This window comes from Xenopus laevis, chromosome 6L, assembly GCF_017654675.1.
Source record: "Xenopus laevis strain J_2021 chromosome 6L, Xenopus_laevis_v10.1, whole genome shotgun sequence".
Taxonomy (NCBI): domain Eukaryota; kingdom Metazoa; phylum Chordata; class Amphibia; order Anura; family Pipidae; genus Xenopus; species Xenopus laevis.
This window is the reverse complement of record NC_054381.1, coordinates 97,981,055-98,042,002: the sequence shown is the minus strand read 5'-3', so window position 1 is coordinate 98,042,002 and position 60,948 is coordinate 97,981,055. Positions and strand designations below refer to the sequence as shown.

The 60,948-nt window shown below is 39.2% G+C and overlaps 2 protein-coding genes across 7 annotated transcripts; one reads left to right on the top strand and one right to left on the bottom strand.

The window, feature by feature from the left end:
* Positions 1–739: 739 nt before the first annotated feature.
* tpmt.L (thiopurine S-methyltransferase L homeolog) lies at positions 740–24,793 on the bottom strand. 3 transcript variants are annotated; one of them, XM_018266617.2, is made up of 9 exons: positions 24,413–24,793; positions 13,571–13,707; positions 11,361–11,453; positions 8,652–8,784; positions 7,724–7,776; positions 4,996–5,070; positions 3,229–3,314; positions 1,540–1,584; positions 740–1,164 (listed from the first exon to the last, which is right to left on the bottom strand). In XM_018266617.2, the coding sequence occupies exons 1-9, from the start codon at positions 24,776–24,778 to the stop codon at positions 1,043–1,045; spliced, it is 1,110 nt and encodes a 369-aa protein (XP_018122106.2). In that variant the 5' UTR covers positions 24,779–24,793; the 3' UTR covers positions 740–1,042.
* On the top strand, positions 24,505–53,864 carry kdm1b.L (lysine (K)-specific demethylase 1B L homeolog). Of its 4 annotated transcripts, none has more exons than XM_018267808.2 (21): positions 24,505–24,641; positions 26,374–26,476; positions 27,512–27,636; positions 30,470–30,559; positions 31,403–31,514; positions 31,602–31,718; positions 34,574–34,612; positions 36,402–36,609; positions 37,636–37,820; positions 40,590–40,766; positions 43,481–43,555; positions 44,537–44,674; positions 46,208–46,379; positions 46,487–46,614; positions 48,475–48,606; positions 49,288–49,362; positions 50,328–50,444; positions 51,043–51,168; positions 51,936–52,058; positions 52,905–53,057; positions 53,482–53,864. In XM_018267808.2, the coding sequence occupies exons 2-21, from the start codon at positions 26,387–26,389 to the stop codon at positions 53,563–53,565; spliced, it is 2,466 nt and encodes an 821-aa protein (XP_018123297.1). In that variant the 5' UTR covers positions 24,505–24,641; positions 26,374–26,386; the 3' UTR covers positions 53,566–53,864. The 4 variants fall into 4 exon arrangements, with proteins under 4 accessions (XP_018123297.1, XP_041422239.1, XP_018123299.1 ...); XM_041566305.1 differs by having other exon boundaries at positions 43,481–43,582; XM_041566306.1 differs by having other exon boundaries at positions 24,623–24,754; positions 43,481–43,582.
* The last annotated feature ends 7,084 nt before the right edge of the window (positions 53,865–60,948 follow it).

Here is a 60,948-nt window from a genome sequence, read left to right as displayed (position 1 = left end):
AGTTTTTTCTCTTTTTTTCCCCATACCTGTATTTCTGTTTTTTTTTTCCATGCTTCGAGAGTAACAAGGTGGTTCCTTTCCTTATAGAACTTCAGCTTCGCTATGCATAGGGTATGAAAGTTGCCTCATGAGGAAACTTCGGGCGACTTCGGAAAACGAAGCGTTCATTATAGCGGACAGGAAGACACGAAAAGGCAGTTCGGGGAGATTATCGCCCAGAAGAAGAGGCGATTAGTCGTCAGGCGACTAAATCTCCCCGAATCTGACGTGTGTCACAACCCTAAATCTCCCCGAATCTGCTCGTGTGGACTGACCCTTTAACTGCACAGTCTATCTTGTCCCACTGCTAAGGTAGCTGGCCTAAATAAAAACATGGTCATCACTTTACCTCCTTCTCTTGCCCACTTGCTTTGCAGTCTATCCTTTCCAACTGCTGAACTGGCTGCAACAACTTAACAATTGTCCTGCTCCCCCTTTTTTTGCTTATCAGACTAAACCTGTCCCACTGATGGGGTATCTGGCTGCTGCAAACAACATAATCATTGTTGCTCTCTGATGTTCCCCCACCCCTACCAATTGCTTGAAGGTTTCTCAGATTGTCTCACTGCAATCCATTAATTCAACTCTTGTCTGCAACCTGAACTGTCCTGGTCCCCTTTGCCTCCCACCACAGGAGTGCCTGGATTTTCTAATGGTAATTTATTAATAGTAACTGTGCACACAAAAACTGCAATAAGAATGGAAAAGAAAACCAGGTTTATTAAACAATAAGTTAGGGAAATTTCCCCTTTTAGTCAAACAATTTGCAATACAGGTATGCTGTTATTTGCTTATCAAGTATTTAAAGTTTAACCTGAACGCTCAAAAGATATTCAAGATGGAAGAAAATACTAATGTTTTTCTGTCTTATAAGGAATGATTAAAATATCATCCCATTAAAAACCCAGGCAGAATTTATTAAGGTAAATGAATAAAGTGCCTGGGAAAAAATCTAGTAAAAGTGAGTGGCTTTGGCTTTCTCCTGCAGGCTTTATTTGTCCAATCAGGAACTGGATTTTAGTGTAACTAGATATAGATTATCGTTGTAATAATCAAGTCCCCATCCTTTCTGCCTGTCGGTGAAAGTATTAATACTCTTCAAAAACTTCACATTACACGATTGACCTACAAAGAAAGCACAGTGTTAAACTGGTAAAGTAGATAAAACAAGACTGCAATATACATGTACTTCAGCTTGCCGCCAATTGTTGTTTTTCTTTTCCTGAGCGTGTTTTTCAAAAAAATTAAAAGTTCAGGACCTAAAACCTGCTGAGATTTGTATCTTTTTGTCACGGAAAAAAAAACGACTGGCAGCAAGCCAACAAATTCAGATCCAGAAACCACACGTGGTTTTAGGAGCCGAATGCTCAAGCTCCTTAATTTATGGTATTACAAATTATGGTAAAATAAAAACCCTTATCTGGAAAACCAAGCATTGTCGATAATAGATCTCACACCTGTATTCAACTTAGTGTAAACAATAGTTAGCAAGTCACTTACCAAGCAAGCTTTCTCTTACTGTATCCGATATGTAAAATGGAGGCCCTAAAAAGTAGAAAACAGTACAAATAATATTTGTTGTTGTTTTACGGAGTCCAGCCAGAGATGCCTGCCCTTCAAAGCCTTCCACTGAAGGCTAGTGGATGAAGGTAGCAGTGGCCATGACAAAAGTAACAAGGTAAATCTGGCCCTGCTTATCAACATTTCGTGTTTTATGCTGAGCTGAACCCTGATTACTTAGTCACCTAAAGGTGGCCATACACTATAAGATCCACTCGTTTGGCAAGATTGCCAAATGAGCGGATCTTAACCCGATATGCCCACTAACGGTTGGGCAATATCGGATGAATCCGAACATTCGGCCCTGGGGCCAAACGATCGGATTCCAATACTACGAATAGGCTCTGACGGGTCGCAGGACCGCATCAACTAGCAGATGCGGTCCTTGATCGTACAGAAAATCAAACTTGACCAATCTATATCTGCCCGATTTTTGGCCTGATATCGATCGGGAGGACCCGTTTGGAGCCCCCACACATGGGCAGATAAGCTGACGAATCGGTCTAAAGGACAAATATCGGCAGCTTTAATCTGCCCATGTATGGCCACCTTAAGACTTGGACTCTCCAAGAGAACAGATTTTTTTCATAGTCATAGATAAAAAAGGCACTTTACTTTACTTTAAAAAAGGCTTGGACCGGGATTTTTACTATTGATTGCTGTTCTAGGTTCTATCAGGGAGCTGTTATCTGGTTACCTTCCCATTGTTCCGTTGTTAGGATACTGGGGGGGAGGGGTGATATCTCTCCAACTTACAGTACAGCAGTAAGAGTAAAGCTGGCCATAGACGCAAAGATCCGATCGTACGAATCGTGGATTCGTACGATTTTCGGACCATGTGTGGAGAGTCCCGACATTTTTCGTCCGTCGGAGATCGGTCGTTGGGTTGATCGGACAGGTTAGAAAATTTCTGTCGCCTGCCGATAATATCTCTGCGTGTATTGCCGATCGTACGCTTTTCAGAGGGAGACTGTCACTAGTGTTGTCAGACATAAGTATCGTACGATTGCTGTCAGGGGCAGAACATTGGGTGATCTGTTCTATTTGATCGGAATGGTAAAGACTTTGATCTGAATGGTTAGTGGAGGGTCGGGAGATGGGAAAGTCCGATCGTACGTTGATTCGTACGATCGGATCTTTGCGTCTATGGCCAGCTTAAGAGTGACTGAATTTTATCAGAGCACAAGTCACATGAGTGGGGCAGATTTCAAAATTAAATATGAAAAAAGCGGTTTGCTCTTTTGAGAAATGGACTTCAGTGCAGAATTCTGCTGGATCAGCACTATTAACTGATGCGTTTTGAAAAAAGTGGAGCATTTTATAATAAGAACCATCACAGTTGTGCACAGTCACAAAGCAAGGTCCCCATAACTCCTGCTAGAAAGAGGACTGGAATTTTTATTGTTACATGTGGTTGAAAAAAAAATTGCCTATACTATTAAATTAGCAAAGAAAAAAAAAATCTATTTTACAAAGTGCTTTTTTAAGGTATGATAACAGAATATGCACTTTCTGGATAAGACTTTACATTTCAAAACATTTTTAATGCATGTAGTAGTAAAATGTGTATTGTTATAGATTTGTCACATTTCATCCTTATTGCCTACATCTCCAGTGACTGTATCTTACCTTGAACCAGTTTAGGATCATACACAACTGTAACCAGTAGATACCGGCAGTCATTTTCCATTAATGTCAATATCAACTTTGTATAACTGGAATAGTAAGATAAGATAATATTATGCAGGGCTATTTTGTCAGTCATACCTCATGCCATCTACTCCATTTGTAAATATTATTTTCATAATTTATGTTCTTTAAAAGGATGTCACTTTCTAAATAAATTTGCTCACAGCCAATGTGGCGTATTCTCCACCAGTGGCCAGGATCAGGTGTTTCTCTGCTGGCTAAAAGAATTGTGGATAATATGCCACATGCCATAAAACAGAAGGGTAACAAAACCAAAGGGTATTAGGATTTGAGAAGATTATTATCCAGTTATACATGCTAGCAAAACATAAGTCACATATGCAGGTGAAAAAAGGTAGTTTTTCATAGAAAGGTGAACCCAACTATAAGCTATAATAACACGAATATAGGAAATCCATTATTACACATACACAATATTACTAATTTACAAGTGAAGTGCAGTGTCAAAGTGTACTTTTCAGACACAAATGGCAATATTATTTTCCCACAATGCAGTGTTTTCTTTCTGTGGCCCTAAATTGTATGCGAGCTGCAGCTAACATTTTCTACTTGGACCAGTGTTGTTAGTGGAGTACCGCAGGGCTCTGTACTAGGTCCCTTGCTTTTCAACTTGTTTATTAATGACCTGGAGGTGGGCATTGAAAGTACAGTTTCTATTTTTGCAGATGATACTAAATTGTGCAGAACTATAGGTTCCATGCAGGATGCTGCCACTTTGCAGAGTGATCTGTCTAAACTGGAAAACTGGGCAGCAAACTGGAAAATGAGGTTCAATGTTGATAAATGCAAGGTTATGCACTTTGGCAAAAATAATATAAATACAAGTTAAACACTAAGGGGCAGATTTACTAAGGGTCGAAGTGAATTTTCGAAGTTAAAAACTTCTAATTTCGAACTATTTTTTGGGTACTTCGACCATCGAATAGGCCTAAATTTGATTCGAAGTAAAAAAGTTCGACTTCGAAAATCGAAGTACTGTCTCTTTAAAAAAAGTTCAACTTCGACACCGCCACCTTAAACCTGCTGAATTGCTATGTTAGCCTATGGGGACCTCCTAGAACCTATAGCCCAACATTTGGCTAAGTTTTTAGAAGTCGAAGTAAAATCATTTGATCGATCGATTAAATCGTTCGATTCAAAGGATTTCATTGTACGATTTGACTTCCACCGAGTATGGCCAAATTCGATTAAAAAAAACTTTGACTTCGAATATTGAAGTAATGCAATTCGATGTCGAATTTCAAAGTTTTTTACACTTCGAAATTTGACCCTTGATAAATAAATCTGCCCCTAAATGGCAGTGTGTTGGGAGTTTCCTTAAATGAGAAGGATCTCGGGAGTATTGTAGATATGAGCTCCTCCTGTAGTACCAGCTATGTTAAAAGGTCAGATAAAAAAATATATATATATAGGGTTGCCATCTAGCCACTGTTCCCATACAAACATAACATTCAGGAATTTAAAATCAAGGTTTTACTGTATTAAATATTATCTTAATTACAGATTACCTTGTTAAATATTAACCTACAAATTGCTACGTTTGCTAGTATTAGAGAGTCTACAGAAAGGTAATATTATATTGCTTTTTAAGCTGTATTATTTTATTTTCTAAAGAAGGCTCTGTAATTTAAAAATAATTAGAGAAAGCAGTCCAGATGGAGAATTGAAAGAAAGTACAATACTAACCGTTCCCTGTCCCGGGGATTGATAGCAACCATGGCTCCTCTGTCCCAAATTCCACCAAACTTTCCAATGATTGAGCTACATGCAAATAGTGGAACAATTCAGGAATCAATTGCTGTTTAAATGGTTATAGTTTACAAAAGAGCATCAGTGTGTAATAATATGTAATTACCATCCATGCACATAATCTACAAACATTTTGCTTCATCTAAAGTTTGTGTGCCATAATATTGTTTTATATACAGTATTAGTGTATTTATTTTGCTCAATGTTGCTTATGATTATAACACTATAAATTTAAATTGTGACATCATCTATACCAGAAGAATTGAGGACTACTAGAACATGTTCTCATACAGCTACTGTATAGCTGAGATATTACAACTATACGCTCATATATTTTATTCGGCTAAAATCTAGAGGAATACAATTCAGCTTGCAACATCCTTTGACAACTTAAAGTGATACTGACACTAAAAATGTTATTTCAAAAATTATTCTACATGAAACATTGCCTATAGGTCATGTTTATCATTTTTCGCTGATAGTTCTGCTTTTGTAAGTAATTGCTACTTGAAGTTCCTAAACCTGACTGTTTTGTTAACCTGACTGTCCCTTCTCAGCTTGTCGAGTTTCTAATGCTAATGGACTACTGCTGCACAAATATGGCAGCCGCCTCATTGAGGAACACGGGGGGTAAGAAAGGTAATAGCATCAGGCAGATTTTTTTATGGCAACATTATAAATAGCATTCAAAAAATTATGTTATGGTAGATATTAAAAAAAATGTATTTTCTGGTGTCAGTATCTCTTTAAGACGCATAAATCATGTAGATCACAGAGGAAAAATGTACCATAATTCAAAAATAAAGTGCTTTTCCCAGACCCATATAGCTAATAAATATCTTCAGACTTTGTCCAAAGTTACACCATAAATTTTAAGAAATCATATTCCTATTAATAAGTATTATTAAAGGATATTATATTCATATAATGGCACACAGCTGTATAAGACTTGTCAAGGTCAGCTTTTTGGTGGCCATAGATGTTGTGTACAACATACTATTCAGTGATGGCATTTTCTGTTAAGGACTCAGAATCTCAGTACTGGTGCCAATTCATTTATGCACAATGAGCTACAGTTTCTTAAATTCCATGGATCATTAGTGAGCATTTTGATTGTACCAAAACTATAATAAGTGCACCTGAATCTGCTTGCAATGATATCCTACATGAAGTGAGCATGCTATGGCACATACGTTTGAATAAAGTGAAACGATTCAAACATCTACATTGTTTCATAGTGTATGCAACTATGTGCCACAGGAACAGCCACTTCCATCAGGATCATGGGATGAGGTTATCAGCTGGTTTTGGGGCCAAAGACCCATTTTTAAGTTACAATAAAAATGCCTGGTTTGACATTACATTTAGGGCAATGGCATATGACATGTTTAGATCAGAAAAAACATGTAAAACTATTTTCTATGTCAGCCAGCTTGTTCGGGTTAGTTAGAAATAGTAATATGAAATATTCCTCTCTTGACAAAAACACTAAAGGGCCTATTTAAGATTGTATTTGCTCCATTAGGGGGCATTAAAATTTTGTCTGATGTTCTAGAGGACAATATGTTTATTTCTTATACTGAGCTTAGGGATAAAATGAGGGTTCCCAATCTGAGGCTTCATGCTTACTTCCAATTGAGAGAGGCCTTTTTGTCGCAGTTTCGCTCCCAACTACTGGTAGCCGAGGAATACCCACTCTTGAAGCTGGTTCAGACGGAAACGCCAGCTAAATTAGTATCCCGAATCTATTGGCTCCTGGTCCGTGCCCCTGTGGCCCCGTTCCATCGCACTTATCTTAAATGGCGGGACACTCTAGGAGACCTGGAGGAGGATCAGTGGGAAGAGGTGACGGATAATCTTTATCACTTTTTAGTATCCTCTCGAGATAGACTGATTCAATACAAGTTTCTCCACCAGGTCTACCTAACCCCCGGCTAAGCTACATCGGTTTGGAAATAGGGCTAATGGCAACTGCCATAGGTGTCAGGAGGAACAGGCCGACTTTCTCCACATGTCGTGGCAATGCCCCCCCATACAAGCATTTTGGAGAGCTGTCACAACGCATCTCTCGACACACCTGGCTCTCCCCCTGCTGCTTACCCCACACTCCTGTCTGTTGGGAATTTTGGAGGGAGGTATTCATGGGAAATTCTTACGACTGCTCACTAGAGGTCTGTTATACTATGCAAAAAAGTCTATTATACTGAGATGGATGGGGCCCAGGCCCCCTACACTGACAATGTGGCGTAAGCAAGTGAATAATGTCCTTCCCCTGATCAAACTTACCTACTTGTCTCGGGGCTGTCCTGACAAGTTTGATAGGATTTGGCGTCCATGGACTGATGCTGAGGGTATTACTGATGTAGGTGACTAACCATGTATCTCTTGACCAAGGGGAAATTAATATGCATTCTTGTTACTCTTGAACGGAAATGTTATTGGTCCGTGGCTCCCAGGCGGGTGCATACCCTCCCCCCCCCCTTCCCCCTTGTCTTGTGAATGAAAATCAATAAAACTTTTTGGTTTGAAAAAAAAAGATTGTATTTGCTAGTTCTTTTAGGCACAAGCAATCTTTACGAGGCCCCATACTATGAGCAAATTTTAATGTTTAGCCCAATAATTTATTTGTAGAAATTAGCAGTAGTCTGGTTTGTAATTGTGTTACCTTGATAAGTCAAACATATTGCAGCAGTACAGTGAAATGTTACCAGTTGAGCTCTGGAAAATAAAAAAAACATACATCAGAATAGCAATATAGCAGATACTTATTCATGTCTTTTAGTGGATTTAGGGAAGGTAAAGGGGGGGATATACAACTAAATACACTCATTAAAGTTGAGCTATAACATACTTTTTGCACTAACATTTGGGAGTTTTAACACTGAAAGCAAGCATGTTGCTGTGTAAAGTATATAATGAAACAGTATAATTTTAATGAATCAGATGCAAGTTGAGTGTAGGACTGGCCAGACCATGGATGACTTAATTGGCCAGCTTGAATATATTGCAATATATGGACAAACCATCCCTGATTTGTTTAAGGGGGATGGGGGTTTAGTAGCTCAATGCACAAAATGTCTCAATGTTTATATATATATATATTGATAATGGGTGATAATGAGTGTAGAGGATCTCATGTCTTTTAATATATGAATTTCTCAGCCTCACTGCACCCCCACCTAATGGTTTAAAATGTAGTGGTGAGCACAACACACCCTTAGATATAAAACATACTTTGTACAGTTACATATATAATTTTAATTGAAAACAGGATATTAGTCCAGTTCATCAAATCTAACCCTTCAAATGGATGTAAAGCCAAAATTATATTTACATCCCCTTTCAGTGTACCACTCAAAGTAAGGATCCGTGTGAGCAGTCCAGGAAAGCTGTGAACATGGCAGTGTGGCAAGCATAACACTAACACGTTTTTTTTTTTTTTTGAGAAAAAAAGAATAGGTTTATGGGATCATTGGAGACATTGGAAAATATAGACTTGGGTTGGCATAGTTTCTTTTATATTTTGGTGCCTTTGAACTGGACTCTTTGTGTAGGATTTGAAAGATAAGAAAGGAAAATGCAATTAAATATACCTTAAACACCTTAGCACCAGGAATCTCAGGCACAGTTTCTTCAACATAAGGAATGTTTTGTTCATCAAAAAATTCCTTTAATCCTTTTTCAGACACATCAACTCCAACAATGCTGTGTCCCATGTCAGCTAACCTGCAATGAATGGCAATGAATATATGCAATATGTCTATACCAGGGACAGGTTTCAAGAAAAGACACTGGTGGGAGGGAATTACACTGGAGCTGTCACAGAGTTATTTTCAGAGGCTCAAAAATTGTGGGGCTAGTACCCCGGGGGCCTAGTGAGATGGAAGTAGTGGTGTCACGACACCTTGCTGCAAGAAGACGTGGGCATGAGGCAGGACTCACACAACACAACTCCATTAGGGAATGCAGCTCTTTATTGTAGCATGGCAACTTCAACATCACAGGTTTTTGTCAGAGTCTAGATGGTAGCCAGCCAGCAAATTAGTAGTTCAGTTTGTGGATTATGACAGGGTTGGGCACTGCTATTGTTGGTTACTAGAACACGTGGGTACAGCTGTAATGGTTTACAGTCGACAGTCTCTGTTATCCTCCATGTATGTAAAAAGACTGACAGTTTGGAATTCTAGGTAGCCAACTTTGTAAGCCAGAAAGGGAACAGACCCTGTCATAAATGCAGAACAAGGTTTGATTCCTTCTGCCAACCACAAAGGCAGCTTCCAGAAGGGCTTATCACTATACGCCAGGCAGGCCATTATAAGGACCAATCTGGCCATGAGTTGTAATGGTGCCAATCAGAGTTTATACTGCTGGTCCAATGGGGTGCCATTTGGGAAGAATGCCCAGTTTAGTCTGAATGTAGGATCCAGACAGTACATACTGTAGCTCTTGCATAGGGTCTCGGGGTCAATTATGTGTATTGCGTTACAGAGGGTTCTGGTATGTTTGCCCTCACGGTAGGGGTCACTTACCAAAGAATTCGTGTCTGGCTATCAAAATCAAAAACCACATAGGGAAAGGAGCAAAGGTTATCATACACATACCATTTGTTGAAGCAGTTAGGAGCAATTAAGCAATAACATAACAGTTGATATTTTCTTTTCCTCCCGATTAAAAGTTTGTTTTATCACAAGTGTCGAGAAAAACTCGACCTGCACCCTACCTGAACCAGCCCGCACCCACCTCTCCCCTCCTATAAAACCCACAACTATAAAACCAAGAGCCGGCAGTAGGAAGCTGGCAGTGTTAGGTCACAAATGGTGTGCCGAGGTCAGCCCAAACCCGTCTGACCGGGCTATCAGGCCGGCCCGCGCATCACTAGGAAGTAGGTGCTCAGGCGAAAGAAAAACTAAAGCTTAAAAATTAGTATAGAAAAACTTCAAATTATTATGGTGAGCTGTTTTCTGGGTAAGATTAGCAATATTTATATATGGAATTAAAGTTTCTCCCCCTGTAAAGGCTGTATTGTGGGGCTTTGAATTCCTGCATGAGTGTGTATTTTTACTCACTTGGCTCCTGTTGTGTTTTAAAATCACCCATTAATATTGTGAGTCAAAAAGTCATCAATACAGTAGTCACAGCTGCAGAAATGCTCTGCCAAGTTGACCATACGACATACTGACTGACTTAAAAGCCAGACTGTCAAGGTATGCATGGCAGCTCAGGGGGGTGCTTTCTACGGAATATATTGCGCTCCTGTTGGGTCACAGATTATCTGTGCAGATTAAAAATTTCATCTGCTGATGCAGCATGTCAGTGAGTGAATTGGGCATTGGCAGCTGAAAACTACTATTCCTTACTTCCTGCAATTCCATGTTGAGCCAAATAAACGGAACATGGGAAAACAGCCATTTATGTGTAGGGCCAATCGTATAACATAAGTATACATTCAGTGGGCTGAACTTTCATATACCAGGGAGTAGTGGCCTTTCTGTGGCCAATTTCGGAAGTAATTCCAAGCAATGTAGTGTGGATTAGTACACCCACCTTCTAAATCAGCAAAGATATGCCTGGTGCACGTGGGTGGAGGCTCGGCAACCCCCCAAAGCAGTAGTGTAGAAAGAACCTCACGGCACACAGGTCTGCATGAAGTTTTCAGTGATTTATTGAAGTGGAGTGCACAGCAACGTTTCGGGGTCACCCCCTTTGTCAAGCATGACAAAGGGGGTGACCCCGAAACGTTGCTGTGCACTCCGCTTCAATAAATCACTGAAAACTTCATGCAGACCTGTGTGCCGTGAGGATCTTTCCACAATTTCGGAAGTAAGCAATAATGTGAGGCGAGGCAGTCAACATAAGGGTTTACCTACTTTATCAATCATGCAACATGTGAATTTATTAGGTGTGAACTTATGATATGGCAACACTCCATATTAACCCACACTTGACAAACAAAGATGGAATGTTCATGTTGAATCTCAGTTACTCTGCTTGTTCTGTATTGTTGCCTTTACTAATCTGCATAGAAACTAATCTAGGGTTTCCTATACAAACATACTGAATCTAGGATTCAGCCAAATCCCAGCATTTTTTCCACAATTCATATTTGGAATAAAATAATCTCATATTTGACATTATCAAAGGCAAATCAACAAATCAGTGCATTGCTATCTTTTTTTTATAGTTCAAGCCATTTTAATATTTGTACTGCCTACACCATTGCTTAAATGCAAAGCAAACAGTAGATTTGTTCTAATGATCACAGCCTTTAGGTATAAAGGCAAGTGATGGCAAACTGTACATACCATTTCATATCCACGGCTTTTCCACAAAGAGGAAAAAAGATACGGATTTGTGCTCTCGTGTTCACCATTTCTTCTACGAACTCTGATAAAAACCTGAAAACATAAAAATAGCACTTACATCTCAAAAATACTCAAAAAGAATGTAAAAAAATCTATTGATTATGAACAAAACATGGACCATGAAAAAAAACATAATTTACTGGCCAGTTGAGACAGGCCACGTAATGTATTGCCCATTTATCAGGTAGGTAAGAACCTCCTTTTATAAAATCTAAGAGAATGCAAATGTAAACTGAACATTTCAAGGCAAAAACATAGTACAGATTTCCACTCCCACTTGTGATAGATGAATCAGTTTCTTCACATATCACAAAACATATTGCTGTACTTCATGATACTGTCCTATACACATTCAGCTCTCCTTTGTCTATTTGTGTTCTTGGGCATATCTATTTCATCATCTTACATATTTTATTTTGGTTTGCTTACTTGCTTTACTTTGGTTAACTTATCAGTGTTACAGGTACTATTATATGGAAAATATTTCTTAATATAAAAATTGTAAATCTTGGAAAACTTATAAAAAAATTATAAAAAAAAAAATTCCTACATATTAGTGAATAGCAGAGCAGTACATTTCTGAAAGCCACAATAAGTGGATCTTTCCTTTATATGGCCACCCTGAGGTGGCTAATATCAAGCTGATGGTGAAATGATTCAACCACAACAATGGGGTTACAGGCCATCGGGGCAAGGACCACATTAATTAGTCAAAGCAGTCATCGCCCCAACAGGATTTTTAAAACTATTCAATCGATATTTGCCTGAATTTCTGTCGGACTGCCCCATACACAGGTAGATGAACTGTCAAATCAGACTGAAGGAGCCCAATTGCCAGCTAAAAGCATTGGTTCTTATAGACAAATGTGACTTAAAAACATGCCCAACAGTAAATTCAGGCTTGGATCACCTGAAAGTTGCCAGTGCAGTTTTCAGATGTTTAAGTGCAAGGCTTAAAAAATACAGAAAGTCAGTGGCCTGCAATCTACCATGTGTACAAAAGGTTTAGCGCTGATCAGTTAAATGAAGGAAGAAAAACAAAAATAAATCCTTAATAAGTAGCTATTATTTACTAGACAGGGGCAAATGGGCCAATCACAGTATACAAACATAGTATCACAATTGCAGCAGCTTTTCTTGAGGGGGCACTCCTGCCATGAGGCAAGGTGAGAATCTTGCATAAGACACCTTTACCATAACCAATAAGCAACTTAAGATTTTTTTAAACAAATTTTGCTCCTCTAACACAGAGTGGCAGATTTACTAAACTCGAGTGAATTTTCGAAGTTAAAAAAGTTTGAATTTCGAAGTAATTTTTTGGATACTTCGATCATCGAATAGGATACTACGACTTCGAATTTACTTCGACTCGAAGTAAAAATCGTTCGAATATTCGACCATTCGATAATTGAAGTACTGTCTCTTTAAAAAAAAACTTCAACTACATACTTCACCAAATTAAAGCTACCGAAGTGCAATGTTAGCCTATGGGGACCTTCCACAGCACTTTTCTACGTTTTTTTGATAGAATAGAAATCCTTTGATTGATCGCTAAAAATGGTTTGAATCATTCGATTCGAACTATTTAATCGTTCGATCAAATGATTTCTATTCGATTGTTCGATTGATCGATTACGCTAAAAATCCTTCCACTTCGATATTCGAAGTCGAAGGATTTCAATTCAAGGGACGAATTTTGCAGTTTTTTTAACTTCGAAATTCGACCCTTAATAAATCTGCCCCAGAGGGTGTGAATGCAAAACCCCCTTTCACTGGTCCTAGAGTAGAAAGGATAAACATAAGGGATGAAATGGCATTAGGGCAACTGCCTCAGGTAGCATGGAATTCAAATCCCCCCTGCCTGTATTTAAAGGGCAATTTGCTTTCTCCAGGTGCAGGCTAACTCAGCCCATACCTCAGAATAAAAAAAAACATCAAACATTCCTGGTGCAGAAGGCCATGTTGGGACATACATGTGAATAATTAGCAAGATCACTTGTTATGCTCATGAATGACTTAGATTGTTTGATGTGTCCCTCAGTTGTACATCACACTCCTGTGACATATATTTTAGATTTTGTAGCATATTTGTATGTTGTCACACCATTATACTGAAAAGATTTTGCTACTCCTTTAATTAAGCTACTCACTCATGTACATTACTTTCATGAAATCCTATATTCTTCGCCTCCCATTTGTCTTTCCAGTCCTTTTCACTCAAAACTCTGTTTTGTATTACTTCTGAACCCGTCTTCAGTTGTGTTGATCCTGATGAAGTGTCCATCGCCTACAAGAAAAAAAAGTTAACAAAAAACATCAGTTTAATGCATAGTTTTTGTTTCTTGATGCAACATTCTGCACATTATGTGCATACCCTATATTATTCATTCACATATACGATTTTGCACCTACTGTTAGATATTTTTGTTCAATAGCATTAAAAAAGTACAATAAGCATGTAGTCTAGACATCTGCTCTGTCCAGATATTTTATACTGCTGGTACAGATGGAATGACTTTTAGCAGCCCAAAGTAAAAGTACTGTAAGTCACATGTAACAAACGTTTTTTTCAAAATGCATTAGTTAATAGTACTGCTTTAGCAGACTTCTGCGCTCAAATCTGCTTTTTAAAAAAGCAAACTGATTTTTTTTAAAGGGGAACTATTGTGAAAATCAAATTTTCCCAGTGGATAGATAGGAAGAAAATAATATATAAATATATTAATTTAACAGAAATGCTTACTTTTTGAAAGACATTCAATAATATTACTGTCGGTTCGAATGCTTTCTCTGAGAGCCAGTTCAAGCAAATGCTGAATGTGAGTGGCTATACCCATGCTGTGATGTCACATAGCAACTAGCAAAGTCCTACCCTCTTCATGCTGAATTCAAAGCATCCACACACCAACTATATTTTCTGGAATCTCATTCTGAGAACAGTAAGGTTATTATTCTTTTATGATGTTTAAAGGAACAGTTCAGTGTAAAAATAAAAACTGGGTTAAATACAGTAGATAGGCTGCGCAAAATAAAAAATGTTTTTAATAAAGTTAGTTAGCCAATAATTTAATGTATAAAGGCTCGAGTGACTGGATGTTTAACGTAACATAACAGAACACTACTTCCTGCTTTTCAGCTCTCTAACTTAGAGTTAAGGTGGCCATACACGGATAGATCCGCTCGTTTGGCGATGTCGCCAAACGAGCGGATCTCCCTCCGATATGCCTACCTTGAGGTGGGCAATATCGGGCTGATCCGATCGTGGGCCCTAGGGCCCAACGATCGGATCCTAGCGTTCGCCAAACGGGCGGTCGGATCGCGGGACCGCATCAACGAACAGATGCGGCCGCGATCCGACGGGATTTTTAACCCCATCCGATCGAGATCGGCCAGATCTCGATCGGGGAAGCCCGTCGGGGGCCCCCATACACGGGCCAATAAGCTGCCGACTTGGTCTGTCGGCAGCTTTTATCGGCCCGTGTATGGCCAGTCTTAGTCAGCGACTTGAAGGGGGGGGCCACATAGGGCATAACTGTTCAGTGAGTTTGCAATGTGTTATGACCCATGTACCCCCACTCAATTCACTGATTTACTGCCTGGTAACAAATCAGTGTAAACCAAGAGAGCTGCAAAGCAGGAAGTAGTTCTGGCTATTATGTTACACATCCAGTCACTCCAGCTTATATACATTACATTTTTGGATAACTAACTATATTTGAAACATTTTTTATTTTGCACAGCCTATTTACCCAGTTTTTATTTTTAAACTGAACAATTCCTTTAAATGCTGTTTTCATTGGCACAATTATGTTTTCCCACTCTTCCAGATCAAAGGCAGGACAGAGCTTGGTAAATATTGTACAGATGTCGATATAAGGTACGGAGTGGTATGTCTTCTTTGTGAATCATAAGTTCTAATGATGTAGTTCATTATTTTATGCTGCCTCCTTAGTGTTTCAGCTATATATAAGTACATAGGCAGAAAAGGGAAGATAAATATTTGTAACTATAGTCTATGTACCTTCTGTTTTTTGTGTGAACACTAGGCCTACTCATACCCCCAGACTTGCCCTCATGTAGTACTTTCCATATGCCCCCTAAAACCCAACAACTCTTCTTTTCCAGCACCCAAAATTTCTGTGACAACTATTGGACTGTTACTAACAGGAATAAAAGCTTTTGTTTTAATGCCTGTTCTGTATCCTCATTCACCACATACATATCACCTAAATACTGTATATTCTATATTGTAATCTTGGCCAGTTCGTAGATTTTCCACAATAGAATTTATCTGGCAGCACCAGAACACTCTTTGTTGTCTACATATTTTACTACCCAGATACCTACATTTTTGTGTGACAGTCTAGGAGTACAAAGAGTTATGCCTAAACCCAATCTATAAATTGCATTAGAGCAAAGTGCAAAAACCAGGGTATTATACACCTTTTTTTTGCACAATGCACCTCGCCTCACATTTTGCATATGTCTCTGTAGGTCAATAACAACCAGCCAGCAATTCATTTTGAACAGGCAACTCACTACAGGATGCAAATTAAAAGCAAAGGACTAATTGCTGGCTATGGGTAATTGAACTGGTACAAATTAGCACCTTTGTTTGAAAATCACTCTCTTCCTGTCCATAAATATATGGGTATGACAGTGTGTTTGTGTGTAATTTAGTCTCCCAGTATATGTATAAATATGTGTCTTTGTGTGGTTTAAACAAAATGCAAATAAAATCAACTGTTGCCCTGTCCCTGGTAAACTGGGGTGGTTGCTTCAGAAACCTAGCCATGAGGCAGCCATTCAATTTAGGCACAGGTTTTGTAGCAGAAAAGCTCTGTAGAATACAATCGGTTTAGTTCTTTTACACATATCTAAACTAGGGATGCCACCTTTTCAAAAAAAATTTACCAGCCAGTGGTGGGGGCGAGAACAAAAGGGGCAGTCGTTATGCAAAAAGGGGTGGGCCATGACGCAAAAGCAGGGCCTACCCCTAGGCCCGCTGATGTTCGTCCCCCCGTCCCCTCCCTTTTATAAACGCAAATTTTCATTGGGACCAAAGCAATGGGGATTGGGGAGCATGAAATGTATAAAACTATTGCATCTGCTGCGAATCCTCAGTGTTCCTGAACCAATGTGGCTGTGGTTGGGCAGAATGCTGCCCCCCTAAAATCCTGGGGCCCTAGGCCTTGGTAGCCTTTCCACAAATCCGGGCCTGCACAAAAGGGGTAAGCCACGTCGCACGATGGCTAGAAGGTGAAGGAAAGGTAAGTTTGGAGCGGAGGGCCAAGGGCTTTTGTTAAGGGTAACACAAAAGAGAAAAAAAGATTAACCCTTAAAGTTGCACCACCCCATCTTTAAATCCGATGACTCAAGGAACAATAAAACTTAACTTTTAATAAATAAATTAAAACCGTAAGTCCAGAGGAGCGTTTAAAATAAGGTTAGGGACAGGGAGGCAAAGAACCCGGATTCAAATGGGCAAAAAAGTACACAGCATACAGTGGGTGTTTGGGATGTCAAAGAGTAACCCACGAGCCTACAAATGTAAATACTGGTAAGTCACATACAATCATTTAACAGCCATAAGTCGGGGTCAACCTTGTATGATGGCTTTTAGGCCTTAAAATATCCACCACCCCTTCACCCTCAAGCACACCCTCCCATAGCCAAAGAGAGAGAAGCCAGTGTATTATGGCTGTATGTCGATTAACCCTGAATTAAATCAGGCAAACTAAATACATAAACTGCCAACCCTGGCATACGAGTGCTGGTAGGCAGCAGAGTTCAGTTAATAAGCCATAGACTGAGATAGGGATTGACACAAAGCGCAATCAGGTCTGGTGCACCACCCCTTCACCCTCAAGCGCCCCCTCCCCCTTTTTCCAAAGTAAACAACCAAAGTATCCGTATTCAATTAGTTTTAGATTTGAATGGAGGTTAAGATTCTATCCCAGCCACAAAATCACCATCGAGAACCCACCCCTTCACCCACAGAGCTTCCCACCCGTTTCTGTTGTGAAGCGGTAGCCCAAAGCTAAATAACCAAAGTAGCCGTGTTCAATTAGTTTTAGATTTAAATGGAGGTTAAGATTCTATCCCAGCCACAAAATCACCGTCGAAAACCCACCCCTTCACCCACAGAGCTTCCCACCCGTTTCTGCTGTGAAGCGGTAGCCCAAAGATTCTTTGTAGATTCAGCCCCCCTGCCTAACAATTTCTAAAATGCGCCTGACGCACGTTTCACCTGCATATCACAGGCTTTGTCAAAAAGCCATCATACAAGGTTGACCCCGACTTATGGCTGTTAAATGATTGTATGTGACTTACCAGTATTTACATTTGTAGGCTCGTGGGTTACTCTTTGACATCCCAAACACCCACTGTATGCTGTGTACTTTTTTGCCCATTTGAATCCGGGTTCTTTGCCTCCCTGTCCCTAACCTTATTTTAAACGCTCCTCTGGACTTACGGTTTTAATTTATTTATTAAAAGTTAAGTTTTATTGTTCCTTGAGTCATCGGATTTAAAGATGGGGTGGTGCAACTTTAAGGGTTAATCTTTTTTTCTCTTTTGTGTTACTATTTATCCATATAACCCTGCACACCATTTGTCTGTTTCTCTTTGATTTAGGGGTGGTGCTCCCTTATTCAGGCTTACTTACTTTTGTTAAGGGTATTACAAATTTACTGGCAACTACATTGCTGGTAAATTTGTATTACTGGACTTGGCCTTGGTAGGTGTTTTACTGGCTAGGTCGGTAAAATACCGGCTGGGTGGCAACCCTAATCTAAACCCATTGTATTCAATACAGTTTCCCGGTTACCTGCTTATCTGCCTCCATGGCTAGCAAGCAGCTTATTTTTATTTTGTAAACAATAGTTGTGTTTCTGAGGCAAACACTCCAGTTTTACCAGGGACAGGACAAGAGTTCATCTTTATTTCACGCTTGCACATATGCACTGTATGGAACGTCTGAGCCAGGCCCAGACTTGCAATCTGTGAGTTCTGGCAAATGCCAGCGTGGCTGCTGAAAGGTTGCTGTAAGGCTGATTGGGCTTCTGTGTACTTGAAAAGCCAAGGCCTATTTTGACTCCCAGTCCAGACCTGATCTGAGCAGCCTGTAAAATTGTATGAATGCGCATAGATTATTTGCTGGTAGAGATTCAAGCCCAGGCTGCAGGACATGGATAGAGCTCAGGCACTTTGGGGTTCAGCTCTCAGGCACGGAATGGGAAAGTGCTACAGATTGGGCTGCCCAGGGAAGTGGCCCAAGAAGGTCCTGGGGGTCCATAGTGTTGAGAATCGTGCAGCAGGAAGTGCGTGGGCGACACAGTAAGAGGAGGAAGTTGAGAGAGAAGCAGACGAACAATCTGATTGCGTCTGCTGCTTGGGGGTCGGCCCTGCAACAATTGCGTTGCAGGATCAACATGACAGCCCCTCAGTCTCATTGCCCAGTCATTCCTCCCAACTCTCTGCAGAGGCGGAAAAGCCGCCGATGTAGAAAGAAAGGCTCAACTGCAGGGAGATGTGTGATATACGTCTTTGGCTGGTTGAGCCCTTGCCTGCCAGCACGTAGGGTGTACGTGCTTGGCAGACAAAAGGTTAAACAGCAGAGACTTCTTCCTTCAAAGACAAATGGAGTATATAAAGAAAATATTATATAACAAAAAATAGACAATATTCAGTCATATATGTAAATTCATTTTTTAAAGGAGATATAAATCCAAAAATAAAATTTTGCCAAATGAAAGCAATTTTCATTGGTTAAAGTTGTTTTTTAAAATAACTCTGACTGAAAGCAGTTTCTGTCTGTTCCTTTCCTCACTCCTGTTTCTGAAACAACATAGTTTAAATTAGCTCTCCTCAGTTTACCACAATGCCATGTTTGCTTCTTCACAGGTCAGTTAATCAGCCGGTCATAGCAAAAAACAATAGTGCATTGTTTAATCCTAGAACCATGACTTATTTTATAGCCCTTTACAGTAATGTTATAGTAACAGGGCTTACAGTAAATTAATAACCGGGTTACTAAATTAAACATAATGAAAGGTTACTGATCACTAGCGGTTATATCTAGCAGCTGAATTAAATCTTGAACTTAAAGGTGAACTATATAAGCTTCAGAATACTGAAATAAGAAACTTTTTAAATACAATCAATTAAAAATTCTGTACCGTTTCTGAAATAATCAAGTTTATATTCACTATCCCTCTCTCAGCATCTGTTTCTCTTCATTCTGTCTTCATTCACAAGTTGGGTGTCAGATAAATGATCCAATATATCTTATAGGGGAGTTCGTTCTGCCTAGAAGATGTATAAGAGCTCACCAGAAATCTTGTCTCTCTACATGCAGAATTTGTGCAAAAGGCAGTTATTTTTTTAGATGTTATTTGTACTGGAATCAGTTATTTGCGTGAGATCGAATACATCTGCTAGGAAAGGAAGCCCCCCTATAAGATATATTGGAATCATGAATATAAACTTAATTATTTCAGAAACAATGCAGAATTTTTAATTGATTGTATTTAGAAAGTTTCTTACTTCAGTATGAGAAAGCTTATATTAAATTTTTATTTTCGCGATAGTTCCCCTTTAAAGGGGTTGTTCACCTGCCAAACTTTTTCAGTTGAGTTGTTTTCCTCAATCTGGATCAATTCTAACAGCTACCTTTAATAATATGGAGGGATTCTGCTCAACAGGGACAAAGATAAGAAATGTATCAACTTAATGTATCAGTTTAGACTGAGTCGGCAACTAGTGATGTATGGGCCGGCCCGATACCCGCGGGACTGGTGGTTCGGGCAGACCTCGCACCCCCCTATCCAGGTCGTGGGCGGGTTGAGCTCTTCTGATTGCTCTACCTGCCCGCGACGTTACAAATGCCAGCTTCCGACTTCTGGGTTTAACTTTTATAGCCGCTCGCCCTGCCCCTTTTGTGACGTCATCGGCGTCTGTAAAAGGAATCCGGAAGTCGGGTGGGTGTGGGTCAGGAAAATAAGGTGAAAAATAAGACTTACACGTCAATATTAGAAAAATGGTCACACATAGAAAATAGAAAGTCATTGGAAAAAAGTCTTTATTTCTGGAGAAGGATCTGAAAACAAGTGAACTGAAAAAGTGGTTGGAAGTTGAACAACCACTTTAAGGCTGAAATGAGCTGCTTATGCACACAGTCATATTACCCTCCCGGTCTAATTGCCATTGGGCCTGCCAGCAGTGCTCCAGTGGACCATATGAGAATGATATAAAAATAAAGAGTTAAAATAAAATATGTTGCTGTTACTATAATAATTACCGTCTCTTTTGGTCAAACTGATATTGGTAGAATACTGGTAGGTCTTTCCAAGCAATAAATCTGAACCAGACATCTCAGGGATGGAGGTTCCCTTGTCGTTCCAAGAAAATTATTATTAAAATAAGGAATCTTTACAGCCAAGACAGAGTCATTCTTATGCAAAAATTCAAGGGGGCCAATTTGCCTTAATATGTGAAAAAAAAAACATGAAGACTCACAGGAGAGACATTCCATAATTCTGAGATGACTGATCTTAAATTACATAAAAATTACACTTGTTACACAAACATAACACGAAAAAAGCAGCGAGCACTTATCATAATCAAGGCAAAGTTTCAAAAATGCATATTTTTATGCCACTCCTACAGAAAAAGCTGTAAATAGAAGCAGCCGTAAAGTGTTTATGATTAAGATACATTGATTTCAATGAGTGCGTCGGCCATATCCCTATACCTTCGACTAAAAAGAGCTGGTAAAACCATTCAAAAAGAGATTAGACAGTTTATGTACTCAGTGGCGTAACTAGAAGTCACAGGGCCCCCCTGCAAAAAATTTGCTTGGGCCCTCCCTCTCCCCCCCTTCAGATGTCCTGAAAAGTTTCTTGAAATCCAAAATATATTGCACTCCAGGACCTTGTATTTCATAGGCAAGTGGTAATTTCATAGGCAAGTATGTTCCACCTAGGGTTCCCACCTGGCCGGTATTTTACCGGCCTGGCCAGTAAAAATGAAGGTTGATCCCAATGTTATTAATAGGTAAAAAAGATATATAGGAAGGCCGGTAGTTTTTTCCAGAAAAGATGGCAACTGTATACACCACCCTAGCAACCTTGCCTTTGAGTGACAGCAGACTAGTCAATAAGGCAGGAGCTGTACCTATTACTCCTTTGCATATGACGAAGTCCCGAAGCGGCGAAAAGACCCTAAGTCACGAAAAGAGGCGAAGTTGAAGTCCTGAAGCCACAAGTTAAATTCTACTGGACACCAATTTGTGAGGTTTTTTTTATCCCCTGGCCACCAATGTATTATTTTAATATTCTATAGGCCCCTGCCACCAATGTTTTTATGTTGTAAGGGGGGCCCTGGCGCCAATGTTTTTGTAAAAAATATTTTTTTGGGGCCCCAATTTTTTTTTTACTTGTAAGGGGGGCCCTAGCACCAATGCTTTTTAAAAAAACTTTTATGGGCGGCCCTGGCGCCAATGTTTTTTTTTTAAAACTGATATGGGAGCCCTGACCATGAATAGTTTTTTTATAACTTGTGTGTGTGTGGGGGGGTTATTTAGAAATAAAAACGACACCATAAAATCATGAAAGAATCCCTTTAAGCTCCATCATACTGTAAGTCATAGCCTGATTTTCCTGTTATAATGAGCTGACTCCAGCATGAGTCAGCAGTCTGAATGTTCCAATGTCACACACATCATGAATTTTCAAGTTATTTGAAACTGAAAAAAAATTAGAGTGGGAGAGAACACAATTCATGACAGTTCTCCTTAAAACAGTATACTAAGAACTATTATTGATTTGAAAAATTATACATTTTTTATATAGCTTCTCCTCTGCAGTAAAAAAAAAGTCTATTCTTGTGCAGGAAAATTGCTTTGTTTACATACTACTGCTTGTTAAATCCAAACAGGCGTTCTACCACCTTTTTAGAACAATTTGGCCTCTGTATCCTCTATCTCTATAGAACAATAACAAAAAATACTGTAATAGTTAGAGCAGTCTTTTTCTTAAAGCACAAGGAACACGCAAAAAATGTGAAAAAAACCCAAGTAAATGTCCTTTTAACAGGGTATCATGAAATCTATTTAATTTCTTTGCTGCCAGTTAAAGTTAACATTTAGGGACAGATCTATCAAGGGTCGAATTTCGAATTTGATAAACTTCGAAATTTGAATTCAAAAAGACCAACTGAAATCAAATTGAAGTATTTTTTTTGACCGAATAGGTCTGTTTTCGATCAAATAGGTCAGTTTTCGATCAAATACTAATCGAAGTAATATCGCGTTCGATCGAATTCCACCAAATGACTCCAAATAGGTTCTAGGCGGTCCCCCATAGGCTAAAACAGCAATTTGGCAGGTTTTAGATGGATTTTTTAAGGGTCAATACGTGATACATTTCGAAATTCGAATTTTCAAATTCAAATCGAATTTGGACTATTCCCGAGTCGAAGTGACTCTTTCCAGCTTTCAAATGGGGGTTGACTGACCCCATCTAAAAGCTAATACTCTTTAAGACTAAAAAATGTATTGTTACTTTTTACTACTCATCTCTCTCTTCTGGCTCTCTCCTATTTATGTTCAGGTTTCTTATTCAAAGCAATGCAATGAGACTGCTGAGACTGCTGAAATTGCAAACTGGAGAGGTGATGAATAAAAAACTAAACTCAAAAACCACAAATAATAAAAAGTGAAAACCAATTGCAAATTGTCGCAGAATATCACTCTACATCATTTGAAAGGGGCATATTTATCAAGGGTCGAGTATCGAATTGAAAAAACTTCGAAATTCGATTTCAAAAAGACCAACCGAATTGAAGTCGAAGTTTTTTTGGGTCGAAGAGGTCCGTTTTCAGCTGAATTCTAATCGTACGATCAAAGGAATAGCGCATTCGATTCAAAGTTTTTCCCCCAAAAAACTTCGATTTCTCAAAGTCCTCCAATTCACTCCATGTAGGTTCTAGGAGGTCCCCCATAGGCTAAAACAGCACTTTGGCAGGTTTTAGATGGCGAATGGTCGAAGTCTTAAAGATAAAATTTAATAAAAGGTCGAAGTTAAAAAAAACTTCGAACTTCGAATTCAAAAAGACCAACCGAATCGTGGTCGAAATTTTTTGGGGTCGAAGTGGACCTACTTCGATCGACTTCGATTCAAAGTTTTTTTAACTTCGACCTTCGATCTCCCAAACTCCCCCAATTGCCTCCATACAGGTTCTAGGAGGTCCTCCATAGGCTAAAACAGCACTTGGGCAGCTTTTAGGTGGCGAATGGTCGAAGTCGAAGTTTTAAAGAGACAGCACTTCAAAAAAATTCGACCTTCGAATTTCTGTGTTTTTTTCAACTTCGAATCGAAGTTGGACTATTCGATGGTGGAAGTACCCAAAAATTACTAAGAAATTCGAAGTTTTTAACTTCGAACCTTCACTTCGACCATTGATAAATCTGCCCCTACATGATAAATTTCAATCTTTTTTTATTTAAATTTGAATCGAAATTGGACTATTCCCTGGTCGAAGTACACAAAAAATAGCTCGAAATTCGAAGATTTTAGCTTGGAAAATTCACCTCGATCATTGATAAATCTGCCCCTTGGTGATTATTAGTTTATTTCGGTAAAATAAAGACAGGGTCAGAGAGTGTTTACATAAACTGTGTGTATATTTACTTCCACGCTGGAGTTATATAAATACGAGAAGAATCAAATACCGATAATGCAGCTTTATAATAACAATGAGCCAGTAGATAGGGCTATTATTGCTGCTTAGTAGATCATTCAGGTGTGTATTCGCCGATAGTATTAAAGTAAACTCGTCAGATCCAGATAATCTGGAAAGACAGCAATGAAAAAAACTGAGATATCAATTCCATGATAAGCGAAAACAATGACTTACCCCTGTAAGTTCTGCACGTTTCACTGCTTACTGGTTGAAAATCCCTGACATGAGGTTTAAAGCAGACAATTTACCTTGCCCTGGATAAAGATGGCCGCCTTAACTTTGGTTATTCTGCGGAAAGCTCCAATGGAAACCTGTCTGCGATCGGAACGAGGAAGTAGAAGCAGTAAAGTTGCGCATGCGCTGAGGCTGTCTGTTTGTGGATTGTAGTAGGTCCGTGTGGTGGATTCCCCTGGCTGGCCTGTGCACTGGGAAGAAAGGAGGCGGAGTTGGAGTACATCCGGACGTAGAATACCCCACGTACGTGTCCTCTGTGGACTTTTCTCAGTTTCCTTTGCCCTATGTACTGCAGGAAGGGAATACAAGTGGAACACGTTGAGCTGAGCGCAAGCAAATGCTTCTGTCTTGCTAAGGTGTGCGACGCCGGAACGTGCCATTGCAGGGTTCTGCAGATCATGGCTTTCTAGCGCCGAGCTACAATAACCGCACGTTTGAAAATGCGAATTTGTGGGAGACACAGTAGTTGCTGCTATGAGCATATATAATACATAATGAAAGTGCATATAAAGCAGTTCCATGTAATGTGGGCTAGGGAGCCGGAGGGTATAGCTGCAGAGAAAGGGGCTCACCTGTACTTCACATCTTCCCTTCCTTCTCATTGCACCTGTGACAGGCCTTTGGCACCCTCACATACGCCTCCATAAATGACAGACATAGGGGTGGCTGCTGCACCAAATTGGAATGCCTTTATTACTAGGCATTACTATTAGGAGTGTAGTTTGGAGTTGGATACTCCATGCAAAACCAGGTTTTTTTTTTGCAAAGGGGAAGAATATGTAATTAATTCATTACAAAATGTCAAATGTAATGTAAGTGTAATTTCTATTGAAAGCAGTATCTGTCAATTCTTGTCACTTTTGGCTTTGACAATTGAAACAACTTTGCAAGGCCAATGATGAAAATAAGGTCTTCACTGAGATGAAAAATAGGCCCAAACAGACCCCCCCCCCCCAATAGGCCCATGACTATTCTATGGCATCTTTCAGCAGCCCCTCTGGCGTTTGCCAGACTTCACAGATTGCCAGTCTAGGCCTGAGAACCTAGAGGAGATCTGACTCCTGACATTGTTTCACATTTGCAAATAACTAAAACCACTGGAAATGTATTTTGGAAAGATAATTAGAATGACATTATTTAGTCAAACAAACCAGCAGGCCAGTGATTATCTTCTGTATAATGAGCTGCTCTTTATCTAAAAAAATAATAGGCTGTAGCTCGGGGATGGGAGGCGGTAACTCATACAGAGACTTTCTCATGGGACTTATGATCAGGAAGCAGAATATGGCTTTAGTTTCAATTTCAAGTTTTGCACTGTATAGCGTAAAAGATGAAAAAAAACCATAGCTATTTCCTAATTAAAACAATAAGCCCCATTCTTTGAGCCAATTTTGGTAAAGGGGTACAATTTTGCTCCATGACTATAGCCCATAGCTACAAATCTGCATTTAGCTCAGAATGTTTTGCTGCAAGTAAAGAACTGAAAGCAAATGTATGATTCATATAATTTTTCCTGTGTTTGTAAAGTAGCCCTAGGGTAAATTGTGAGCAGAGCATTGCATGTTCTTCAAGTAGTTACTGAATTGAAGTAACACTGAATTGAGATTTAATGAAAGGTGGCAATAATAAATTTGTTTATATTATGTTCATACATATAAAGATTTCTAGCTACTTCATGAAATATTTGTAGAGATGCACCAAATTCAGAATTTGGAACCTCCGTGTTTAGTGAAGCCGAATCCAAACCCATAATGTCACGTGAATTAAATGTACAGCAATAGGGACACATGTTTGTTCACAGATGTTGTTTTTCATAAATCTGAATATGTAAATTAGAGTTGAGTTCCTACAGTGCTGTGGGTCCCTAGTTGAAGTTATACTTACAGTTTTGCTGTGTCTGTTTTTTTTGTGGTTTACTGGTAGGTTTGCATGAAATGTACTGTGAGTTATTGATAAATCATGTATTGATTAACAGGTTACAGCAAGCAATGTCAGGAACAAAAGGGAGAGCCAAGAAGAAATCCAGCTCATATGAACAGTGCTCCGACAACCAACCTGTTCGGTCATCTGGCAGACAGGTATTAAATGTAGCTTTATGTATGTTGGCCCTGGTTTTATATTATTGCTCACAGTTGTGGGGCATACTGGTGCCACTGGACTAAATCCTTAAACCTACCCTTTCTACTCAATACCTCACTGTTACCCACAATCTGTGCATGTTGTCAAAGTTACAGTAACTTACAGGGTAGCTGGGATGGGGGTGTGGAGAAGAGAAGTCTCTACCAAGACAATGTGTTAAAACCACCATATTCCATTAAAAAACTAGAATGTAGACTCCTAGTTAAAGTTATGCTTACACTTTTACTGTGTAGGTGACACTCAGCACTTTAAAGGAAAACTATACCCCTCAAACAATGTAAGTCTCTATAAAAATATATTGCATAAAACAGCTCATATGTAAAACCCTGGTTCATGTAAATAAACCATTTTCATAATAATATACTTTTCTAGTAGTATGTGCCATTAGGTAATCATAAATAGAAAATCGCCATTTTAAAAAATGGTGCACACAAACAAACCAAACAAACTATACTTGTTAGGTTACATGAACCAATTAACAGCCGGGTTCTGTATTTTGCTTCCACACTTCTTCCTGTTAGAGTTGTAGTATTTCTGGTCAGGTGATTTCTGAGGTAGCACATAGACCATCATGAAATGGTGGTTCAAGGCAAAAGATGTAAAAGTGCAATATTTACTAAAATATATATTGCAGTTTGATTCTTTAATATGTCACTAAATTTGATATAAACTATTTGTTGCTTAAGTATTAATTTTGGGGGTATAGTTTTTCTTTAAATGTTAGGATTACAGCCAATCCCATCATTGTGGTTTGGAAGTCACACACTAAGTAGACCTAACAGGGAACTGCAGTATATATTTTCCTGGGTGTGGGCACAGCCGTGATGAGCTACCCTCCTTATAATGTGCTTCTGGGGAATGAACATTATGAAAGACCCATCACAGGTAAACATTCTATGGTCCGATTGATTTTTTTTTTAAAAAAAGCATTGAAATTTGACATTTTGAAGGAATTGTTTTTATATTTCATTTAGTTGAAGAAGAAAGCTAATGAAAGCTTGGAGGAAGATGAAGATTACTCAGAAAAAAAATACAGAAAGTGTGAAAAAGCAGGCTGTACTGCGACGTGCCCAGTTTGTTTTGCCAGTGCAGCAGAAAGGTGGGTTTACTACTTACTAAAACAAGCACAATAGAGGAAGTTTTTTTTAGTTAGGCTTTCTAAACACCAGAGCAGTAGTTTCCAGCCCATTTTTATGCACATTGCCATAAAGGACAAGGAAAGGTTAATTCAGTGTGGGCTCCCCCTTGAGCCAAGAAGCTAATTTGTCCTGAGCTAGTTCTCCATTTCTATTAAAAAAGCACACCAGCCTGTGTTACTTGTTGGGGAGAACTGTATTGTATTTTTCCTCTTTCTCAGAGAGGTCTTGCATGGGCTTCACCACTAAGTATCACAAGCAGTGTTTTGACTCATGGAGTATGCCTAACAAATTGGTTCCCCCGGTGGGTTTTCTAATGGTTGCTGCAACCAAAAATAGATAAATGCTTAGAATATAAACTATGGTAAGAATTTGTCTTAATACTATAGTTTCAGAAAAATGCCTATAATCTGCTTTGCAGACTTATACAGACAAAAGTCAGCTACTTCCATCATTACAGGGGACATATAGCATATATTTTCATAATGCGCTAAATCTTAAGATGTGATGCAAAATATAATAAAATAATGTAAATTAGAAGGAATCGTTTTCTTTACCTTTTGAGTCAAATATTTGTTTTGGTTTAAAAACGGTGCGCAACTTGCTTTTGCAAAGTTTCTGGTTCAGGAGTCTGTGGTACATAGCTTAAGTGCTGCTGGCACCTTGTCCATCCGTAGCAGAGCACATCAGCTGAAGGAGGACTGGGCATACAGATGTGGGCTGCACTGCTCATGACTTTCGTCCTTCACTACAGACCGTTCCATCCCACCCTGCATTCATTGCAAAGATCAGATCAGCCTTCCTTTCTTGTACCTCTTCTGCCTGCTCTGCTAGTCCTCCCCTGCCTGCTCTGCTAGACCTCCCTCTGCCTGCTCTGCTAGACCTCCCTCTGCCTGCTCTGCTAGACCTCCCTCTGCCTGCTCTGCTAGACCTCCCCTGCGTGCTCTGCTAGACCTCCCTCTGCCTGCTCTGCTAGACCTCCCTTTGCCTGCTCTGCTAGACCTACCTCTGCCTGCTCTGCTAGTCCTCCCTCTGCCTGCCCTGCTAGTCCTCCCTCTGCCTGACCTGCTAGACCTCCCTCTGCCTGACCTGCTAGACCTCCCTCTGCCTGCTCTGTTAGACCTCCCTCTGCCTGCTCTGTTAGACCTCTCTCTGCCTGCTCTGCTAGTCCTCCCTCTGCCTGCTCTGCTAGTCCTCCCTCTGCCTGCTCTGCTAGTCCTCCCTCTGCCTGCTCTGCTAGTCCTCCCTCTGCCTGCTCTGCTAGTCCTCCCTCTGCCTGCTCTGCTAGTCCTCCCTCTGCCTCCCTCTGCCTGCTCTGCTAGTCCTCCCTCTGCCTGCTCTGCTAGTCCTCCCTCTGCCTGCTCTGCTAGTCCGCCCTCTGCCTGCTCTGCTAGTCCTCCCTCTGCCTGCTCTGCTAGTCCGCCCTCTGCCTGCTCTGCTAGTCCGCCCTCTGCCTGCTCTGCTAGTCCGCCCTCTGCCTGCTCTGCTAGTCCGCCCTCTGCCTGCTCTGCTAGTCCGCCCTCTGCCTGCTCTGCTAGTCCGCCCTCTGCCTGCTCTGCTAGTCCGCCCTCTGCCTGCTCTGCTAGTCCGCCCTCTGCCTGCTCTGCTAGTCCGCCCTCTGCCTGCTCTGCTAGTCCGCCCTCTGCCTGCTCTGCTAGTCCGCCCTCTGCCTGCTCTGCTAGTCCGCCCTCTGCCTGCTCTGCTAGTCCGCCCTCTGCCTGCTCTGCTAGTCCGCCCTCTGCCTGCTCTGCTAGTCCGCCCTCTGCCTGCTCTGCTAGTCCGCCCTCTGCCTGCTCTGCTAGCCCGCCCTCTGCCTGCTCTGCTAGCCCGCCCTCTGCCTGCTCTGCTAGCCCGCCCTCTGCCTGCTCTGCTAGTCCGCCTCCCTCTGCCTGCTCTGCTAGCCCTCCCTCTGCCTGCTCTGCTAGCCCTCCCTCTGCCTGCTCTGCTAGCCCTCCCTCTGCCTGCTCTGCTAGCCCGCCCTCTGCCTGCTCTGCTAGCCCGCCCTCTGCCTGCTCTGCTAGCCCGCCCTCTGCCTGCTCTGCTAGCCCGCCCTCTGCCTGCTCTGCTAGCCCGCCCTCTGCCTGCTCTGCTAGCCCGCCCTCTGCCTGCTCTGCTAGCCCGCCCTCTGCCTGCTCTGCTAGCCCGCCCTCTGCCTGCTCTGCTAGCCCGCCCTCTGCCTGCTCTGCTATGGCTGAAAAAAAGAAAAACAAACCATCCATAAATAAAAAGTAATCTAATCTAGTAGTTTCTTTTCTGAGAGTGATTTACAAACAATTTGTAGAAGGTCTATACAACTAATGAGGAGTTTTATACATTATAAATGCTATAATCATATTCTACACATTATTACATTTTTTTTAGGTTTTCCTATATAACTACACAACTATTATTAAATGTTATCCATTTCCAGAATAACAGCTCTTGACTATTTCTATCCATTTCTTTGCAGCTCCCTGCACCTGATGAAATGCATAAGTTAAACACAGCTGTGTTAAAGTGCAGAAAATATTTACATACATTTTCTTGAATCTCTCCATAATTTTCAAGCCTTTTTTTCTTCTTTTTTTTGAGTAGAAAAAGCACAATTATCCACAAGCTGAAATTCAAAATATTGTCTGCCTATTGATTTCAGTGGCAACTTGTTAGATCTGACATGATTAAGCTTTTGATTGTTTTGCGATCTTGTTATCACAAATCTTGAAGTGTATCAGAATTTCTGCTTTTTTTCTAGGTCTCTTGCTACATTTTTTTATTTGGTGTAATTTACCAAATTTTCTCCGTTTACATTTTTTTCAGATGTGCTAAAAACGGGTACACATCAAGATGGTATCATCTTTCTTGTGGTGAGCATTTCTGCAATGAATGCTTTGACCATTATTACAGAAGGTGGGTGTCTGTCTTTTTCCTTTCTTTAACTGGAGATTGGCAGGTTTTACATTAAATTTGAAAATATGTAACCCTGCCAACCCCACAGCTGTTGGTACAAAAAGGTCTGCTAAAATCAAAAACTGTTTTCCTTCATAAGTTTATGATCTACCCCTATCAATTAAGGGTGATCAAACTAGCAGCAACTGCTACAGAAATGGGAACTGCTGGGATCTCTTTAGTCTATTTTTACTGTTTGTAATTTTTGGTCATCCTATCATTTATATAAGCTAAATCAAATATTTTGTACGACATAAATAGTTAGAGAGACCAACTTAGGACCAATAATTGAAGTTTGGGTAGACTTAAAAAGATGAATGACCCTTTCAGGATTTGGTTTGAGATACAGCCAAGTCCCAGCACTTTTTGAAGGTTTTGTGTTTTGTCATGTGATTTTAAAGTACTCGTGCAATAGAAAGTTTCTGATTAAGTACATTTCTTGTGTTTTGTTTAAATTCATTTCAGTAGGGTCACATCTTGTGCCTAGGATCCAGTACTTGCAAAATTAAAAAATGATGCACTTGGTGCATTCCTGGTTAAATATGCACTTGTTGTTACCTATGCATGTAGAACTAACTGTTTAAGGAGATAGCATTTCTTCATAATATAAGTCAGGCATAAGTCAGGCTAATAGTTGTGACCAGTGAACTGCCCATGTGCATATCTGACTTGAAACCTATAGTGCATAAATCAAATATAGGTGGCAATAAATGAGTAAGCTTTTAAAATAGAGTCCTGTAATATTAATCTGGATTAAAGTGGTTGCCATGGGTTTAACTGCTTGTATGATTCTCTGACCTTTAGTCACAAAGATGGATATGATATTTACACATCATGGAAGCGAATTTGGACAAGTAATGGGAAAAGTGAACCCAGCCCTAAAGCTTATATGGCAGACCAGCAACTTCCATATTGGGTAAAAGCCTCACATTTTTGTAATTTTTTTTGCTAACCCTTGTTTGAATGTCTAATAGAATAAAATACTTTTTCTGAATATTTGTAGGTCCAGTGCACTAGACTGGAATGTGGAAAATGGCGACAGCTAACAAAGGAAATTCAGTTAACAACACAAATCGCAAAAACATATAGATGTGGGATGAAGATGAATAACTCTGTCAAGGTAACGGCATTTTGGGAAGCAACCACTCTATGAAGTGTATTATTATTATTAACATGTATTTATATAGCGCCAACATTGCGTAGCACAGTAAAGTAAATGTGATTGTACAACTAAATCACATGAATTATATACATAGAACATATGGAGTTACATACATCACAGTCAATACCAGTACAAAAGGTGAGGAAGGCCCTATGCATAGGCATACACTCTAAAGGGAAGGGAGTACACAAGGTTTGGGAGTGGGCAAGATCGAATTAAGTGGGTGGTGTTGTGTTTGGTTGTCAAGCAGAGTGAGGGTAGGCTTCTCGAAAGAAGTGCGTTTTAAGAGATTTCTTGAAAGACGAAAGGTTGGGAGAGAGTTCCAGAGGAGGGGTGCAGCCCTTGCAAAGTCTTGAATGCGAGCATGTGAGGAGGTAATGAGAGAAGAGTTGAGTACAGGTCCGGACTGAGAATTAAAATAGGCCCTGGCATTTCAGATACACAAAGGTCCAGGCAGCCCACACAGATGTCCAAACAGCCCCCACAAACCCACTAAATACTGACTTTCTATGGCACCTTATAGCAGCCCCTCTGGCATTTGCCAGAACCCAGATTGCCAGTCCGGGCCTGGTTGAGTAGCAGATCAGTAGAGGAGCGTAGTAAGTGGTTGGGTGAGTATATAGAGATGAGTTCAGAGATGTAGGGTGGGGCAGAGTTAAGAAGTGCTTTGAAAGTCAGTGTCATTAATTTGAATTTGATTCTGAAAGGTAACGGAAGCCAGTGCAGGGATTGACAGAATGGCGAGGCAGAGGAGGAGCGGTTGCTGAGGTGTATGAGCCTCGCAGCAGTGTTCATTATGGACTGGAGGGGTGACAGTCTCTGGAGGGGAAGGCCAATTAAAAGAGAGTTACAGTAGTCTAGACGTGATATGACGAGAGAGTGAATAAGAATTTTGGCAGCATCTTGGGTGATAAATGATCGTATTTTGGATATGTTCCTTAGGTGGAAGTGTAGGCTAAAGGTGGCCGCATGCAGATGTCTGTGGTTCAATCTGCTTCAATGAATTGTACAGTTTGATCTAATAAAAACATAGGAGCTAAAATGCACAAATGCAGTTGCCTATAGCAATCCGCATTGGTCAGAAAATGACAGCAATAATTTGATTTGTTGCCATGAGCGTCACGGATGTGAAGTGAAACCTTCCTTAAGGAAGCTCTGGGATTCATAAAGTATTGAAAATGAACTAGTTCCATAACTTGTTATTAAAGGGGCAGTTCACCTTTAAAGGAGAACTAAACCCCAAAAATCAATGAGGCTAAAAATGCCGTATTTTATATACTGAACTCATTGCACCAGCCTAAAGTTTCAGCTTGTCAATAGCAGCAATGATCCAGGACTTCACACTTGTAACAGGGTTCACCATCTTAGAAAGTGTCTGCAACACTCATATGCTCAGTGGGCTCTGAGAAACTAAGCTTAGGGGTCGTCACCAATTATCAAGAAGAAAATTAAGTTGATCTATAATGTAAGCTGATGCTACAGGGCTGTTTATTAAATTCAGATACTAGTTGCACTGGTATCTGTATTAATTACTAATCAGCCTTATATTGTGACATTTATATTCTATGGGGCAGATTTACTAATGGTTGAAGTGAATTAGAGGGAATTTTCGAAGTAAAAAAATTCGAAATTCAAAGTAATTTCTTTTCAAATGGTCTTCATTTTTTTTCTTTTTATATCGTTTTTGAATTATTTGCCTTCTTCTGACTCTTTCCAGCTTTCAAATGGGGGGGTCACTGACCCATATAAAAAACAAATGCTAGCCATAGACGTACAGATTTTATTCTTTGTGACAAGGGCTCGTTCGGTTCAGTCTAATGATATACCATTAACCATTCAGATTACAATAAGTAGGAAAACGAACGATGTTCTGGCCATTTGACAGACCGCAATCATATGAAAGTTATGTCCAACAAATCGTAGTGACAGTCGCCCATTGATATTTTCAGATGGGCAATACATGCAGAAATCTTATCAGTAGCTAATATAAGTCTTTTAACCTGTTTGAATGGACTGAATGACAGATCGCCATGGTACAAAAAATGTAGAGACAATACACACACAATCCGATAATCCTACAAATCTTTGTGTCGTACAACTGTATCTTAGCGTATGGCCATCTTAAGTCTGCAAATGTGTTGTTACTGCTACTCTTTAGTACTTAATTTTTATTTAGGCATCTCCTATTCATATTCCAGTCCCTCATTCAAATCAATGTGTGGTTGCTAGGGTAATTTGCTCCCTAGCAACCAATTGCAATTTATCTCAGAATATCACTATCAACATCATACTAAAAGTTATCTCAAAGGTGAACAACACCTTTAACATAAGTGGAAGGTAATTTTTCCCTGCCTTGGTAAATCTTGAGCAAGATACAATGAAGGCAGTTTAGCCCTGAACAGTTCTCTTTAGCTGGTCATACATAAAAATATACACTTGTTAACCAAGGGCACCAACCAAGGATCTTTGCATGATCTGGACATCAGAGTGGGGGGCTAAATTGGCTAAATAGTAGCTGCAATATGAAGACCCGTCTGAGGAGCAACCTGCTGTGAAAATGTAGCTGTGAAAGTACTTTCTCTTTAAATCTGCTCAGCATGCATAAAAAGGGTAAAATTAAATTTTTTGGGTGCATTTCATTTTTTATAATGAAATAGTAATCACCTGGAATTTGAGACGTCTGTAAATGAAACATATTGGGCCATAATACAATAGTTGTAACATTAAATATTTAGAAAATATATTGACAGTCTTATGTCTTTTTCTGGTCTTTGCTGCAAACTGATTTTTCCTTTTTAATACTGTGCTTTCAGGCTGACGGGTCAGATCAGTGCTCCATGCCAGAAGACTTGGTGAGTTAAAAGGATATTTGTGACTGATGGCTGCAATCACCTAAAACTATAACTTGGCTTTTTTGTGATTTTTAGTTTTCTTCCATGGATGATGTGAGATAACACAATTATGCATTTGTTTATCTCTCGGAAATTCTATAAAATATTACTTTATATCAGCAGCTGTTTGCCTGGATTTGTGGCCCTCCACTTTATACTTTGCATACCTTATATCATCAAAAATTGTACACGCACTCCTTCAGCCAACCGGTGAGGATAAAATCGAAGCTTAATTCCAAGGACGTCCTAAGGACGTGTAACTTTTAACAGAATGGAATAAAGCTTCGATTTTATCCTCACCGGTTGGCCACTGGATTGTGTGTACAATTTTTGATGCTATACTTCGCTTAAGCTACGGGTTCGGGTCACGGCACCCAGGCCATTTGCCGGATTTGGTGAGTGCGATTGTTGCTGACTTCAATGTATTTAAAGTTCAATTGATCAACTCCAAGTGTCGGACCTGAGGTTTTTACACCCAGGTCAACTCTCCAATTTGGTGAGCTACAGTTCAATGTTTTGTTTCGGCACTATAGATTTTTGAGCAGTGTTGCGCTTTTGAATAAATTTAAGGGAAGTTACAGGGATTAGAGCCGGCAAAATTTATTTTTATACCTTATATCATGCCTTAGATCAGAGGTCCTCAACATCTTTTACCCGTGAGCCACACTCAAATGTAAAAAGATTTGGGGAGAAACACAAGCATGAAAAATGTTCTTGGGGGGGCAAGTAAAGGATGTGATTGGCTATTTGGTAGCCCTATGTGGACTGGCAGCCTACAGGAAACTTCGTTTCGCCATAAACCTGGTTTTTATGCAACTCAAACTTGCCTCCATGCCAGGAATAAGCACCTGATTTGAGGCCACTAGTAGCAAGATTCTTAGATCATATAATCCGAAACACTGACACTAAAATTACAAAGAACCAGTGACATTTCCGGATTTCATGTTTTTCATTGTTTAATCATAACTTTTTGTCACACCTGTTACAAATTGGCATGCAAAGTTTTAAGCTCTAATTGCTTTGCCTAGCTAGTTTGCGTTCTGTGCTTCTTAAAAAAAAAAATACAGATCGTTACTGAATTTGTGTTTGGTACAAAATTTGTGCCTAGCAACATTTAGCCTAGTCTGGTTCACAATTGTTGCCAAGACATTACATAAATATTGTTTTATGGAAGCAGTGCCTGCAAAATCATAATACCAATAACATTGTTCATGAAGATTTTGTTCGCTGTATGTGATCTGTTATCCAGAAAGCTCCAGAAGGCCATCTCCCATAGGGGTAAATTTATCAAAGAGTGAAGTTCCGCCACTAGAGTGAAATTCCGCAGCTCTCAATTAATTTCTATGGGATTTTGAAAGGCGTATTTATCAATGGGTGAAAGTTCACCCTTTGATAAATACGCCTATAAAAATCCCAGAGAAATAAATGGAGAGTGGCGGAATTTCACTATTAACTTCACTCTTTGAAAAATATACCCCCTAGACTCCATTTTAATAAAATAAATCAAATATGATTTCCTTTTCTCTGTAATACTAAACCAGTAGTTTGTACTTGATCCCAACTAAGATATAATTTTTCCTTATTGGAGGCAAAACAATCCTAGTGGGTTTGATTAACATTTAAATGTTTTTGTAGTAGATTTGGGGTTTGGAAAACCACAGGTCCCAAGCATTTTGGAAAACATATCACATGCCTGTATCCACTTTCCAGCTAAATGTACAATAATATATGTTTTTGCTTTTACCGGCAGAGAGTTTCTGAAGTGTCTACTCAGTCATGGTATTCCATGCTCATTCTACCTCCATTATTGAAGGACAGTCCTTCTGCTGCTTTGTTGGCTGCCTACTACCCAGACTGTGTAGGCATGAGTCCATCCTGCACCAGCACTAATCGTTTACATCGTGAAGACCATTCAGGGAAATTTGAGCAATCCAGAGCTGCTTCTGGCAATGCTGCAGGTAAGAACTATATTATTTTTGCAAGGAAAAATGTTACCATAATACCATAATTGCAGTTTACTTTAAAGTTTAAATTTTTTAAATTTTTATGTCTTTCTAATGCAGCTCTAGAAGCAGGTGTCACCAACTCTGTAAATTGTTCTTAACTGAAAATAAGTCAATACAGTTTTTATCTTAGGCCCTGCTGAGCAGAATCCCTGAGTTTCAATTACGGCAGCTGTTAAAATTGATACAGTGGTTACTAACATACCACAAATGCTACGGAGAAATGTATTGGATAACGTAGCAAATTGTAACAGTTCAGAATCTGCACCTGGAATACTGTACTGTTAGACTGGCACTCCAGAGACAGAAACGTTAAACTTTTAACTTAAATTTTAAAGACATTGTGGTTAACCATCTGAAAACAACTGTACTGAAAAAAAGTGTTTTAGAAGGTGAACAACCTATTTAAATCTAACTACATACAGGAACAAAGGTTCAGCCAATTTTGCAAAGTGCCAGTTTTTTTCCGCTGTGCAGAAATTTTAATGGTGTAAGCTTGTTTCAGTTAGGTGATCTTAGGAGTTCATTAAGTAGATACAGTTCATTTTATTTATTTAAATGCATTTTTCTAGTTTTCCCAACTTCAACTGGGTTAGTGACAATGTGCTTAGGTTAAGCACAGGCTGTGGTACAGGTATGGGATCTGTTAGCCATAAAGCTCTGAATTACGGAAATGCTGTCTCCCATAGACTCCATTTTATGCAAATAATCCCAAATTTTCAAAATGATTGCCTTTTTCTCTGTTGATCCCAACTGAGCTATAATTAATCCGTATTGGAATAAAACAATCCTATTTAGTTTATTTGATGATCTGTTATCCAGAAAATCCCAGGTCCCAAGCATTCTGGATAACAGGTCCCATACCTGTACCAATTTTCCCAGCTCTTGGTAGTGGAAAATAAATGTAATTGAATCTTAGTTTAAAGTGGAGCCTCCTATGGAAGAGTTCTCTCAAATCTTTTTTATTTTGTTTGTTTTTAGCTTCCGGTATTAACCCATACTTCCAGCCTTTTTACCAGCCCAATGAATGCGGGAAAGCTCTTTGTGTCAGGCCAGATGTAATGGAATTGGATGAGCTCTATGAGTTTCCAGAGTATTCCAGAGATCCAACCATGTATTTGGCTTTAAGGAACCTAATACTGGCCCTATGGCACATCAATTGCAAGGTAAGAAATCATTTTTACCCACACAGCTGTAAACCGGTGGAAATTGCCTTATTGCTGCTATTTCTTGGTCATTTATGTCCAATATCATTGTAAACTTCCTAAAATGTGTGGTTGTTTTTGACAGTGTCACGGTAGTCTGCTTTCTAATCAAACGTATCCCAATTTTTACATTTTTAAACATAGTCCATGCTATAAGTAGATGGCTGTTTTTTAGAGAATCAAACAAATGAGGTGAAAAAACTTCTGCAAACTTTATCATGTCAAGTACCTTATTTCTTTGACTGTTCCTTTGTGACTCCATATGACATATATATCATTTTCAGGATGGTGAAGTAAAGAAAACTGGGCTAAAGGCTATGCAGAGGTGCTACCTGTCTCCTGCTGCTCACTCTTTCTTGACTGCAGTGGTTGTCATTTTAAGATACCAATCTGTAACGTGTCCTAAGATTACTGCTGGTGTACTCATGTACACATACAGTTTGAACAAGCACATAGGAAGTCATATGAGGTTCAATGTTGATAAATGCAAGGTTATGCACTTTGGCAAAAATAATATAAATGCAAGTTATACACTAAATGGCAATGTGTTGGGAGTTTCCTTAAATGAAAAGGATCTAGGGGTCTTTGTAGATAACACGTTGTCTAATTCTGGGCAGTGTCATTCTGTGGCTACTAAAGCAAATAAAGTTCTGTCTTGCATAAAAAAGGGCATTAACTCAAGGGATGAAAACATAATTATGCCTCTTTATAGGTCCCTGGTAAGGCCTCATCTGGAGTATGCAGTGCAGTTTTGGACTCCAGTCCTTAAGAGGGATATAAATGAGCTGGAGAGAGTGCAGAGACGTGCAACTAAATTGGTTAGAGGGACGGAAGACTTAAATTATGAGGGGAGACTGTCAAGGTTGGGGTTGTTTTCTCTGGAAAAAAGGCGCTTGTGAGGGGACATGATTACACTTTACAAGTACATTAGAGGACATTATAGACAAATAGCAGGGGACCTTTTTACCCATAAAGTGGATCACCGTACCAGAGGCCACCCCTTTAGACTAGAAGAAAAGAACTTTCATTTGAAGCAACATAGGGGGTTCTTCACAGTCAGGACAGTGAGGTTGTGGAATGCACTGCCGGGTGATGTTGTGATGGCTGATTCAGTTAATGCCTTTAAGAATGGCTTGGATGATTTTTTGGACAGACATAATATCAAAGGCTATTGTGATACTAAACTCTATAGTTAGTATAGGTATGGGTATATAGAATTTAAAAGTAGGGAGGGGTATGTGTATGGATGCTGGGTTTTCATTTGGAGGGGTTGAACTTGATGGACTTTGTCTTTTTTCAACCCAATTTAACTATGTAACTATGTAACTAGTGACAGTCTTTTTTTTGGTTCAAGTGGAGCTTCAAATGCTGTTTTGAGACACCAGACCTCTCAGAATAGTGATTTTCTTATTACAGATCCTTCTCTTGGCATCTTCCTTTAGCTTTTAAGAGACATCCACTCGATTGTTACTGCCTCATATGTTGTTTGACACTTAAAGATCTAAATCCAATGTGGGTAATGCCCTACTGGCAGATATGTTTGAAACTTGAAATTCAAGAGGAGGCAACGGATGGCAGAGCTTTTTGGCTTAGTGTGAGAAGGAAATAAAAACTCCAAACAGATAATTGTCCTGAAATAGGAATCAGTCTAGACATCTTTATATCTATTTAATCAGTTACACAGAGAGAGAATACATTTCTAAGGTTGGAGATCTGATCATAAGGCTGGGCTAAATGCACTACCATTAATGGTCAGAAAGGCTGAAAGTTGCTTAAAGAATAGCTGCAGCATCCAATGAGGATTTTAATGTGTTAGCATATTTCTAAATGATCCTGAATGCACTCCACATTGTGTGAAGCCTGCATAAACAAAGTGCATCTAGTGGCATTGTAAAGAGCACTGATAGAAATGCTGAAATGGAGATGGCTTTCACTGGGTCAAATCCCTTGTATTCCATTCAGGAATCTCTCATTAAAATGAGAACTGAGGGGAATAGTTTTTTTTTCGAAGGACAAATTAAGGGATGCAGCTACTAACTGCATTTCCCTACAACAGCCCAGCAAAGGGGTATTGGACAGGCAACAGCAGTTCTTGGGAAAGAATGGTTGATTAAAGGTATCCATAACAGACTGATGTTTTAACAGCATTGTCCTGTCCCTATATGTCAAAGTTCTGTACCTTCTTGAAAGTTTCAAGGTCCAGCTGGACCCAAAGTGTCTGAACTGGTTCATGTTGATGCCTTTCTAAAGAATAAAATCCTTACGTCCTGTAATTACAAACGTGCAGAGAGTTTGTAGTTTTAGGGTTAGTTCACACGAGGAGATTCGGGGAGATTTTGTCGCCTGGCGACTAATCGCCTCTTCTTCTGGGCAACAATCTCCCCAAACTGCCTCTGCCTGTCTTCCCATCCGCTATAATGAAAATTCGCCTGCGCTAAAGCACACGCGGCGCTTCGTTTTCCGAAGTCACCTGAAGTTTCCTCGTGAGGCAACTTTTGGCGACTACGGAAAACATAGCGATGCGTGTGCTTTAGCGCAGGCGACTTTTCATTATAGTCATGTGCAGTAGCTTTGATCAGGAGCTACATCATATAGCAGGTCTTAATTGGGTTTTAGTTTCCTTTCTAGTACTTTTAATTAAGATTATTTTTTGCATGTTTTATCTTCAGGAATGTTAAAGCAAGCAAACATTTTTCAAAACATGTTTGTTTTGTTATTTTCTCGTGACAGGAAGTGCTTACTGCACAGATTTGTGCTCATCATATAATGGTGCGGGGTCTGGTTCGAATCAGATGTGTGCAGGAGATGGAAAGGATTTTGTATTTCATGACCAGAAAAGGTCTGGTTAACACTGGAGTTTTATCTGTCTCACCAGGCCAGTACCTCCTTCCAAAGGAATACCACAATGTAGGTTATACTTGCAATCTTTTTTTTTCCATCAGATTTTGAATTGACTGTTGATTCTAACATTGATTCTATATGTTGCTCCAAAATGGCAGAACAGCTGTATTACCTGTTATTCTGTAACATTTCATACAAGGCAAGGAACAGATCTACATCCTCATGGAGGTTGAACCAGTCCTGGTGTTATGGTCCTTGCCAACATTATTAGGGAACCCCCAAGTAGTGGTCTTGCAATTCAGCCAAAATAAAAGTCAGACTTTTATTTTGGCTGACACGTGAGCATGGAATAGAATTTCGGGCAGCAATAGCACAAATTGGACAGAAGGCATAAACCTGAAATAAATATTTTTCTAAAAGAAATATTTTTTTTTCCCAGATCTGGCTCAAAGGATGTGAAATTTACTGAGGTTGGCTTGGACATTATTTTTAGAAATGTAAATTCTTCAAAATGTTAGTGCCCCAGCATTTCCTTGACATTGAGGCCACATCCTTTGGTATTTTAGAGGAACTTGGTCTGTTCTGCTATTGCATCCCAAAATCAAGCAGATAATTGTATGACTTGTCTAGTAACTGGTGGAGTCAAATCTACATGTTTGTTTAGTTTCCTAACTAGCATCTCAGTAGAGCTGCACCGTAACAACTTCTTTGTTGTGTGTTTTTCATTCAATTCTCAAAAATACATATACAGTAGTGTGAAAAACTATTTGCCCCCTTCCTGATTTCTTATTCTTTTGCATGTTTGTCACACTTAAATGTTTCTGCTCATCAAAAACCGTTAACTATTAGTCAAAGATAACATAATTGAACACAAAATGCAGTTTTTAAATGAAGGTTTACGTTATTATGGGAGAAAAAAAACTCCAAATCGACATGGGCCTGTGTGAAAAAGTGATTGCCCCCCTTGTTAAAAAATAACTTAACTGTGGTTTATCACACCTGAGTTCAATTTCAAAGGTTATAAAGCCATTTCTAAAGCTTTGGGACTCCAGCGAACCACAGTGAGAGCCATTATCCACAAATGGCAAAAACATGGAACAGTGGTGAACCTTCCAATAGAATATGGAGAAGCCGCACACCACACACTCCCAAAGGTTCTTATCCTGGTGCCCAGTGATAGAGGAATCGGCAGCCTCACAACAAGGGTAAGAAGAATTTCACCGGCACACAGGAATTGTAGTAGCAGGGCAAGCCCTTGCAATTTTATTATGCAGTAGTGCAACGTTTCGGGGTTACGCCCCTTTGTCAAGCATGCTTGACAAAGGGGCGTGACCCCGAAACGTTGCACTACTGCATAATAAAATTGCAAGGGCTTGCCCTGCTACTACAATTCCTGTGTGCCGGTGAAATTCTTCTTAACAGTGGTGAACCTTCCCAGGAGTGGCCGGCCGACCAAAATTACCCCAAGAGCGCAGAGACAACTCATCCGAGAGGCCACAAAAGACCCCAGGACAACATCTAAAGAACTGCAGGCCTCACTTGCCTCAATTAAGGTCAGTGTTCACGACTCCACCATAAGAAAGAGACTGGGCAAAAACGGCCTGCATGGCAGATTTCCAAGGCGCAAACCACTTTTAAGCAAAAAGAACATTAAGGCTCGTCTCAATTTTGCTAAAAAACATCTCAATGATTGCCATGACTTTTGGGAAAATACCTTGTGGACCGACGAGACAAAAGTTTAACTTTTTGGAAGGTGCGCGTCCCGTTACATCTGGCGTAAAAGTAACACAGCATTTCAGAAAAAGAACATCATACCAACAGTAAAATATGGTGGTGGTAGTCACAAATAATAGATATATACACGGTGGAGAGTATAGCCGGTCCTATAGCTGTCTCACTGGTGCTCCGTCCCAGCACCAAATTTTAGTAATATAATTTCACAAGAGTTGAGAACAAACAGGACGCTGAAGCAGAGTTACTGCTGGTGTGCAAATTTATTATCCACACAACATGTTTCGGACAGCATATGCCCTTTTTCATGGTGGTGGTAGTGTGATGGTCTGGGGTTGTTTTGCTGCTTCAGGACCTGGAAGACTTGCTGTGATAGATGGAACCATGAATTGTACTGTCTACCAAAAAATCCTGAAGGAGAATGTCCGGCCATCTGTTCGTAAACTCAAGCTGAAGCGATCTTGGGTGCTGCAGCAGGACAATGACCCAAAACACACCAACAAATCCACCTCTGAATGGCTGAAGAAAAACAAAATGAAGACTTTGGAGTGGCCTAGTCAAAGTCCTGACCTGAATCCTATTGAGATGTTGTGGCATGACCTTAAAAAGGCGGTTCATGCTAGAAAACCCTCAAATAAAGCTGAATTACAACAATTCTGCAAAGATGAGTGGGCCAAAATTCCTCCAGAGCGCTGTAAAAGACTCGTTGCAAGTTATCGCAAACGCTTGATTGCAGTTATTGCTGCTAAGGGTGGCCCAACCAGTTATTAGGTTTAGGGGGCAATTAATTTTTCACACAGGTTTGGATTTCTTTTCTCCCTAAATAATAAAAACCCTCATTTAAAAACTGCATTTTGTGTTTACTTGTGTTATCTTTGACTAATAGTTAAATGTGTTTGATGATCAGAAACATTTTGTGTGACAAACATGCAAAAGAATAAGAAATCAGGAAGGGGGCAAATAGTTTTTCACACCACTGTATTTTTTTATCAGTGTTGCATTTTGAATGCAACAATTCGTATTTTAAGATTTAATTTTTTTTCTTTCAGAAATCTGTTATAGTGATTGGGGCAGGCCCTGCTGGATTGGCAGCTGCTCGGCAGCTACATAATTTTGGGATCAAGGTTAGACAGTCGTTTAAGTGTTTACCGGTATATAATGTTCTTTAAAACATTTCTATATTCCCCCAATTTTTTTTTAAGAGATTAGTATATACTATGAGGAAGTACAGTAGAACCCTGATTTTACATTTTCCAGTGTACAACGTAGAATCCAGTGAGTAAAAAACTCCAGTATGGGACAGTGAAAGCATTGTCAGTACAGGGAAACCTTAAAATCCTGGAATGTAAAATAGAGGTTTTACTGTAAGGCTAGAACAAAGTATTTGCTAGTCAAGTGTCTTTGCTTCAGATGAGAAGTTCTGAGAAGATCTACAACAATAGACTTCTCTGAGATATTGTTGTGCTTCCATCATTTATCTGGCTCTATTTGTGGAACTGGCTATTGCCAGGAATGTATTTGGTTTCTCCAGTGACAAAGGGATGTTGCCAGAACAGCATCATTCAGTGTATGACAATAATGTCTAAATTGCCCCAGGTACATTATTAACATTTAACATAGGGGCACTTGAATCTGACTCTGCCTATTCTTGTATTAAAATAAACTACTTTTTAAATGTTAGCTTTGACTATATAATTTGAGGAAGTGCTACAAGTGGGGGCATACTTTTTAATAAAAAAAAGACATTTATCCACATCCCTATATATGCTTCATTATTACCAGCATGGCAAGTCTTGTTGACAATGAAACCTCTTAATAACCATCTACCACTAGCAGCAACAAATGTGTATCTTTAGTTGTAAATGCCTCTGTGTATATGATTTCTAGGCTGTCATCTGGCTGACTTTGGTTCTTTCAAGCCATGTAAAAAAAAAAGTTCAAGGCTTTGGTACTTGAGGTATTTATGATGACTTTTGGGTTTGTTCTAAGAGTACCATAAAAAACTAATTGCAATGTTTTCAGACTAGAAACTGCATAATAGTGTTAAGTTGATTAAGTTGTAGGTAATAAAATAAGTATTATTTTTATATTGTTTTTGTTCATAGGTCGTCGTTGTTGAAGCCAGAGATAGGATTGGAGGGCGTGTTTGGGATGAAAAGTCATTCAAAGGACTCAGTGTTGGAAAAGGAGCCCAAATTGTTAATGGCTGCATCAACAACCCCATAGCGATAATGTGTGAGCAAGTGGGTTTCTTTGGTAACAGTGTCCATTTAGAAATTAGAAAACACTGCTGACGTCTAACTGCCATTCCAGAGTCTGTACAAAAACATAAAGCTTGTAGCATTTTGGTTCATTTTACTGACTAGAATTGCTTCTAGAAACAGGAAATGCATGAATAAATTGTAATAGATGCAGTACTCTGGTACTTTTAAAGGTCCAAATTACACATATAACACTAGAAGTCCTAGTAATGTAGCCCTATCAGAAAATTGTTGTTTTTCTGCAGTTCAAATGTTAGCAACAAGAGGATTAACATAACTAGAGAAAGGTTGTTTGTTTACATTAGTATTTAATATACTCCAATCAATTTACAAAAAGTGAATTTATGCAATAAGATCTCTGAATGTCCTTAAACAACATATTAATGATGCTAAAAATGTGAGGTCACAGTAGATGTGGTGGCTTAGCTTTTATATTTTACACCATGGCTAATGTGAGCATAGGATCAATTCATCCAGCATCAGCAGCAAGGTCTAACTCATGCAGACAGGTATTTCCAGATGTGCTGTCCAGGCTTTTCTTCAGAGCAACAAAGTGGCAAGGTTAATGACCGGAACAAAGTGCTTCTTTTTGAAATTGTAAGATGACCAACAGAAATCATGGGTACAGCAAACTACATTCTGGATAATTCTAGTCAGAAGTGATCTTCATTGCAAGACATTGATGTAAAACGTTTGAGCTGTGAACATAAACCATAAGGATTGGGGTGCAGAAATATGACAGCAGGTGGTCTGGACCGTTGAGCCAAATTTGCATCAACAGAAGGCATTTTTTTCATGGAAGGGCTGGAGAATGCTACCTAGATAAATGCCCACAGGCAACAGTAAAACATTGTGGAGGTTCATTGCAGGTTTTGAGATGCACTTTTGCAAATGGAGTTGAGCAATTGAGGCAAATATATATCCATCTTGCAATATCATCAGTGATACATTAGATACATTAGATTGATCCCAAAAACTCAGCCAAATTCATAAAGAACAAGGAATCCTGCAACAGATTAATGTCATCCACAGTGCCCTGATCTAAACGTCATCAAGCCAGCCAGAAATTTCCAGCCGTGGGTTGATTTAGTGGTCATTTAATGCATGAAAGGTGTTCCTCCTTTGGGTTGGGATATCGCTGCTTTTGCTAAAAGTGCACCAATAGCCCTGGAAACAGTTGTAATTCCTCTGTAAGAAGAGAGGATACAGAATATTTGGCCTTTCTAAAGCAAAGCAATTCACTACAGACATTTTAAATGAACATTTAAAAGTTTTTTTATCAAGCATTAACCTGAGTACATTTTCCCAATCTTTTTTTTTTATTTACTAACAATCTGTAAAACTTGAAGTACTATCGTCATTATCAATTAAACCATCTGAATTTTACCCCATCTTGTTTTGTATGCCAATATGTTCTATTCCTTCAGATTTTTTCCTGCCTGTTGCTGATTTTAACCCACTGAGTGATGCCAAATCATATTTCTCTAACTGCTTTCATCATTTTGTTTGATAAAGATTGGGATTAAAATGAGGAAACTACGAGAAAAATGTGATCTGATTGAGGAAGGAGGGAGGCTAACGGACCCAGCAATTGACAAACGCATGGACTTTCATTTTAATGCCATATTAGATGTTGTTGCAGAATGGAGGAAAGATAAGACTCAGAATCAGGATGTACCACTAGGAGGTATTGTGGCCATGATATACTAGTGTTTTTTTTGTTGGAGCAAATCTTTGCACAGCCTCAAGTCAGAAATGCAGATTTTGTTCTACCCATGTATTTCTTATCTCTAGAAAAAATACAGGAAATTTGCAAAGCCTTTACTCAGGAATCAGGAATCCAGTTTGCAGATGTGGAGGAAAAGGTATTACAGTTTCATCTGGGCAATCTGGAATATGCTTGTGGCAGCAACCTCCATAAGGCAAGTGTAAAATGTGTTATCAAGTTTTCATGCAATTCCACATAGATCAGACAGAAACACATACATATCTCGTTTAAGTAGCTTGATGTTTTCATAGAGCATTCCTTCTTTGTGTGTGTGTGTGACTGCAAATATAAATACTTGATGCCATGCTGCTGTTTTTGGTAAGGTAGATATTAAAATGTGGTGGCACCCTTACTATTTAACACATAGGATATATCTAGATTAGATTAATTTTTCATCTATTAACGGTAAAAATATGTTTAACACAACCACAGACCTATATCACTCAGTGCCTATTTGTTGTTACGTTAATCAGTTGATGGAGATATCAGAATGTGCACTGCTTATATAGTTACACCTGGTTCTATTAGGAATACCTGACATATTGAATACATTGAGAACAATACTGTAGTGATGATGGGTATTTCCCAAGTGTTGACAAATAGGCAGGACATTGTTAAATTGGAAAGAGTTTGCAACCTGCCAAGGACTTGCATCTAGAGTAGCTTGTTAGGTGTACTTGTGGGTTAGGCAGTGTATTGATATAAAGAACATATTATAGAATTATCTGTGTTAGAATGATTGGTTTCTATGTAAGAACACTTACAGGTTTGATACTGAAGATAGCTATATTTGTAATCATTTCTGGACTGTTAAGACCCCCTACAAGTTTTATTGAAAATATGTGTGAGTTCATTCAGTTAAGCTTTTGCAGAAAATTTCATAAACTCTATCTGACCTGTCAGATATACAGGAAATGATAGTCCTTGTGTGCTGCAAGGACCAGTTCCCCCCTCTCACCTGTTGTGAAGCGATGGATTCTGGGACTTGAAGTCCCTCTGCTTTCCAGAGAATCTGTGCATCACCCACTATGGAAAGCAGTGGGAGTTAAACCCATCACTTCAGAATGGAGTGAGGGAGCTGTTGCATTACATTATGACCCTAAGGGATGTTGAGAAATAATTAATCTTGGTTTCCTTTCTGTCTGTGAAATCAGGTATGATATTACATTTATATTGATTTATGAAAGTTCAGGTAGTTTTTATGTACCTTTTCTACATAATCCCAACTGATTGAGCTCATGTCAGACAAAAAGGAGGTATATTTTCTCATTTATTAGATTCTGCATTCTGCTACCAAGTGGATCTTGCTGTGAAAACTCCCTGTGTAAATAGAATCACATTGCCACAAAACTACTGAAAATGATCCTGTCACTTGTCACTCCCCTCTAGATAAAGCACTAGAAATAAGGGGGTATGCTACTCTTTTGTCTGCATGTAGCATATTTATAGATGTTTAATGGTATTGTTGGCTATGAGCAACTCCAGCAGCCAGCCTGGTATTTCAACAGCCGAGAAAATTCCTATGTTAAAATGCATTGCCAAATTGATACAGACTGCTTGACATTGCCACTCCTTTCCGGAAATGGGAATTGTGTGATGACAAGCATGCCTTTTCATAGGTTCTTGCTCAAAAATTAAGAAATTAAAAAAATATATGTAATTTGTCTGTTGCGGGGCCCTGCAGAGACCTCCAGTCCCACCTGATCCATCTACACTCCTGATAGTAGACCCATTTCAAATACCTGACTGTAAAATAAAGAGCAGCATAGAAGGGCTGGTGGGTGCCATGTCTGGCTGTATTACCTTCTGGTACCTGGCGCTGATCATTGACCAAGAGTGTCCTTTTAAATTGAGATTTTTACTTTTGTTTCCAGTTGAAAACACGATCATGCTACCAACTTCATGGAGTGAGAGAGGGGAAATATTTTGGAGCATACAATACAAACTGTAGCTGATATGGTCTTAAATATGCACATTTTAAGATTTGCCTATCTTTTTTTATATCTTTCCATAGGTATCTGCTCGATCATGGGACCACAATGAATTTTTTGCCCAATTTGCAGGAGACCACACAATGTTAAATGCTGGATACTCTGTGATCATTGACAAACTTGCAGAAGGACTTGATATCCGCCTGAAGACACCTGTGAGTTTTAGTAATGTTAAAAGTTTCTGTATGTGGCTAAATTGAGCCTGTATATTTAAAGGAGAACTAAAACTCAACAAATAATTAGTCTAGACATGCCATACCTTGTGTTTTAAGCTTTTTACCAGCCCAGGGCCAAAGCTCTTAGCATTGAAGATTTCTGCCTCCCAACATGCCTCCAGTAGATCCTCATCTTTTTACAGAACATAGTGTGTGCTGAGGAACATGTCCTTAGGAAAAAACTATAGCAAAAAATTTTAAACTGTTAGGCTGGGGTTTAATGAGGCTATGACCACAAGATTCATGCAGACAAATACAAGAGGTTCTCTGCACTCAAACCATTATCAAAATGTATGGGACATTGAGATATTTTGTGCGTTAAGCTTCTAAAAATTCCCTCCCAGTAAACAAAAAATAAAATATATGTTTATTCATGTATTGCACTATATTTAAGCTGGCCTTCTATGTCAAAGTCATCCCTGGTCTGGCCAGTCCTACAGTCACTTTTCTACTGCTTTATCATACATTTTACCCAAGTTTTACCCGCAACTTGTTTTCAAGGCTGAAATTCCCAAATGGTTGCCCTTTTTATTGATCACCTTTGTGTTGCTTTTATTCACAATAGTCTCTCAAAGTAAATTATTACCGGGTATTTATAATCCTTTTTCTTTTTTCACACAGATCAGAAGTGTAGATTATACTAGCCAAGAAGTTCATATTACTGCAGCGGATGGGCAGACATTTACTGCACAAAAGGTTATAATCTAAATATGTCCCAGCTTTTGCTCTGTCATGTAGAGATTTGGCACTGAACATTGTCCTGTAGTAAGTCTCTGCTACAAAGAGCCTCCAAGAATTGTTTATGGTAAAATGTATTGTATTTGTGACGATTATCTTAAAAGACCCGCATTGGAAATGTTTTGTTTTTCGTGACTTACTATTTCAGAGCAACTGTTCTTTGCTTATTTGTTTATTTTTTATTTTTTATTTCTCTTTCTCACTCCCTACCTTTGCAGTGCATGTATATACTATTCAATAATGTCCTGCTTCTCATTTATGACCTCTGGAAGGTCTAACTGTATTCCATTGATATAGATGCCTGATCTTTAATAAAAACAAGTTGATAAAAAAAAAAGACCAGCATTGACAAATTTTGCTCTAAGCTGGAGATTTTTGCCTGAAAATGTGTCAGTCTGTCTGACATGTAATCCTACTCAACCAATGCCAGTCATTGGGCATGTTTTTGGAAACTTTGGCACCATTTGGGCTACTTAAAAATACTGCATTTAGAGTGCCGAAAATCTCCCAGCGTGTCCTAGCCCTGGGCATACAGCAGTAAGAGTGAGTTGCTGCATTTTTTTCAATCTCAAAATCTGTCTCATTTTTGCTCCCCTGCAAATCTTTTTTTATGGGCCCCCTGTAAATTGGAAGCAGGTTTGGGCCCCCTGTAAAACAGAAGCAGACTTGTGCCCCCCGCTCCCATGGGGTCTTCATCCAGTGCTCAGGCCAATGATCATCTCTTGCACTGACAGTTTTCAAGACTTTTGGTTATAATTAGCCTTATTATTAGGTGGTGACTGATGGGTTGGGGTGGTGTTTTTTTAATGGATAATGACATAAGGGTTGTCCTCACCAATCTGTCGGGCCTTTAATAAGGCACACCTTAACTTAGCTTTTTCCATATCTGACACATTTTTTAGTTAATGCTGATTTCTCTGCAGGCTTTGGTTACAGTACCCTTGGCTCTGCTACAGAAAGGAGCCATTCAGTTTAACCCTCCTCTGTCAGAGAAAAAGGTCAAAGCCATTCACAGCTTAGGTGCAGGAGTCATTGAAAAGGTAAGGTACTTTCTATTTAATATTTTTTTGTCAAAACATTGTTTCAGAAAAACCCAAGAGCAACACATTATTTAACCTTGCTTATGCAAATGTTTTTCTTTAAAGAAAGGTTATCCAAAATAAAAAACACTAAGAGATCCACCCATGAAACCTTAAGGGTCAGGGCACACGCTCAGATTCAGGGCGATTGTTTGCCTCACGAGGACATTTCGGGCGACTTCGGAAAATGAAGTGCTCCGAGTGCCATCCCGCTGGCGAATTACATTCTAGCCGCAGGTTGGCAGTTTGGGGTGATTAGTCGCCCCGAAGAAGAGGAGATTTGTCACCTGGCGACTAATCTCCCGAATCTGAGCGTGTGCCCTGACCCTAAAAGGGATGTCCACCTTTTGCAAAGTCCAACCAAGGTTGGCAGCACTTTGCAAAATAATTACTTTTCCAGTAACAATAGTTTAAATGCCCTATTTTCTTGGGTATGTGTTTACCCAATAAGTACACAGCAGCAAGTAGAGATCAGTTCACTTATTACACATTTCTGCATTTAGTTTTTCCTTCACTGGACCTTAAAATTCAAGTCTGTAACTTTGTTGTTCTTTTGCAGATTGCCTTGCAGTTTCCGTATAGGTTCTGGGATAATAAAATCCAAGGAGCTGATTTCTTTGGCCATATCCCACCAAACTGTAGTAAACGTGGGCTCTTTGGAGTGTTCTATGATATGGACCCACAGGTATGAACAATGTTGGCAAAAATATTTATTAAGTGTGGCATCTCAATGGAGACATCACCTGCACATTTAATTACCCATTGGGAATCTGATAGTGAGTTGCTGAACCAAATGCAGGGAATTAGCAGTATAAAAGTACTAATGTCTTTGAGACAACTAAATGCAAATTTAAAGTAAATTGCAAACAAGAAGATAAAGTAATTGTAAAGTTCTTGGTCAATATTGTTTAGATGGTGATTTCAAACTGTATATAGCAAGGGTGCTGCTCTGTACATTATGTATTTTAACACTACAGTGACTTTTTCAGACAGATGTTACCACAGTATTGTGTTGGTGTAATATTTTGGCACCTGTTCTTGCCTAGTCTAGACATTTGGATCGACCCAGATACATACTGATGTTAGGTTGGGAGAAAAAAAAACAAACTATAATACACATTTGTTCATTGTACGGAAACCATCAAAAACCTGTGTAACGTACCCCCAACTCTAAGCATATAGAGAGGTGTGTGTAAATATAAAATAATACATGTAAGAATTTCTTTTGATCCCCCACCCATGTACCACATTTCCTACTGGCAAGAACACAAGAAAAACTCCCAACATTATATGATTTAACCACTCCAGTAAAGGTGACCATACCTTGGTTTGAGTTGGCAACACAGCTAGTGGGTTAGTAATGAGCCATCTGCAAGTGTTTAAAATCCATGTTCTTTGATTTGCTACTTCATTGCCTTAATACTTAGTAATTTTACTCCATTTTAATGACAGGGCAAACATGCTGTCTTGATGTCTGTCATTACTGGTGATGCTGCGACTTCTATACAAGACTTGGATGATAAACAAGTGGTGAAACAGTGTATGGTGATCCTTAGAGAGCTCTTCAAAGAACAGGTAAAACAAATGTAAAAGATTATGTGATACATAATATATTTAATGTGAATATAAAGTATTTAGAAAAAGAAAAGACTGTGATATTTATACATGTTGTGGATCCAAATTTCAGGGTTCTCTTATAACATCAGCATGTAGTTTTTTATCTTTCTGTTCAAAGTGCCAATAACTTAACCCATATGCATGTTACCCATAAGTTTGTTTTCATTTGATTTTCAGGCCACTATTGCTTAAAGGAGAAACAAACCCTTAATAAAAAAAAACCCTACCCTACATAGACCCCCCATCCCCCTAGCCTAGCTGCCCCCCGGGAAAATGCCCATAACTCTTTACTTACCCCAGATTCTGTCCACTGGAGTTCACTGGTGCCATCTTCAGCCGCTTCAGTAATCTTCGGAATGAGACCATCGCTTCGTCAATTTTCTCGAGTTTAGTCACATGTGCAGTTGTCACGGAACAGAAAATTGTTCCAACTCAACTTGAGCCAATTCGCCGGTCTCAATTCGAAGATTACTGAAGAGAAGAAGATGGCATCTGTGAACTCCGCTGGAAAGAATCTGCACAGAGGGGTAAGTAAAGAGTTCGTAGCATTTGCCCGGGGGTCAGCTAGGCTGGGGGGAGAGGAGGGAGGGGGTCTATATATGTTAGGGGGTAGTGTTTTTTTCTATTAAGGGTTTGTTTCTCCTTTAAAATACTAGTGCGTGATATCTGTTTATTCTAATTAGTGACCATTTATTGTTGGTAAATAAAGCAGTGTGTTTTAGGAAAAAGCAATTTACATATAGACAGTACATACATACATTTACATATAGACAGTTTACTTACAGTGTCTTTCTAAAAATGCAGGAGGTACCAACGCCAATCAAATACTTTGTCACACACTGGGCAAAAGACCCATGGGCACATATGGCTTACAGTTTTGTGAAGACTGGTGGAAGTGGGGAAGCTTATGACATCCTAGCAGAGGATATACAAGGCAAAATTTTCTTTGCTGGCGAGGTAAGATTATCTAAATCTGACATGTTACTTGTAGCTAATGCACCATGTGGTGGCCACTTTTTACTATATGAGTTCCAAGACCGTTCACTTAGACTCCCACTATTGCAGGGCTGTTCAAATGCACCTGACCCTCCAATAAATGTATATGACCCCCAGCATGCCCGATATAATTGCAGGCCACATTGTAGGACATCACTTGCTTGGCACTTGGCAATTTCTATGACAATAAGCGTGTGACTGACCTGCTTTTAAATACATATGCACTTTTAAAATGTGTAATCACTGTATATGAATTCAACAACCATGATGGCTGAGGGTAAAAAATATCACATTCATTTTTATTTAACTCATGATGAACTCTATGCATATAATCCAATAAATGCTTTAACATTCATGCCAGTTGTTTCTCCCTTTTTTCAAACAGGCCACAAATCGTCATTTCCCACAAACTGTAACTGGCGCTTACCTAAGTGGTGTTCGAGAAGCCAGCAAAATAACCACCTTCTGAACAACAAGGGTTTTTATCCCTGTATTTTTGTATAGTTTTGAAAGCAAACAAAGGGGCTACAATTTTTTTCTATTCGTTCATCTGCAAAATTTTACAACAAACTCAGCTTTGGTAATTTAGCTAAAAAATCAGCTGATGCATTCTGACCTCTACAGTTGAGGCCTTGGTGTTTACATGGGGATGTTTTACTATAATATACTCGTATTTGTATTGAGTATTAGACGGTATACAAAAATGGTTAGCTGGTGTTGGCTAAAGACTTAGCTTTCCCCACCTAGTAGTGTCCAAATTATCAGCTTGTCCATAAAATATCATATTCTGTCTTCTTCATCAGTATATCTGAAGTATACAGCAGTGTATATTAACTGTATAATGGGATCTAAAAGATATGCGTTTCCTAAGATAAGGATATGGCCAAAGAGGAATACAAGTCAGTAAGTGAGGATTTATGCTTAATCAAAATATAGGACATTTACGTTTGCATGCAATGTTGCTACACTGTAGGATGTCGTGAAAGAGTTACAGACTAGTTTCAAGGTCCCATGTCCAGGAAGATTCATTCCAATTGACTTGATTGCACATTACTCACAAGTATTTAATCATCTGAAATGACAGTGGGGCTTGCATACACATAGGCATTGAACCCCATAAATATCTATAACAATATTCTGCCAGCTATGTTCCTTATGAAAGTAGCAAGGAAAGTTGGGCAAGGGTTCATATTTTGTATTGGCTTTTTAATAATGGCTTTAAAAATAAAATGATACATTGGTCCTGTAGTAGAGAAAATTGCAATGTGACATTATGTTGGATAGGCTTTCATCCAATGGATAAGAGTAATTCTCACCAGAAATAATCTGCTTTATTACTTACATATTTGTAAGTATCATTGTGCATTTGTGTCTCATTCCAATATCCTATAATTTATTATATTTGTTACCTTATAGTTTACGTGTTAAGGAACTATATGAGTAAACCTATGCAGATAAATGTTTAAATTAAACTGTTTATTTTATTTTCTTGTAAATGGAAATCTGCTCATTTTCTTCAGTTATTGTCAATCCTGTCCACCAGGTTTACTTTCCAACCAATTTCTTCCTATTCTCTGTAGAGCAAAAGGTTTGTAAATCTTTTATTTGAATATCAGGCATGAATAATTTAATGGCAAACTGGTCTTTTTTTTTTTTTTTTTTTTAAATAAAAGGCTTATCGCAAAAAGGTCTTGCATTGTTTTCATTTAATGTTTTTCAAATAGTATAAACATATAGATTAACAAAAGGAAAGAGAGAAAAGAAATCTGATATTAACCTGCGAAGAAAGTTAAGTTAAGTAGTGACAGTGCATCTAGGTCAGTGTTGTAGGTCCAGCTCCCCCCCATATTGTTTCAAATTTGGCAGGGCAAACCCCCCCCCCCCCGCCAATTACACAAGCTTCTGTTTGGAGAGAAAAGGTGGCCATAGACGCACAGATAATATCATACGAAACAAATTCTCATACGATATTCAGTGGGTGTATGGTGGGAAACGAGCCGACCGATATCGGCATAGGACTTGGATATCAGTCGGCTTGTCGATCGAGCTGGACGGAAAATTTTGCTCGATGCCTTTGCCCAATCATCCATGGTTAGTAGAATTCTATTGTTTCTACCTGTATATGTGACGATTCAGCTCTACATGTTTGTATAGAAACGAACGGTCTTTCTTGGAAAGATCTTTTCCAAGAAAGATCGTAATTGTTAAGTCTATGGCCACCTTAAAGGAGAAGAAAACCAAAAAGTTAAAAAAAACCCTACCTTACATAGACCCCCCCTCCCCCCAGCCTAAGTGTTACCCTGGGCAAATGCCCATAACTTTTTACTTACCCCTCCGTACAGATTCTGTCCAGCGGAGTTCACAGGCGTCATCTTCTTCTCGCCGGAGATCTTAGGAATGAGACCTGCGGTGCATGCGCAGTTGGAGCAAATTTCTGTTTCGCGACAACTTCGCATGAGTCAAAACTCACGAAAATTGCAGAATCTCTGGTCTCATTCCGAATATTACCAAAGCGGCTGAAGATGGCACCCGTGAACTCAGATGCCTGAATTTGCACCGAGGGGTTAGTAAAAAGTTAGGGGCATTTGCACGGGGTAACATTTATGCTGGAGGGAGGGGGGTCTATTTACGGTAGGGGTAGGAGTTTTTTAACTTTTGGGTTTGCTTCTCCTTTGTCATTATATTGTTTTTTCCAGAAACCAATTGAGAGGGGAGCAACAGACTTATGCTGGCCATAGATGCAAAGATCCCATCATACGAATCCTCGATTCGTACGATTTTGGACCGGTTGTGGAGAGTCCTGACATTTTTTGTCCCATGGAGATCGGTCGTTCAGTCGATTGGACAAGTTAAAAGTTTTCTGTCAGCTGCTGATAATATCTCTGCATTGCGGATCGGACGATTTTCAGTGGGAGACTGTCACCAGCTTTGTCGGACATAACTTTCGTGCGATTGCTGTCAGGGGCAGAACATCGCTGATCTGTTCTTTTGTACTTTATTTAAACTGAAGGTTAGTGGCAGGTCGGGAGATTGGGAAGTCTGATAGTTTGAGGATTCGAACAATCGGATCTTTGCGTCTATGGCCAGCTTTACACTAGAGTAGTATTGTTTTTTTAGCATAATAGAACATTTAAAGATAACATAGTTTGGCATGAGTGTGTATATTCATTGTTTTTGTTATACCTAACATGCACAGGCTGGCTTAAAATATATTCAGCAGGACAAGTCATCAATCCATACATTGAAGTATCTCACATCTAAATCCTTGTATCACAGGAAAGCCCAGAAGACCTGATAATAAGTACCAACATCACATAGACATTCAGTGCACGGGTCCAACACCCCAAGCTTTATTTTGGTAAGTTTATCAGGAGTAAGATATACCCTAGGTATGAATCTCTGGCAGAGATGGGTTGCTTTGGCACCAGGTCTAATACTTTCTCCTACATTTCTTCAGTCAAATCTGGAATATTTTCTGCCCATTATGCTGAGCTTTAACCATTGTGCGTGAGCATGTGATCATAAGTATGGTATACATATAGGTTAAGAGTAGTCTTAGTTAATTGTGTATTTTGGGGAAATTGACATCTAAACAGCATGTCACAGGTACCTATAAAGATTTAAGTCCGAATTTGGACGTCATTCGCAAGCCTGTTATATTGCTAACATTTCTTATTGACTATGAAGATTTTCATTCATCCAGGTCATGGTATATCTAGTATAGGTCAATCTAAAAACAACTGGACTTGGCTAATTAGCAATTCATGTCTAATTAGCAATTCATTTAGATGCATGATGCAGACTGAACTGATTTATGTGCAGTCATGCATCTACAGTAAATAAATTGCTAATTAGCCATGCAGGCTATGGATTCCATATGTCTTTGGTTATAAGGTGGGAACACTAGCATCAACCTTCTTCCATCCCTCTTCCATTAGACCACACAAGTTTATTAGTGAATACCTTACCATAATTTGAAATGAACAAAGCCAAAGCAGATATAACTGCAAATATGTGTTTATTCAAACGACTTGTTCAACGACTGGCTTATTGGCCATATTATAAACAGCTTATTTCTGCATTGCTTATGCCCCTGTGCACCTGAGAATTTACATATTATATGTGCATCGGGGGCATGTGCTTTGGGTCGTATATCAAATGCCAATAGTTGCTTTGCTGCTATGTCTCTCCTGTTTCTAAGGGGCATGCAGCAGCTGAACTCATTCTTTGGCTAATAGTCTAATCAATCCCTGTTGCCAGTGTCAAACTCCGAGCTCAAGTTGGGTCTCTCTTTTGCAGTTGGCAGGAGTAACCTGTGCAGGGATTGGAAATGGTGGGAGGATTGACTTTGAACCTCCCAGATGTACCTGCCAGCAATCAAACTCATTGCTATGGTGAAAGCAAACTGACAAAATAAACAGATGAGGGCCAATGAAAATATTCATCAGAGTGAGAGTGCAGTCCCTGCATGATCTTACAATACATATAGTGGAAATGGAGGCAGACACATTTCACCTGATAAAGGGGAACTGAATGAAATTTAAAGAGAGCTGTGGAAATGTGGCCGTGATCAAAAAATTAAAGAAAGGGGGGGGCAGAGTGAGAACGTCAGAATAAAACTTTGTTAGTACTAAAGACATAAAGGGTTAAAGAAGAAACATTTGTAAAATTGTTGCAGTGCCAAGCACATGTTTAAGGGTAGGACTACATGGACGTTTTCAGTGTGATCCAACATGCTGCGACAAGTCGCATGTGTCAAAAATAAGGTAAGTGAATGCATTGTCACATGGTGTCGCAGCGTTGACGCGACTGTCAAATGCAGACACTGCACACTGTGTCTGCATCCAACAGTTGTGTCACGTCGGATCAACGCTGCGATACCATGCGACAATGCATTCACTTACCTGATTTTGGTTGCATGCGATTTGTCGGGGCGTTTTGTGGCAGCACGTCTCTTCACCCTGAAAACATCCATGTAGTCGTACCCTTAGCCACATAATTTAAGAGACACTGTGTATCTTGAAATCCTGTAGAACATGGCCCAGAGTTTGACAGTTTGCAACATAACCATACATCCCATGTATAAAAATGTTCTTAAATAAATAAATAACCAGGTAAAATGCCTTTTGTAAAAACAACTGAACAATTAAATTGTTCTAGCCACAGAAGAAAGTAAAAATAGGAATCTGTGTTATGTCATAAAAGTGATTGCAAATTGTTTACCGTTTTATTTTGAACCAATACTGTACCTAAAGGAATCACTGATTCCCGGGGATGTTAAATATAATCCATCAAGCCAAGCTGTGGTCTCCAAGAGTTACCCAGAATGCATATTGTAAAATGTGTGGAAAAATCAATAATTTTCAAGTCATTTCACAAAGTTGTAGAGATGGAATAAACTCTCTGAAACTAAAAGAGGAAGTTACTGTAAAATATCACTACTGAAGTATAAGCCACATTTAGTGCTCAAGCTCATGCCAGTGAAGAGTCCAGCATGTTTAACGTTAAATTTCTGCATAACTGCGACTGTGGTCAACAAGCAGCCACTTAGAATATTCCACAAAGTGAGAAAGAAGCTTCATGGGGACATTGGGAAGTCCAAAGAAAGTAAATGTGGTGCTGTCTGGCATATACAGTAAGTGCTTCCAGGAAAGATACACTGGCACACAAGGTAAATTGCAGTGCAGGGTGACCCCTTGCTGTTTATTTGTGTGGACGTGCGACGTTTCGGGGCGAGCCCCTTTCTCAAGCATACAAAAGTGACCGAGTGCATACAATATAAAATAGAAACAATTAAGATATTTAACATACAAAATATTGCACGTCCGCACAAATAAACAGCAAGGGGTCACCCTGCACTGCAATTTACCTTGTGTGCCAGTGTATCTTTCCTGGAAGTATTCGTTTGGGGATTGCCGTACCCTGTACTCTGTGCACCAGGTTATCTTCTAACAGAAGTGAGGAGTGTGCTCTGCTTCATCCTTGTTCCAGTCCATATACAGTAAGTGCAAATAAGTTCAGGTATGGGATGCTTTATCCAAAAGGTTCGGGAGTTTTCCGGATAAAGGATCTTTCTATAATTTGGATCTCCATTAACTCAGTAGGATTTTTATTTTTCCAATATGGTTCATTATATTTCAGTTAGGTTCAAATACAAAGTACTGTTTTATTACTACAGAGAAAAAGGAAATCATTTAAAATAAATTGTCTTCTTTTATTCAGAGCTTACTGGCTAATGGATTTCTGTATAACAGGTCATATACCTGCACCCCCTAAGATAATTAAGGCGAAGCAGCAGCCTCCATAATATTCAAGTAATTTTGGCCGGGGGAAGGACATTCATTTAAAGCAAGTATTCTTGGTTCTGAGAACATTGTGGGTGATTCTAGATGAGTTTTTATTGCTTATTTTAACTAATATATGTAATTGAGCAGTTATAGAATATTATGTTGGATCACCAGCTGGGCCAGCTCTGCTGCAAAAACCTCTTATTTCTGTACTTCTCTCAAACCGAAAAATGTCAGACCTTCCCTGAAGAAAACAGCAGAACAAAAAAGAAGAAACGGTAAAAAATCTTAGGATAAGAAAGAGGTGGGTAGAGGAAAACTAGTGCTGCTTACTGTTAGAATATTCGTTCTAAAAAAGTGTTTCTTGATACCAGTGCTTTAAAGGAACAGTAACACCAAAAAATGTAAGTGTTTTAAAGTAATGAAAAAAAAATCACGTACTGTTGCCCTGCACTGGTAAAACTGATCTGTTTGCTTCACAAACACTACTATAGTTCATATAAAAAAGCTGCTGAGTAGCAATGGTCGAAATTGAAAAAAGGCTATATGGCACAGGTTAAATAGTGGATAACAGATAACATTATGTTCTACAGAGCTTAACTGTTGTGTAACCTAAATCTTTTCTCCTTTGAATAGCAGCCCCCATTGCTACACAGCAGCTCATTTATATAAACAATAGTATTGTTTCTGAAGCAAAAAAAAAAAATCAGTTTTAGCAGTGTGTGGCAACACTGTTTATATTTTTATTACTTTAAAACGCTTTCATTTTGTGATGTTTCTGTTCCTTTAATAAGGAAAGAATATAAAAGAGATGCAAGCTTTTTAGGAAAAGCAGCAACTCTAAACAAGAGGGCTAATTTATTATTGCTCACAATGCAGACACTAACAACACGTACAACATTTGTATTCAGAGAAATGTGCTCCATTTAGCTGCAACTAATGGAGCAAAATGCAGACAGCAACACTTTTTGGTATAAAAAAAAAAGTGTTTAGTTTGAGGCTGCAAAGTGCCTTGAGTGACAGATCTGTACCTGTAATGTTGGACATACATGTATGTTATAGAATATCCCATGCTTAGCCACTGAATGAATCAATAAACCAATCATAAAAACTCTCCGAATTTCATTGTTTACATACATAATACTAAATGATTAAGGGGAACTACGCCTTTAAGCCCCCAAGATATGACCAGCACAGTGTGTAAGCTACCATTTAAAATATAGATTACTGTTCTTTGATCGCTGCTTTGTGAACTAACAGGTGGGGGATGAATAAGTTTGAAAGAAACGTTCTTAGCATATTTGTCTTTGATAAACAGTTCAAATACATCAGCAGTAAAATATATATGGGGATCTCCTGCATTTGCCGCTTCTCAATCCCTAATAGATTCCTGACTGTGAAGTGAAATCCTTTGAAACTGAATCTCTGTTCATAAATTTTGAAGCCTTCGTATCCATTATGATTGTCATATCAGTAATCATAATTCTTATGTACTTTTTCAAGTTCAGCATTCTTTTTTTACCAAATAGAAGTTAAAACAGGCAATACACCTACCTTTGATATAT

Bases quoted from the DNA above. Each gene is read 5' to 3' on its own strand.
- tpmt.L (XM_018266617.2), bottom strand. From the start codon at position 24,778: ATGGCACGTTCCGGCGTCGCACACCTTAGCAAGACAGAAGCATTTGCT. The intron at 1,585-3,228 runs GTAAGATACAGT...TCTACTTTTTAG, and splicing joins TGATCCTAAACTGGTTCAAG to GGCCTCCATTTTACATATCG. The intron at 1,165-1,539 runs GTAAGTGACTTG...CTTTCTTTGTAG, and splicing joins AGTAAGAGAAAGCTTGCTTG to GTCAATCGTGTAATGTGAAG.
- kdm1b.L (XM_041566305.1), top strand. From the start codon at position 26,387: ATGTCAGGAACAAAAGGGAGAGCCAAGAAGAAATCCAGCTCATATGAA. The intron at 31,719-34,573 runs GTAACGGCATTT...CTGTGCTTTCAG, and splicing joins AGATGAATAACTCTGTCAAG to GCTGACGGGTCAGATCAGTG. The intron at 40,767-43,480 runs GTAGGTTATACT...TTTTTCTTTCAG, and splicing joins TTCCAAAGGAATACCACAAT to AAATCTGTTATAGTGATTGG.